General features: G+C 40.5%; 5 protein-coding genes across 6 annotated transcripts in view; 4 read left to right on the forward strand and 1 right to left on the reverse strand.

The window, feature by feature from the left end:
* The window catches only part of LOC130469553 (uncharacterized), a 3,538-nt gene extending 3,226 nt beyond the window's left edge, over positions 1–312 (reverse strand). The window contains exon 1 of the mRNA XM_056838907.1: positions 46–312. Coding sequence (XP_056694885.1) covers positions 46–312 — 267 coding nt within the window. The remainder of the gene's footprint in view (positions 1–45) is intronic.
* Positions 313–1,473: 1,161 nt separating this feature from the next.
* Positions 1,474–5,416, forward strand: LOC110805801 (hyoscyamine 6-dioxygenase). Of its 2 annotated transcripts, none has more exons than XM_056839730.1 (4): positions 1,474–1,792; positions 3,915–3,973; positions 4,041–4,359; positions 4,436–5,416. In XM_056839730.1, exons 1-4 carry the CDS (start codon positions 1,586–1,588, stop codon positions 4,682–4,684), a joined length of 834 nt encoding a protein of 277 aa, XP_056695708.1. In that variant the 5' UTR covers positions 1,474–1,585; the 3' UTR covers positions 4,685–5,416. The 2 variants fall into 2 exon arrangements, with proteins under 2 accessions (XP_056695708.1, XP_056695707.1); XM_056839729.1 differs by having other exon boundaries at positions 1,479–1,792; positions 3,723–3,973.
* Positions 5,417–30,476: 25,060 nt separating this feature from the next.
* On the forward strand, positions 30,477–32,540 carry LOC130469555 (uncharacterized). The gene is made up of 2 exons (XM_056838908.1): positions 30,477–31,186; positions 31,274–32,540. Exons 1-2 carry the CDS (start codon positions 30,477–30,479, stop codon positions 32,538–32,540), a joined length of 1,977 nt encoding a protein of 658 aa, XP_056694886.1.
* Positions 32,541–32,723: 183 nt separating this feature from the next.
* Positions 32,724–35,329, forward strand: LOC130469556 (uncharacterized). Its single transcript, XM_056838909.1, has 3 exons — positions 32,724–32,919; positions 33,178–35,105; positions 35,192–35,329. The coding sequence occupies exons 1-3, from the start codon at positions 32,724–32,726 to the stop codon at positions 35,327–35,329; spliced, it is 2,262 nt and encodes a 753-aa protein (XP_056694887.1).
* A 6,033-nt stretch (positions 35,330–41,362) lies between these two features.
* On the forward strand, positions 41,363–42,211 carry LOC130470736 (agamous-like MADS-box protein AGL80). Its single transcript, XM_056841256.1, has one exon. The coding sequence runs from the start codon at positions 41,404–41,406 to the stop codon at positions 41,938–41,940; it is 537 nt and encodes a 178-aa protein (XP_056697234.1). The 5' UTR covers positions 41,363–41,403; the 3' UTR covers positions 41,941–42,211.
* Positions 42,212–72,089: the final 29,878 nt, after the last annotated feature.

Below are 72,089 nucleotides of genomic sequence, written 5' to 3' on the forward strand. Positions count from 1 at the left end.
CTTTGCTTAGTTAGTGTCGACCCTAGCCGAAAGTCGCCCCCATACGAATTTTGGCATAAACAGTAACTCATCTGAATTCATTCCCGGGAATTTCCACCACACTACTCTCGCCACTGGACATTGCCGTAGTATGTGATCATTATTTTCCTCCACCTCTCCACAGACAAAGCATCTTGGATTTGTAGTAAAACCTCGGATGAAACGGTTGGCATTTGTCATTAATCGATCCTGCAATGTGAGCCAAAGAAAAAGTCTGATTCGTTGAGGCACTCTAACTCTCCAAACTTCATTCCACCTTCTGCTAGTTCCCATATTTGCATTCCCTCTTATTAAAGATAAGGCTGATTTGACAGTAAAACCTCCTGATATTGACCCATTCTAGAAGATACGGTCTACAGCTTCCTCATCCACCTGTAGCTCATGCGAATCAATCTGCTTGAGGGCCTTTTGGGGTAAAAAATCTGCGAATAAATCCCACTTCCACCCTTGTTCTTCGTCCCACATTTCCTGAACAGTAGAGTCCTGCAGATTAATAGGGACTTCCCTCGTGGTTTGCTCGAGTAAAGTGTACTCAGAACTCCACCTATGATGCCAAAAGAAGGTACGCTCTCCGTTCCCCACAGCCATCCCAACACCCCTCCTTAGAGTGTCTACATTATCCACAATGCCTCTCCAAGCATTTGAGGAACCTGGTTTATGGACAAACATATCCAAATCACATCTTCCCGCACAGTATTTGTGTCGAATTACTCGTGACCAAAGGGCATCGGGTTCAGCTAAAACCCTCCATCCTAGTTTAGTCAAGAAAGCCGCATTGGCCTGCCTCATCGACCTTATTCCTAGCCCACCTTCTTGGTTAGGCCTTGCCACCTTCTCCCAACCTACTAAATGTACTTTCCTTTGTTCCTCATTGCCTCCCCACAAGAATCTTCTCGACACCCGATCAATGTCATCGCAAGTGGACCGAGGGACTTTTGTAGTTTGCATTGCATAATACGGCATGGAGCTCACAACCGATTGTACAAGAGTAGCCCTTCCTGCCATGGAAATCATTTTTGCCTTCCAACCCGCTAGTTTACCGTTAATACGGTCAACCAAGTACTGATAATCCCGCTTTGAAGTTCTGCCGTTTATGGTTGGAACCCCCAGATAGGTACCCAAGTCGTCAGTTTCCTCCATATGCAGTTCATTACAAATCTCACCTCTGTATTCCTCCCTTGTATTATGAGAGAAAAAAATTCTAGACTTTGAACAATTAATTTTGCTTCCTGAGGCATCACAAAATTGCTCCAGGCATGCTGCAATAATTTTGGCCTGGTCTAGAGATGCCTCACCGGTCAAACCAATGTGAATATTAAGGGACGAAGAAAATATTATTTTATTTGGTCAAGTTGTGATTTATTATTACCTTCAAAAAAAAAATAAAAAAAATTGTGATTTATTATTAGTGAGTCCTTTCAACTTTCGCCTTTCTTTTTTCCGTTAAATACTGTCAGCAAATCCTTGAATATTTGTCATCCCTCACTCTTTATTCTCTCCAAGTCAACTCTCATTTCTTCCCTTGTCAAAAATTAAAGATATAGTAATGGAGAAGTTTGTATCAAGCTGGAGTGATGGTAAGACATTGCCGGAAAACTATATATTCCCACCAGAACAAAGACCAGGGAAACTCATCCTTCCTACATCCAATTACGTTACACCTGTCATCGATCTCGGGAAATTAGATGGGCCTGATCACTCCATTGTTGTTCATCAGATTCTTCAAGCTTGTCAAGAACTTGGAGCTTTTCAGGTACCGTACTCCCACATCATAACTTCCTAATTCACGTCACTTTTTGCTACAATACTTGATCCGTATCATAATTTTTGCAAAACCAGTGTTTGATTTTTTTACTTAATTTTACAGAAGTACTTTGATTTTTTCTTGTATTAGATTTTTATAAAAGTAGATGCGATCTCAACTCTCAAGTTCTGATACACCTAAAACTTTAACAAGTTGAATTAGTTGTCACTCACTCAAAATAATTCCAAGTATTTATCCGATTATTCCGGAGTAATCCCAGTTTTTTAATGTCTTCCGCAAATTGATCCTGAGCAAGATTAAGCGGCACTCTGAGCAATAGTCTTATCTATACCTAGTATTTAAAAAGTATAACCATAAATTATTGGAAGCCATGTGTTACCATAGATTATTGGAAACCATGTGTCATCCCTCATTTCATTCATTAATTCATTATTAGTTTTTTTATTTTTTTTATTATTGTTTCTATGTTTTACAACTTTAACTCCTCTTCCACTTCATCTTCCTTATTCAACATAAATTATCAATAGTCCAATATACACATTAATCTCTTCCACTTTACCCCTTTAACATTCAATATTAACTCAACATATATTTTTTTATATTTTTTCAACCTTCAAATTAGGGGTGACAATTTCATCAAACTCCGATGGATATTCGAACAACTCGAACCGAATATATGGTTGAAACCCGATAAAACACTGATGTTAAAAGGGTGGCGCGTGGATCGGGTGATGGGTCGGGTCGAATTCGGGTGGAGCTTCACCCAACCCGTCACCCGATCCATCATTTGATCCATCCATCCATCCGTTAAAATTAATAATTTTGTTTACTACAATTACTTAATTATTAATAGAATCATGTATGTATTACCTAATAATTTATTATTATTAGTTTTCGGTTATTTTATAATGTAGATGTCAAAATTATAATTCATTGTCCACTATACTAACACATATTACTTTATATTGATTGATATTATAAATAAAGTTGACGATACTTTTAATTACTATCGTTAATCATCCGACCAACCCAATTAATCCGCGGATGCATGATGGATGAGCCGGATGTGGATGGATGGTAAATGGAGTGACGGATGGGTTGGATCATAGATGAAAAGTGGACGGATGGAGGCGGATGAATCTCCACCCGATCGACCTCCGATCCATTGCCACTTCAAATTACACCTCTATTTAATTCATATATTACCAAAAATCACAAGTCATCACTAATTAAAACTTTAAAAGACAGCTGAACAACCATTATGCAACCGCCCGTTCTATGAACGGGTTCAAAAGCTAGTTCAGTATTAACTTAAGACCTCCCATTTAAGTGGAAGGGTATGACAAAAGTCTGAGCAAGAGTCTTGAAATTCCAACACTCTACTTAAAACGTTTAAACATTACATTCAATCTTAATTATTATTATTTATTCTTTTTTTATTTTATTATTTTTATAAATTTGAGGAGTCTTGAATGAGTACGACTGTACGAGGGGTGAAGTGGAAATTTTAAGTAAGTCTGAAACAATCTCAACAAGAATGTGATTAATTGAAAATAAATAAAAATATGTCGTGGAAGTCTTAGCTTATACTAGCGCTAATCTTAAGGTAAGTCACCTATTTTAACCGGTAATTTTATTTGGCGCATTCAAATCACAGCCACCTTACTCCACCCTTTCCGCCACCGCCTGCTAACAAAACCCAGCCTCAGCTCCACCATAACCACCGCAACATCTTACCCTTACCAAACTATAAATCACTTACCACCAAATAATTAAAATACCCAATTACAAAACATAAACAACAGAGTAATGGACGATGCAAGACAAATGTTCCACGAATTTCGCTTAGCCCTAATCTTACCGATTGATAATAATGCAATCATTAACTAGCTAGCTAACCTCATTCATTGAGGAGCAGGTGTTTAATCATGGGGTGGCTCGAAGATTAATGGATGATGCAAGACAAATGTTGGACGAATTCTTTAAGCTTCCCGCTGAAGATAAATCAGCACTTATCACTTCAGACCCTAACAGTAAATTCAAAATGTACACAAGTACAGTTAACTATGATGAAGAAAAGATTCACCTATGGAGGGATGCTTTTCAACAGGTATGTACTCCTTTGGAAGAATGCATCCCACATTGGCCGGCGAAACCTGCTAAATACAGGTAACTGGAATATAATTCTTTGTTTTCTGATCAAAGTAATAATCGACTAACTAATACAGCTGTCCAGGGAGATTATTGAGGAATACACCAGAAAAGTAAATGAGCTGGGATTGCGAATTCTTGACCTGATATGTGAAGGACTGGGAATAGAAGCAGGATACTTTGCAAATGAGCAGAGCCAACACATAGAGCTGATTGTTAATCATTACCCTGTATGCCCTGATCCTACTCTTACATTGGGTGTTGGTAAACACAGTGATCGTAGTCTCATTACCATTCTTATGCAAGGAAGTGTCCCAGGGCTACAAATTTTTAAGGATGATGAATGGGTTGGTGTTGATCCTATTCCTGAGGCATTTGTGGTTCATATTGGTAACATTATGCAGGTGTGCAGATAATCCTCCATACATTTCATGTTGTTTTTCATCAAGTTTTTAACATTGGTTATGTAATTGTCTGCAGATAGCTAGTAACGGAAAGCTCCTAAATGGAGATCATCGAGCAGTGACTAATGCGTATGAAGCTCGTGAAAGTGCAGTCCTTTTCTTTATGCCAACAAAGGACTGTTTCATTGAACCTGCAAAAGCTCTTATCACTGCAGAGAATCCTCCACTCTACAGGGGTTTCCGGTATCATGAGTACCTTGCAGCTCACAATACAGCTCGTCGATTGAAGGATCCTGACCTCTTGCTCAAACCATTCCGAATATAAGGTTAAAAACACCATCTCATTCACTGTTTTTCAAGGTCATGTTTATCCGCATACAGCATTTAAAGCAATTATACTCAACTCATAACATTTGTATCGTTTGGAAGTCGAAATATTGGTTTTTAAACCGTTTGTATCTTAGTCTCTGCTTCTTTTGACATATAACAATTTTCATTTTCCTTTGTTTTTTCTTCTAATTCTTTACATCCTTTTGTATCTCCTACCAATCTCATCCACCATTTTTCTTTTTCCATTTTAATTTTGACTCCGTTTTATTTGGAGCACGTAAAACGCTATGAGTGCAATATGATTTTCCATGGAAAATATTTTATAAGGGAAAACACAATTTCAAAATAGTTTCTTTTGTTTGGTTTCTTAAAAGAAAATGGACGAAGGAAGGGAAAGTGAGGAGAAAAGGTGGAAAAGTGTTTTCCCTCCCTTTCAAATGGAATTTTTTTTCCTCTTTTGAGAGAGTATGAGAAATTGTTTTTCATCCCTTGTCAAACGCAAAGGCTACACATACCCTTTGGGGTATGTGGGCCTTGTATACCCTGTTCATTTGTTGGGCGAAGACACCTTAGCAGTGCCACATCAGAAACGAAATTTCCTCTGGTTAAAAGTTGAATTTTTTTTCCTGTTTTTTTAATGGATGATACCAATGTTGTGAACATTTTTCCAGTTCTTCACTCGTGGTAGCCATGGTTGTTGAAGATCTTCATTCGTGATGTAAATGAATCCATAATAAGTTTGTATCGAGCTTCAATTATCGTATTTGTTATTGTTTGCCTTGGTCAAGTTTAAGATGATACATGAGCATAGGGCGGATTTAACAATGCTTGTTGGTTTTATTATTTTATTATGTTGAACTTCATAAAAATATATGTTGTGAATATGTTTTACACAATATTTTTTTATTATAACATATGTTTTTGTTAATGTTTAGAAATATTACAGTTAAATTATTTCTGTTTCGCTATATGAAATGTAAAACCAAAAAAACAAAAATATGGGTAGACTTGATGATTGCTTTTGACAAAATTTGTCAAAAGTATTTAATGGAGGGTCGTGTATGAGGGGAGGTGTAAGAGCCGTTCTGACTTTGTACGTGTTTTGGTTGAAAAATCAGTCCAAAAAAAATGTTTGAGCAAATTCGAAATAATTGAACATAAAGTCTGCATAATTGGAAAACCAAGTGGAATAAAGGGGTAAAAAAGTTGAGGGGGGGGGGGGGGGGGGGGGTTTGAATACTAATTAATTATGCTGAAGCAAGGAATCGTACCCTTGACCTAGGAGCAAGACAAGCGCACTATTTTAAAGCATATGGTGTAACTAAGTCGACAGTGAGGCAAAGTCATTGGCCTTAGTCAACACAAATTGTACTTAAGCGCTATTATTATGGTTTACTAAAACAAAATATATAACGCAATGTTAATTTTTTTTTTTTATATGGAATAACGTATTAAAAAGCGCAATATTTCAAGAAAAAATGCAATGTTTTTAGGCAAATTTTATTAATTACTCGAAGCAACCCAATAATATTTACTAAAAACGTTTACTAATTTTATTACCAACGTGTGAAAATCATTAGAAGTGACTTAAAAAGCCGAATAGTTCATAACAATATTAGGTTTTAAAAATTACAAAGAAAATCACTTAAAAAGCCGCATTACAATAATATTAGTTAAAATCACTATATTATTAGAACATAATTAGAAATCTAAAATACTTAATAATATCAAAAGATTACTGAATTTCTACGTAGCCGACTTACATTACAAAATTCAAGTATTAACACGTAGTAGTTATTCCTCGTTGAACAAAGATTGCAACGAATTTCCAAATTCGTCGTCGTCGTAGACATGATGATGGCACTTAGACACAAATTGTCAAAAGTAGTAAAAATAGGGTCCTGTAAGAGGAGGGAGTGTAAGAGTAGGGTAGACTTTTTGTGTTTACATGAAATTAAAGATAACATTTTAGGTTGAAAAATGAAACATTAAAACCTAGTAATTAATCTAAACCTAATAATCTAAACCAAGTTAATATTTTAGCTTGAAAAACGAGACATTAAAATTTAATAAAACCATTATAAATAAAATAAAATTTCCGTTTAATAAAACGAAAGTGAGTAAGGAAAACAAATCGTATTTTTAATTACATTATATAAAAATAAAGTAACGATTGTTTGGGCATAGGTAATAATTGTTTACAATAAGTACTTGTTGTATTAAACTTAAAATTAGTTATTAGAATACCCTAAACCCTAAAGTTAGAATCGTTACTATTTTGGTATGTAAACAGACCTCAGGGATTCCTAATGATCGCAATATACTCTACATTTAGAATCTTGACCATGTTCGTGTTTAATATATAGGAACTTAAGGATTCTTAACGATTGCAATATACTCTAAAGTTAGAATCGTGACCATGTTCATGTTTAAAAGGACCTCAAATATTCTTAATGATTGCAATATACTCTTAACATAGAATCGTGAATATGTTCGGGTTTAAAAGGACCTCGGGGATTCTTAACTATCGCAATATACTCTAAAGTAAGAATCGTGACCATGTTCGTGTTTAAAAGGAAATCAGAGATTCTTAACGATCGTAATATACTCATAAGTTATAATTGTGACCATGTAAAGAATGTGTGAAACGACTTCGGGGATTCTTAACGATCGCAATATACTCCATTTTAGAATCGTGAATATGTTCGAGTTTAAAAGGACTTCGAGGATTCTTAACGATCGCAATATACTCTTAACTTAGGAGCGATATTATTTTCGTGTTTAACCGCACCTCGGGGATTCTTAACGATTGCAATATACTCGTAACTTAGAGTCGTTGAAATGTTCATGTTCAACTTATTAGTGTACCATATATAATTCTGACTATTGAGGTTTTGAAATGATTGTACCGTGTTTTGAACTTACTACTCCCTCCGTCCCAGATTAGTTGTTACACTTTCCATTTTCGTCCGTCCTAGATTAGTTGTTACACTTCTAAATTACGAATGACCCCACAATTATTATTTTGTCTCTCTCTTCCCACTAAATATTTTTTGTCCCCACACTCTCTCTCATTCAATTAAAAAAAATACCCCACTAACTCCTATCACATCTACTTTTTCAATAAAATAACAATTTGATAACCAAACAACCACTTATCACCTAAAACTTTGTGCAAAGGTAAGTGTAACAACTAATGTGGGACGGAGGGAGTATTTATTTATTTTATTTTATGTGTTTAATTTCATATTGGGTCGTTCATGAAATATATAGCAAAATTAACATATTTCCCGTAATACAACTTTATAACAGGGCCACCATCGACTGCCGTGTTTTGCAACGAAAGTCGTAGCCACACTTGTCTAAAAAGTCGAAAACCAAAAAGTAGGATTGGTCTTATAAAAAGTAGACCGGCTACATTCACTGCGTTTTAGGGTGATGCAATGTTTTACACAAATTATTGCATTTTATAATACTACTATTTAAATTATTAATTTATCTTTTGCGTTATATATTATGTTTATGTATAAAACAAAAAATAGCGCTTAATTAGATTTTGTGTTGCCAATGGCTTTGCCTCGCCGTCAACTTGGTTACACTATGTGCCTTAAAATAGAATGCGCTTTCCTCTAAGGTCACTGGTTCGATTCGCAGCTGGAACATATTTAACTTCACTCCCTCCCTCCCTCCCCCCCCCCCCACCTTTTTATTTCAAAAAGCCATACTCTTGACTTCTTATATCCCCCTAGCCTGCAACAATTACATCGTTCATTATTCATTATTCATATTAATATTTATTGTTAACTAACTTATATAACAAAGTACATAATAATTTCAACAAGAAGTACGTAACGTTCAGAATATACTTTTTGTGGACAACAAATAGTTCAACAGCGGATAAGTACGATAACTTCATTATCACATTTAGAAAAATAATCATATAAAATATTTTCGTTAAATCCATGAATACATTCATAAGATAAACATCAAAGTCTTGTGCACTATTGGTTACTCCCGTAATCAAATGTTAGTGAATAATTTTGAGAAAGGTTCATTTCCTCTTGTGTTGTTGTTTGCTTCTTCTTCGACGATCCAACACCTTTATCAAATTTAGTATTTCTTCCATATCTCTTAAGTATAAAACTTTAATATATCATGGTACATTATGAACAACGTGCTATAATAAAGTTTAATTTGAATAAACCATTTTTAATAAAATAAAATAAAAGGTTAATATTATATAACGAAAATCATTTGTTGTTAATACGTAACTGCATCACATAATAACCAAAACCTAGTTATATATTATAAAAACAAACAATGTGTTACATATTTTAATACAACGTAACTATAAACACATATTTCATACACAACATCGTTTACTCCACCCATCACATTCAAGAACTCAGATCAAATATGGATTTCCGAGGAGATAACATACATTCAATAATTGTTACACACTTATAAAATAAATTGACCATTACCAATTTCATGCACTAGATAGATAATCAAAACATAGATAGAAAAATAATACTAGAAGTTCAAGAAATTACCTTGTATCCGATGAGCTTCATCTCAAATAATACTAGAAGTTTAAGAAATTACCAACAATGGTGAAGCTTCAGGAAAGATTTTTTATTTTTTTTTGGTTCGGATGAGCGGGAACTAAATTTGGAAAGAATGAGCGGAAATTGTCCCGCTGAAGCATACCCTTAAGGCGCAATTACCCCAAAATTCTCCCCAAATAAAACCCAAATCCCCCCCCCCCCTCCAAAATGAAACTTTCATCTTCTGACATGCACCAACAAGAGACCCGAGTATGGAGGCCCTACATACCCCCAGGGTATGTGTATCATCTCCCCTTGTCAAATCAAACAACGTAAAATTATTGAAACGGGAAAATCGTTTTCCAAGATATTGTTTTACACTCTACCAAACGGATATATTTCTTATAACTTTTATATGATAAACACACAAAGAAAAGCGGTTTGAACTAAAAAAGATTTACTCATATACTTTATCGGAAATATCAAGGTGTAGTAAAAGAAATAACATATTATGACGGCATCTTGTTTAATTTGATACTTGTTGTATTTAGATGTTTTCAAGGCTAATATGAAGAGAAATGAATTGAGAATTTACGGAACTTGTTGTGCCGTGTTAACTAAGCCACTGCATTAAAAACGAGAGTCGGTGCAACCTGGGAACACAATTGTATTAACATATTCCTTCTCTAAGGTTTACACAACTCTCAACACACAATGACACTATTGGTTGTGAGATGGGGTTACTAGAATGTACTTATGCCCAGAAGGAGAAGAAGAAAGAATTATTTTATGTAAGAAAAACCAGAAATGAAGCATGTACTTATAGAATTAGTGGAGGAATCAATCCAACCAAGAAATCCAAGAGATTCAAAGGAATCCAATGACCATAGTCATGACAATTAATCTCTGATAATGAAGCGTCAATACCCCCCGTAATCAAGAGGAACATAAACACAATCCAACTCACCATAATTAGAAAGATTAATAGCCCTTTAAACATACTTAATAAGGTTGTTACAAAAGTAATTACGAGTAAGCAAAGCCAACGTATAAAAGTACGTCTTTTGGTCTCCTCCCGATCATGTGACACCCATATTACCAAAACTCTTTAATTCGACCGATCGGGTGCAAAAAACAGTGAAATAATATGAACACGCGCCCGCTCGAGAAAATTAATAGCCCATTTTCTGTTTGCATACGCGTCCGATCGGGCGGCATCGGGTGGACTCTTTTTCAAGCTTTACTTCCAACAATCTCTGACTAAAGATTAGAAAAATAAATGATGGAAAAGGAGAGGAATGTCTGGGCATAAGAAGAGATAAATACATAACATCCGATTACATTAAAGTAAATCGAAACGAAATGCTTAGTGAAGTGGAATAATGACTTACAAGCCCAGGTATGGACAAACCTTTAAACCCTCAAACTTCTGATCAAATAGTGGACTAACCCTAAAACTCTAAGATTTAAGTGAATCCCCCACAACACATATCTCACTCCAAAAATCTAGTGAAATCCTCAAAGTGTACGCGTTTTAAGCTATGTGTTTACCTTAGTTCCCATGAAAGCTCTAGGAAACCGCCCAAGTTTTCATTGAAGATGGTGAGTCTTCAAAACCATGTATGTAGGTGAATCCCTTGTGTTTCTCAATAGAAAAAAACATATCTTATGGTCCATTAAGAGTTGAAAAAAACTAAATCTCCACAAAAAATACAACGGTGGATTTCTCAAGTGCTTAGCTAGAGCACCTACTACGTAAGTATAAATCCATTAAAAGAATTGAACGAATTCAACCTACATCAAGCATTACAATCCAAAGAATACCACTGGGATGAAATATTAGTAATTCTAATCATATTCACTTAATGGGCTTGAGCCCCATCCCACTCGCGTGTCAAGAACTTGATTCCTTGTGGACCCCTTAGTAAAAGGATCCGCCAAATATCTTTCGGACCTAACATAGTTCAAGGAAATTACTCCATTTTTGAGTAGCTTCATCACATAACTATGTCTAAGGCATATATGCCTCTTCTTACTATTGTAGTTGCTATTATTAGCCACACCAATCGCTGCTTCAGAGTCATAATGCAAAGACACCGTTCCAATCCCTGACATTGTTTCAAAATTCAATTCCAAACACAAGTTTAAATCCTAATACAATCTTCAAAAAAAGATGCCACGATTCAACTATGAGACACATTTCCACTCAAAATCATATAAGCATCTTTGAAATCGGGCGTTGACCCATAAAATTGAGCATCCCGGAGTCGACCCACAAATCTGAACATCCCTGCAAAACCTGATCAACCGTTCTGAAAAGGAAAATTTTCCTAAAAATATATCTTTCCTAGTCGCAAAGTTTTTATTTTAACCTTGTTAATGAAGAAAGACAAAGGTACATGCAATTAATTACAAAATCGCCAAATCACCTAACAAATCCTAAGCAATGATTCGGGTTGTCGGGAATTGTGCAAGCCAGGCGCATGCTAGACCGCTTTAAAAACCTATATTTAAACCCTCAATTTTTCAGAAATTGAGGAAATTTTGAACATTTTCAAGTAACCAAACTCTTCCTAGTTCTACTCACTTTCAAATACAAAAAAAAACACAATTTCAATACAAATACGTACAATCATAAAATATTTTCTAATACAAGCATGTAACTCATGTTTATTGGAAAAAGAAACCCACCTTTGATAATGAGATGAGTGCCAAAGAGTGTCTATTCGGGACGGGGCAGGCAGCCCACATACATGATGATATGTAGCCTAGTATACTTTCTCCATCTTCATGGCGCAATATTTGAGCGTTTATGCGTTGCGTGAATGACTCTAGTCACGTCTCGGAAGTTCCTCTTAAGCCGGAGTCCTTTATTGTTCATGTAGAAATTGCAGTAGATGGTGTAATGACAAGGTGCAACGAAGGAAGCTCGGGACAGAGCTGTATGATGCACTTACTTTTTGAAGTATAACCTTCGCCGCACATCGGTTATGGTAGTTGACTCGCTAAAGCTCGAAGTAATCCAATTATGAGGTGGGTCAACTTTCTTACCAGTTTGATTTTCCCCAAAAACATGGGGTTTGATTAAATGTATCACCCTGTAAATGTAGGGCCAGTTTCCTGTAAGGCAATGCGCGGGTCCTTTTATCACCCCACGGAGTTGAGGCAGCTTATCCAAGCTCAATTCAACGAGCGCAGATTGGGCGTGTTGTCCAGACATTCGTCGTTCGACTTCCGAGGTGTACGGGGAAAAGGAATCACCATGAAACTAGTACCCGTCGAGGGGAGGAAGAAGGAGTTGTTCAAGAACTCGCTGGCAGAATTACTCATTTTGATAAATGGGGATGGAATTGTACATTCAAAAGGGAAGGTGTCCGTTAAAGAGAAAAGCCCTCCCACAGCACTAATAGTTGATTACCCACCATGTGCTATCACATAGCCCTAAACAGGGTAAGGAAGGTCTCTATCTGATGCGGCCTTCTAAGTCCAACTACTCAGAAAATTACTCTGATTGCTTAAGCTCAACTTCGAGCTTTTGGGACTTAACTACCTATGCCCTTGCTTTTTGAATCATAACAAAGAGATAAGAGAATATTAAAATTTCAAAGTCCAAAGAAATTGGAGGTCAAGCAATGAAAATTCAACCAAGATGACATAGGTAAGTTTATGAGGCTCTAATCCTTTCTAACTTTCTACCTTTCTTTGCAGTAACATTACTTACTTACTAGTTTTATTTTCAAGGATTTTCATGTGAGTTCATAACACACATGAACTAGGAACATACAATTTTAAGAGTAATCTTTGCAGGAACATCACTCTTGAATGTGTCCTCCGTATGATCTTCCATACCCTCTTTACAAATTCAAAGTCTTCATTTTTCAAAAACCATTTTCAGAAACATGGTTATTATAAGATATTTCACTCTTGAAAACTCTCTTTTACAACAATCATCATTTAACTTCAATTTCAAAATACAAGTTTTCTAACAAGTTCAAGGATGTTTAAAGATGTGAAATCTATCTTCAAGGTAAAACATAATGAACTTCAAGTTTCATGAATCAATTTCAAGTTCATATTCAATGATGTTTTAAGAGAGAAACCTCTTTTTAAAACTAGAATTTTTCATTGATTATGAGCATATAAAACGGAGATTTTCATTCTTGAAATATATTCTCTTTTGATGCTAAGTGTCCTATCTTTCAATTCAAGTTCTAAATTCAAGTTCAAGTTCAAACCTCTATTTCCAAAATCAATCTCAAAATCGATGATACTTTAAGCTAGTGAGCAACCTCAATCTAAAGTTAGATACAAATTTGTGAAGAATTCAAGGAAAAGATGTCATACTTGAACGTTCTTTTCCTTTGAATTTCAAGTCTTCTTAGTTATTTTTTTTTCCATATTTTGCAATTTTGATTATTAATGTCTTAACATGCTTATTTAATCACTTTCAATTTAATTTTAGCACTTAAAATTCATTCGGTTACACCTAGTACTTCTAGGTGTTGTACAATTTATATGTTATACTTTTGCTATTGTGATGTGTGTATGCTTAGTTTCATCACCATTTTCCATGCTAAATACAAGAACTATAAAATTCAATCACGACGAATAAGATAATTATGGAAAACGGGACTAGGTTCATATTAATTTGAATAATTTAAGTGATCACCATTTCTGACTTCAAAGCATGTTCACCTGCCAAATTATATTTATGTTAGGATTATTGCATGAAAATTATTCTTGTATTGAATTTATACACGCCTTAGTTAATCCGAATAAGCGTGTCATTCCCAGACTCGTAAATCTAAATGGTTTCACTTTCAGTGTCGTATCCGCGAGTCTTTCCATACAGACCATAAATGGTTTGGTGGAGACTCTTGCAATAAATAAAATTCAAATCCGTAGGAGAATTAAAATTTGTTTCGATTTTAAATTTACAAAATTAGGGTGTCGTTGATCATGAAACTCTAAGTGGATCCCCTTTGAGGGTTTGGTTGTAGAAAATCATGTCACTTAATGCCTTCGTGGTTTTTGAAAAACTAATTCGAGTTTGATATCTTTAGAATTTACGTAAACAATTCGCTAAAACCGTTAAAATTCAACATGCAAAAATGTTTTCAAATCTGACTGAAAACGACCCCCTACGGTACACATCCTCTATTAGAAAATAATTTAAAATCGGCGGCAAAACTTTTAATAGCACTTATAATTACCATAAAAGAAGCATATGAATTATCATAAGACTACGTTATACATCGCTATTACTTTTAATAGCGGAGCCATTAACAAAGCTCTTAAAAGCAATGGAAAAAAAATTATTAAAATGGTTTTATGAAGTAGTGCAAGGGAATACATTGTGTGCTATTATAAGCTTATTGAATATTTATGGCCCTTTTGGTAGCAGGGCATATATGGTGTCAATGGGATGAACTTGTATGTAAAATTGTTAGGAATATCAATATACGTTCCCATGGTAATGCTAGTTCACTCAAAATTATCTATTTTTCTTTATAAATTTTCATTTTCATCATTTACCATTTGGAGAGTGGTATTAGGTGGGAAGCAAATTTACGAAGAAAAACATCAAGTTTGAGACAAAATTTCATTACCATGGACATCATGATATTTTTGTTGCCAAGTAACACTTAAATTTATTCTCATTCCACCATTTATTACCGGCTACCAAACGGGTCGTTAATAGCTAATCCACATAGCTTATTTACCCTCTCTAAAGTGCTTAAAACCCTCTTTGAACCTGCTACTGTGATTTGAGAAAAACTTTATGCTTGTAATGAAGAAATTTAAATAACAATCCTGGCTAAGAAAATCTTGACTTGCATATTAAAGTCCCTATTGAAATTAAACCTCAGAGCGGAGATAAAAGTAAACAAGAAAGCATGTTAGTCGAAATGAATACTTACCCATTAGGTATGTCGATGTATTATTTGGTGAGATAACTGGTCCTTTTTCCGTTTTAGGTAAATGTACTTTTAACATGGAATTTCCCTTTATTTATACTATTTATAGTAAAGTCGATGTTAATGAGTGGATGTGGCTAAGTTTGTTTTTGTGGTTAATCAATCGTCATAAATTAAGATTTTCTCAATAGATTATTTTTCCTTCTTAATATGACGTGAAAAGTTTTTTTTTTTTTGTTATAAAAGCTAAATATATATATATATATATAATTTTTTTCCTTATTATTACCAGTTATTAGCTTAAACCTTCATGCATGGTTATCAGTAATTTTTATGTATTTACACAAACCAAAGATTTTCTAATTAATTTCATTAATTGAACGAAGGTAGCTTGTTAAAGGGTTTAATTATTAAGCTTAGCTTATAAAATCTGTAATCTTTTGTTGATTTACATAATTTTACCTTCGGAATTCAATGGCAACTTCAATAATGAAACCATTCTATTTTGTATATGTTGGGACAAAAGTGGATCTCTGTATTTCTTAGTCAGCCTGCATGTTTCATAATAATCGAGGTGTCTAGTAAGTTATTCCCCTCATCGCATATTAATCCACACATTTTCATTCTATTAGATACATGTGCCATATTAATATAAATTGAATACATTATCTCTCTTTTTACCAAGTTTTCCTTTTCAAAATTTCTCTGATATTTTGATTCTTTGTATCTACGCAAATCCAAATGTAACAACATAAAGCAGTGGCGGTGCCAGGATTTTCTCATTAAGGGTTCGAAATCCTCTGACGCATATAATAAAATATTAATCCAAAATCCAAAATTCAAATTACAACTAATAATTCGTGGGGCCCATATTCTTTTACAATAATATTAAAAAAAATTACAATTGAACTCGACGAGTTTTCATATTTTGAAAGCGATCTATTACATCATCATCCTTAACTAGAAAAAAAAGATCTTTCTCAATAAATGTTACTAAACTATCATTCAATAAATGTTACTAAACTGTCACTCAATAAATGTTACTAAACTGTCAAGTGGCCTTGAATTTGGGGATGAACAAGCAGATGATTATTGTGACTTTGAAATATGATTTTTCCAAAAATGTTTTATACCCTTCATCTTGTATCAACAAAATCAACCTATAATTCAAAATCATATATTTCAATTTAGCAATTACATTATTACAACACAATTACACAATATTTAAAGTTCAAACCCTAACTTAATTCATCTATTCACGAATTGAACATTGAAATTGAACATTCATAAATTCATTTCACGCATTCATTTATTGTTGAATTGTTCAAACAATTTTAATTTGCATAAGTAAGGAAATTAATTATTAATGAGTAGAGTTTATTAGTTTATACTTTATACCTTTGGGGGGAGACGAGAGAAGCCGAGTAGCCGACTGCCCGAGTTGCCGCCGGCGCTAACCAGTGACCACAGTCCACAGACCACCTTGCCCGGGTTTCCGCTGCGCAGCCGCCTCGACCGAAGCCCGAGCCACCGATAAGAGAGGAGAGGAGAGGAGCTGAGGGGAGGGGAGAGGAGAGTTAGGGTTTTAGATTTGAATTGGGGGTTGTTACTGTGAGAGTGTGAGTGTCGTGGACTCGTGGGCTGCTTGCCTGCTTTAGAAACCAAAAAAAAAAAATAACAATTCAACAGGAGAGCCGAAAAAAGGGTATAGGGAGTCGAACCCCTGACCTTTGATTTAATAACTTAAGCAAAAACCGCTGCAGCGCCAGTGATGTTTGTGTCATATTGGGCTTTCACTATTACTTAACCCGATTTTTTTTTTCCTTTAAATCTGCCTGATTTTTTTTTTTCGCTAGTAAGGGTTCAGTTGAACCCACTGAACCCTTACTAGCACCGCCACTGACATAAAGAGAGAAATTTATTGTATAAGTTGCATACGGTTTAATTATACTTTGTATAACATGTAAACTTGCATACAATTAAATGATACGTAAGATAACTAGTATTAAGAATAATGAATATGTTTATTATAAACATGTAGAAGATAACATGGTTTGAGCTTGTTTATATGTTGCTCATTTCTTCCCCTTTATGCATTATTCTATTGTTTTCTCCCAATCCTCATATGTCATCTAACATATGTCGTACGTGGAAGACAATTTATGTTAACTAAACGAGTGTCTTCTACTCAATCATGGTAAAAATGTATCATAGTCCAAACCCTACTATAGTTTATATAATTAGCTTGTGTAGATGTAGTAGATATTATATGTATATGTTACAACATGAATAAATAAACTTTGTATCTGGTTTTTTTTTTGATAAAACTTTGTATCTGGTTACGTCATACTATTATAAGCTTGTTGAATATTTAGTAGTTAATTGACGTGATATGTTAGAATTCCACGTGGAATTTAAAACAGGATGATTCATCTTACTTATTGGCTCTCTCCAAATTGCTTAAAACATTCTTTGAACTTGTTATCATGAAAGGATAAAATTATTTAAATTTTTATAATGCTCATAATGAAGAAAAATTATAGCAATCCCCTATGAGAACCAATCATGCGTTGCTAATTGAAGTCTCTATTAAGATTGAACATCAGAAGAGGAGATAAAAGTAAACATAAAGGTCTTTTATAGAAATGAGTACATACCTATTAGGTATGATAATGTACTCTTTGCTGAGATAACCGGTCCAATTGAAGGTAAATTTACTTCCAACATTCAGTTTCCTTTTATTTTATATTATTATAGTAGTTGATGTTAATGTAGTGGATGTCGCCATATTTTTTGTCCAAATCTACACAAATCAAATTGTAACAAGGTAACGATAGTTACTTATTGTGCAAAATTGCATATGATTTAACTACGTTTTAATCATCTAGAAGTATGGAGTAGAAGATAACGTGTAAACTTACCTACAATTTAATGATACATAAGATAACATTGTGAATAATTGTTGTTCCGGTGTTGTAAAGATGGAAACAATGGGCTTCTAATGAAGGCCCTTTCGTGTGTGTTGAAGATCTTGCTTGATTGAATGAGTTGAGTCCGAATTCACCTGCACAAGAGCAAAGTCACTAGCCTCGGGGGTGTTTCCGAGGAAAGCCCCTCCGATGCCTAAGTAAGAACGATGCTCGGATTCTAGAGAGAAGTTCTCTAGAAGAGTAGTCTTAAGGCGATAAATTGGACGTCCCTTGAGGTGTGAGCCTTGGCGGCCTATTTATAGTGTTTGCATAATAAATGCCCATAGGTCATTTATTGCTATTGGGCCTTGGGCCTTAATGGATGGCTGACTAGCCATTGGTAGGTTTGATGCTGATGTTTAGAGCCATTGGGCTTTAGACTTAGTGGCCCAATTGAGAATCAATTGGGAGCCCAAACAACATGCCCCCCACACTCGGTCCATTTAGAATTAAATGGGTGGGTTTCCAGTTGTCAGAAGTCCAAAAGTTCCCTCTCTTTTTTTGAAAAGGGATGATTTGCATTGATGACAGGTGTTGGGATTTGCATAGTGTCGTGGAGATCGTGGGTTGAAAAGAAGTTGGTACGCTTCCCTTTTCTATAAATACTGGGCGCTAAACTTCCTTCAAACTTTACTTTCTCTCTCTTTTAGACAAAATTCCTCTCTTTTTCCGGCGATCGCAGTTTTCGAGTTTCTTCAGATCTACGAAATTCAGCCAACTTTAGACTTCGGGAGCTTATGTCGTTCGTTTTGTCGGCGAATTCCGCTTCGGAAAAAGGTAATTTGTTTCTGAATTCTCCTTACTTCTTCGTTCTTTCTTCTACTCCTCAATCTAAACCCTAGACCGAGAATTCGCGACCATGGCAAAGAATAAGGGCAAAAGTAAGTTCGTCGTTGACTCCTCTAGTGAGAGGGAGGATGTGCCTTCGGGAAGGGTACAGAAGACTTCAAGGGGTTGGCCTTCGGAGAGGCCGGTGGAGAAACGTTCGACTGGTTGGGACGCTTCCAAAGATGGCGCTGTTGGCGGGTCTGGGGTGTCTGAACGCGCTACTTCTGGTTAAAAAGCTGGTTCTTCGGGTGTACGCCGTCCTTACCCTAAGTTTCCAGTTCATTGGACTGAAGCTGATCCGAAGGGCAAGTATGCCCCGATCTTGCATGAGACCACCAAGATCGATGGTCCGTTGGAGAAATCGGTCAGTGGTGACTGGTTAGTGGAGGCGAAGCTGGGGAACTACCATCGGAGGGCCGAGGAGCTATACGGAATCCAGCACGCCTTGGGGTACTGGTGTGAACTTCCCGATCAGGAGCGTCCTCGGGTGACTCATCCGCCGAGGGGGTTCATCTCTGTGTACACTCATCACTTGGAGAACGGTCTCCGCTTTCCCTTGGATCCGTTCATTTCCGAGCTCCTGGTGTCGTACAACATCAGTTTGGCCATCATCGGATTTAGATGGGTGTGCGACTTCGTTAACTTTCCCTGCTCTGTTTCCGTTTTTCGGGATCTCCACGATCTGTCTTTCAACCATGCTTCCAAGGGTGATGGGTATGGTTGGTGGACCATCATCAACAAAAAGTCCCGAAGGAGAGGGGAGCCGAACTATATTACGGCATACCCTTACCTTAGCTCTGACCATAAATGGAAGACGGAGTGGTTGCTTGTTCGCGTGCCGACGGATCCGAAGCACCCCAATTTTTATCGCCCTCCAAAGTGGTTTGTGACTCCTGATCCTGACATGGGGGGTGTGGCTGCTCCGGATCGGAACCATCAACACTACGTGGATCTCCTCCAGTGGTTCTTGGCTCGGGAGGATAATTATAAACTGCCGTCTAGCTGGCTCCCGAACCTTAACTACATCTTGCGGAAGGACATTCTTGCTGTCGCCGGTCTCAGCAGGATTTTTGACAGGGGTAGGTGTCTTTCGGCTGGGACCGTATTTCAGTGAGTTTGTCCTCCTCTTTTTTTTTTCGTTTTACTGACTCGTCTTGTACTTTGTTTTTGCAGAGTACGGCTTTAGCTGCCTTGATCCTGAGATTTTGGGCATTTCTTTGGATCTGAAAACTATTCACGACTCGGCTCCTGATTACAAGTTCGGGAAAGAGAATCCTCGTAATCCTCGCCTGAAGGATAACGTGTTGTCTCCTTCGGTGTTGCTCGGATATCCGAAGTTCGAGCTGATCCGTGGGATTCTGCCTCCTCTCCCGAAGCTGTTCCAGTGAAGGTCGTGCTTCCTGTTTTGAGGACAACTTCGGATCCGATGAGTGTTTCTATCGGCTCGGTTTTTGTTTGTCTTTTCTTTCTCTTTGGTTGGCCGTCGGCTAACGTCTTGGTCCTGGACCATCTTTCTAGGGTCCTGGGACTGACGTTGTGCCGCGTGCCGTTCCTTCGGTTTCATCCCCGGCTCGGATAGATATCTCTTTATCTAGGAACCGGGTACTTCGCCTTTTTCCTTTATTTTCCTTTATCTGCTTCTGAATTTACTGATCCTTTGTCCCCTTTTCTTAGGATCAAAGAAAAAGGAAGGGTAGCACTCTTCTGAAGTATTCTGCGCATCTGAAGAAGGCGAAGGTTTCTCAGTCCTCGGAGAAGGTATTTGCTCTGACTTAGGACCTTTCTTGTAGTCCGTTTTTTTTTTCTTTTCCGAAGCTGATCTTTGAACGCTTGTTTGGTGGGAAACGGCTTCGGAAGACATGCCTCCTCCTAAGAATCTTCTTCACTTCATGCCCTTGCCAGGGCAGAAGTTAAAAAGCGTGGTGGTTGCGGAACTACCACCCGTGGACCAACCGCTGGCCGAGGAAGATACCATCCCTTCTCCGCTGAAGCCGTCTACTGCTTTAGGGATCGAGGTCCAGGATATCACCAAGGTGGTGGAGGCGATTGAAAACGACTCTGTTCCTGGCTCGGATGTCCCTATCGTGGCCGAGGAGAAGAAGGAATCTGCTGACGTTCCTCTCGAAAGAGAAAGAAGTCCAGATAAGGAGATGGTGGATCTCACAGGCCCCGATGTTGAGATTCCCGAGGCTGAGAAGGATGTTCTCTCTGCTGAAGAGGAGCAGCCCGAACAGGGTCTGACGAGAAAAAGGCGTCATTCAACTTTGGGGTCTACTTCGACTTCGGCCCTGGACAGGTTGATCCATGCTGACCCTTGCTCGGATGTTCCGCTGAAACGGAACCCCGAGGAAGTAAGGGAGGCGATGGCTCGGTTTGCTAGGGCTCCGGTTTTGGGAGAGAATCCCCTGGCTCATGTGGGATCTCTAGTGGGTCCCGAAGCTGCTCGGGAGAATCTTCTTCGGGCCAATCCGCAGTGGAGGGTTCCTGGAGCTGAAGAGAGGAATCCGGCTATGATGGCCCAGTACTACCTGAATGAGGTAATTGTTGGTTTGCTCTTTGATTTGTGTCTTTGTCTTATGTTTTTCCTACTCTTTCTCATCTTTCTTTCGCTCCCAGGCTGTCTTCTGGTCCTCGTTCGCTTCCGAGTGTAGCTCGGTTGAGGAGAGACAATTGAAGAGATATCAGGAGGCTTATGCTCGTGATATTCCTATCTTGGACCAGAAGGCTGGGCAGCTCCTCTCCGAGCTTGTGGAAGTCAAGCAGTTGTACCTTAAGTACAGTCGCGAGGCTAGAGCTACCGCTGAGCAGATCGGGGCCGAGGTTGGTAAGCTTACCTTCCGAGTCGAAGAGGATGCTGAAAAAATAGCTTCCTTCGACAGGGAGAAGAAGGATATGGCCGCCAAGTTTGCGATCGAACTTGAAGAAAAAGACAGACTTCTCAAGGAGATGACGTCTAAATTTGAGGCGGCTGATAAGGAGAGCAAGGATGCGGAGGCGATGCTCCAACAGTTTGTCAAGAATCGGGAGATGATTCAGAATCAAGCTGACAAGGTGCCTGTTCTTCAGCTGAAGATCCGAGAGAAGGATGAGACCATTCGGAGGCTGGAGCAAGAGCGAGCTGACCTCTATACTGCTGATCAGTGTAGAGAGCAGTATTGGAATGGTATCCTGGGTGCTCGGCGCATGTTTGCGAAGCACATGCCTCATTTCCCTTGGAATGAGAAAGTTCCTCTCTGGATGCGGGCCCAGGATCACTTGGTGGAATGCCAGGCTGACCGAGACGAAGCTGAAGCCGAGCGCCAAGCTGCTCTTGCAGTGGCTTTGGCCCAGAAGGCGGATTCCGAAGGTGACACTACTGCCGGGGGTTCTTCGAAGGATGCTCCCCTAGGGGCTGCTCCTGAGACTCCCAAGAGTTAGGGATTCGGGCAGTCGTCTTCTTCAGAGTCGGTCGGTTCCAGTTGAGGACTTCCGAATGTGTGCTTGCCTTTCCCCCTTTTGCCTCGGCGTTGCGTTGTACTTGTTTCTTTTTGCTTTTTAGTACTTCGGTAGGCCGGTATTATCTGTTGATGGCTTCCGATTTTAACTGTTTCATTTTCTTTTCAATTTTTGAGGGTCCTCGGGTGTGTCCCGAGTTGGTTTGATGTATTTGTACTTCCCCCGAATATTGAATAAAAAATGAATGTTCGTTACTTGGCTGTCTCTTTTCAATTTTTTTGTGCTTTCCGAAGTTTTAAGTCTGCCTTTGAACTTGTAACTCTCGAGCTTTTTTTTTTTTTTTGGTGGACTTGCTGAGGGATCCTTTGACCTGTAGATCTACTAAGAGACTCTTCAGTTTTGCGAGTTCTTCAAATCCGTAGATCTGCTAAGAGACTCTTTAATTTTGCGAGTTCTTCAAATCCGTAGATCTGCTAAGAGACTCTTTAATTTTGCGAGTTCTTCAAATCCGTAGATCTGCTAATAGACTCTTTAATTTTGCGAGTTCTTCAAATCCGTAGATCTGCTAAGAGACTCTTTAATTTCCAGACTTTTCAAATCCGTCGATCTGCTCAGAGGTCTGAATTGTTCTTCCGATCTCTTGTGGTTCGGAAACCTGGGCAAGAGATTGCTAGTCTGCCTCTTAGTTATGACTTTGGCGATCCGTGGATCTGAGCCGAAGTTTTATAACTTGATTCGAGCGACTGTTTGTTGCGAACAAGGTTTATCTGGGTATCGCGAATCCGAGGATTCTGGACGATTCCCCGAAGTGTATGATTTGGTCATTTCTTGCATTTTATCAAGGAATGGGCAAAGTTAACCTGCTTTTAGTCTCGGATTGATCAGATCCGAGGCTGCATGTATATATAACAGGACAACGAATTTGAAATATAGAGATAGGTTTAATGAAACACATGGCGCCAAACGGCTTTCCTCTTCTCATTAAACAACTTACTTGGTTTACAGACAGAGATCATACAAAATACTTCTTGAGAACATCGGTATTCCAATGGTTCTTCAAGATTGTTCCATCTAACTGTTTCAGCATAAACGTGCCTGGCCTTTTTTCGGAATGGATGATGTATGATCCTTCCCAGGTGGCTGAGAGTTTTCCATGGATCCGTCCTTTCTGAACCGAGGCGGCGTTTCTGAGTACTAGATCGCCGACTTTTAGGGGTCTGGCGTTGACTCTTCGATTGTAATGCTTATTGACCCTCTGCAAATAAGCTGCGTTGAGTGTCCTCGCATCGTTCCGAGCTTCATCTAGTAGGTCGAGAGCTTCAGACAGAAGTTGGTTGTTGCTTTCTCCTTGGAGTCCATCATACCTGTTGTATGCCTGGATCCTCAAGCTTTCTGTTCCGATTTCCACAGGGATGACAGCCTCGGATCCGTATACAAGGTGGAACGGTGTTTGCCCAGTAGCTTCTTTCTCGGTGGTCCGAAGGGACCATAACGTTCCGGGTAGCTCTTCCAGCCACTTGTTTTTGTCATCCTCGACTCTTTTCTTGAGTGCGTTGAGGATGAGTTTGTTTGCAGCTTCAGCTTGTCCGTTGCTTTGTGGGTGGCAAACTGCCGAGTAAGCTAGGTGTATGCCGAACTGTTTGCACCATTTTTGCAGCGGGGTGTTGTCGAACTGTTTCCCGTGGTCGAAGACCATCAGTCTTGGTATGCCGAACCTTGTGATGATGTTCTGCCATATGAACTTGCGGACCTGAGGTTCGGTGATGGAGGAGACAGCTTCGGCTTCGATCCATTTGCTAAAATAGTCTACTCCTACGATCAACCCCTTTTTCTGGTTCGTAGCTGAGGGGAAGGGACCAATGATGTCTAACCCCCACTATGCGAATGGTAAGGGGTATAGTGTTGATTGTAAGGTTTGAGCTGGTTGATGGATAGCCGGTAAAAACTTTTGGCATTTCTCGCATTTCCTTGCCATCTGCTTTGCCTCGGAAACCATAGTGGGCCACCAGTATCCGGCCCGAAGGGCTTTGTGTGCCAATGTCCTGCCTCCGATGTGGTTTCCGCATATTCCGAGGTGGATTTCTCTTAGGATATAGTCAGCGTCTGCTGGACCCACACATTTCAGCAGTGGAGCGGAGAATGATTTCCTCATGAGCTCTCCTTCGGCGTCGATGATGAACCACTTGTTGAATCTTTTCAGCTTTCTCGCCTGTAGCTTATCTTCGGGAAGTTCTCCCCTTTCTTTGTATGCAATTACTGCGTCTATCCAGCTGGGTTCGGTACGTAAACTGCATACTGTGGGGAGTGGCAAGTCAATGCTTCTCTCTTTGTGAACTTCCACGTGGACCGACCTGTTTAGGTCGATGAGTGTTGAGCTTGCGAGCTTTGACAGTGCGTCTGCTTGCGTGTTTTGTCCTCGGGGGATGAGAATGACTTCAAAGGATCTTCACTTTGACGTTAAGGATTTAATTTTCGCTAAGTGACCTGTCATGCTGGGCCATTTGGCCTCATACTCCCCTCGGATGTGGTTGGCTACAAGCTGGGAATCAGTTTTGAGGCAAACATGCTCGACTTCCAGGGATAAGCAAAGCTCTATCCCTGCGATTGCGGCCTCATATTCGGCCTCGTTGTTAGTTTCTTTGAATCCGAACTTCAATGCATACTCTATGCTTTTCCCCGTTGGGGGGATTAATACAACTCCTGCTCCTGAGCCGTTTACTGTGGAAGATCCGTCAGTGAAGACCTCCCAAATGCTTTTCGTATCATCCAGCATTTCTTGGTATGAGCACTCGGCCAAGAAGTCTGCCAACGCCTGTGCCTTGATGGCGGTCCTCGGCTGATATTTGATGCCGAACTCTGATAGTTCGAAGGCCCAGGCAGCCAATCTTCCTGACCTCTCTATTTTGTCGAGTACTTTCTCGACTGGTTGGTCGGTCAGTACTGTGATCTGATGGGAGTCGAAGTATGGCCTCAATTTTCGTGCAGCTACCACCACTGCATATGCAACTTTCTCGATGAGCGGGTACCGAGTTTCGGCGCCTGTGAGTGTTCGGCTGGTGAAGTAGATTGGATGTTGCTTCTTCTCTTCTTCCCGAAGAAGCACTGCGCTGACGGTTCCAGGGCTGACTGCGACATATAGATACAGGGTTTCCCCCTCCTTTGGTCTGGCCAGTGTCGGTAGTTGAGCTAGGTGGGCTCTGAGTTGCTGGAAAGTTTTTTTTTTCTCCTGCTCCCATATCAGCTCGGGGTCCACCTTCCTCGGGACCCCGTTTTTCTTGACTGGTTCTGCTTCTCCCTCGGGGAGGCTCTTTGGTTTTAGTGCTTTGAAGAAAGGGGCTCCCTTGTCCGAGGCTTTTGATATGAACCTTGTTAGTGCGGCTAACCTGCCGGTTAGCCTCTGCACGTCTCTCTTGGTCCTCGGCTCGGGTAGATCCAACGCTGCTTGGACTTTGTCCGGGTTCGCATCGATTCCTCTTTCGCTCACCATGAATCCGAGGAACTTCCCTGACTTCACCCCGAAGACACATTTTTTTGGGTTCAGCTTCATGCTGTATTTCCTCAGATTTTCGAAGGTCTCTGCCAAGTCTTTGACATGGTCTTCCTCCTTAATGCTACGATGGAGTCATCCACATAGACCTCGACGTTCCTCCCTCTCTGGTCGGTGAAGACGTGATCAACTAGCCTCTGGTAGGTAGCGCCGGCGTTTTTCAAGCCGAAGGGCATCATTTTGTAGTTGAACACTCCTGCGCTCGTGATGAATGTTGTCTTCGCCCTGTCGTCGGGGTGCATGAACACTTGATGGTAACCTGAAAAGGCATCCATGAAGCTGAGCAGTGCATGGCCGCTGGTGGAGTCAACCAATTGATCTATCCTCGGCAGGGGATAGCAGTCTTTGGGGCAGGCTCGGTTCAGATCTGTGAAATCCACGCACATTCGCCAAGAGCCGTTTGCTTTCTTGACCATCACCACGTTGGCCAACCATTTTGGGTACATGCATGGCTCGATGAATCCGGCTTCCTGCAACTTTTTCACCTCTTCGGCGATGGCTCTGTTTTTCTCCGAGGAGTAATTCCTCTTCTTTTGTTTGATTGGCCGAGCTTCAGCGTTGACGTCCAGCTTGTGACAAATCAACTTCGGATTTATCCCTGGCATATCTGCTGCTGACCATGCGAAAATGTCTTTGTGATCCCTGAGCAGTTGGATCAAATCGATTCGGAGCCCCGAGCTTAGGCTCTTGCCTATTCGGACGCTCCTGTCTGAACCCTCCTCGAAGAAGATATCCTCCATTTCTTGATCTGGTTCGGGAGATAGGGTGTCGGGACGGGCATCGACCTCTGCGGGAGATAGGCTGCTCGTGCCTGCCTTTCTCCTTTTTGCCTCGTTCTCCTCTCCTGGAGCATCTTTCTCCGCCTCGGAACCGTCTCCTAATTTGGGCTTTCGGACGGCGGTGTGGCAGGTTCTTCTTGCAACCTCTTGATCACCTCTAATTCGTTCGGCGAAGCCTGCGTCCGAGACGTATATCATCAGCTGATGGTATGTGGAGGGGACTGCTTGCATCTTGTAAATCATGGTTCTTCCCATGATTACGTTGTATACGGAGTCGCAGTCCATCACCAAAAATTCATCCCGAAGGGTTTTTGCTGCTTGGCCTTCGCCCACTGTGACTGGTAGGGTGATCTTTCCTCGAGGGATGGCTGCGGATCCGTTGAATCCGATCAGGGGGTAACTGACTTTCGTCAATGCTTCCTCTGACTCCTCGAGGATCAGTTGCTCGAAGCAGTTTCTGAAGATGATGTTGACGGCACTTCCTCCGTCGACCAACACTCGGTGTACGTTGTGGTTATTGAGGTCCATGGAAATGACTAAAGGATCGTCATGTTTGTACTGGACTCTGAAGCAATCATCGGCAGTGAAGGTCATGCTCGGGGGGCGTGGTTGGTTGTCTCCCACTGCGCTGAAGTTGACTCGATGGGTGAGAGCTCTTAGGTGTTTCTTGCTGGCCTGGCCAGACTTCTGTCCCCCGAACACCACTAGGATGTCATTCTTCTTGTGCCCTGTTGCTTCGTAGACCCTTTTCTGGGGTTGCTCGTGTTGTTTGCCACTTGCGGCTTTTTCTTTTTCCTCCCTTCGGTCTAACAAGTATTGCTTCAGATAACCTCGGCGAACGAGGTCCTCAATGTTGTCTTTCAGCGAGTTGCATTCTTCGGTGTGGTGACCGAAGTCATCATGAAACTCGCACCATTTGTTCTTGTTTCTCCGAGCTGGGTTGGACTTGAGCTTCCCAGGTAGTTTCCACTTTTCATCATTTCTGTTGAGGCTAAAGATTTCCTTTCGGGGCAGAGTTAGTGGAGTGTAGTTAGCGTACTTGGGTTGAAGTTCACCCCTTCTCCCGTCTTTCTTCGGGCTCATTTCTCTAACTCCTACTTTCTCCTTCCCTTTCCTTGAGCTGCCCTCGGGCTTGCTCTGGACATTTTTCGTGTCTCTCGGATCCGACGATCCTTTTAACCTTGCAGCAACTTTGTTGAACTCTTTGGTTCTGATGAATGCATCAGCCATTTGGAGCACGTCGGCTATTTTGGAGGGGTTTTCATCGAGAGCTTGTCACGGAATTTCCCTTCCTGGAGCGCGTGCTTCAAGGCGAAGATGGCCACGTCTGGCTGCAAGTTTGGTATGTTTGTTGATTCCTTCATGAATCTGGCCATGAATTCTCTTAGACTTTCGTCTCTTTCTTGTTGGATTGAGGTTAGTTCTGTTGTGGTTCGCTCGGGGCGATTGTTGCTCACGAACTGTGTGCAGAATCTCTTTTTCAGCTTCTTCCAGCTTTTGATCGATCCCTTCGGCAGCGATCTAAACCACTCTCCCGCCACTCCAGTTAGCATGGTTGGGAAATATTTACACCAACATGCTTCGGAGTAGGGGCTCAAGAACATTTGTTGTTCGTAGGAGATGACATGATCCCTCGGATCTGTGATTCCGCTATATTTCAGGTGTGCTGGCAGCCTCACCTTCGGAATTTCTTCCATGATCAGCTCGTCCGAGAAAGGGGATGACGTGGGAGTCATGATTATTTTCCCGAGTCTAGCCCTGATGCCTTTGTTCGCCGAGGTTCTGTGATTAGAACGTTCGGGCGTACGATGGGGGCTAGGGGTTCGATCATGCCTCCTGTCTCTTCTTCTTTCTCGGCTACTGACCTCGGGTCGTTCGCCAGATCTGCTTGATTCGCCTACCCCGAGTCTCGTATGGATCGTCTTAACCTTGAGTGGACCGAGGGCCTCAACCTGCTGAGCACCGAGCTTCGGATCCGAGTGTTATGAGTAGTCGATTCGCTTTGGAGAGCTGTTGGAGTAGGCGATGGTCTTGCAAACCAATCTGGTTGTTGTTGTGCCCTTTTTTGGGTGTCCCACGTGCTTTCCATCCATCTCGACGCCAGGTGTGTTCCTGTCAAGGGAGGGAGCTCTCGTTCGGGTCTGGACACCTCTACACTGGGCGGCTCGTTCAGCCTTCGCCTGGTCCTCCTCTCCTCTCTGCGGTCTTTTTCCAATCCTTGCTGCTTCTCATTGAAGAGGAAGTTTTGCATGATGGTCATGGCCGCAGTGAGCTCTTCCCTAGTTGGAATCGGAGGTCCTGCGTTTGTGGCGGTCGTAGCTCTGCTTGGCTGTGACCTCGCCACTGATTGAGGGTGCTCCTCTTCGTCAGATTCCGAATCTGACCGCACCATCATATCATCATCATTGTTGTTGACAACATCATTAACCATTTTGCAGAAAGAGGTGGTTAATGTCTGTCAAAGGCTTTGAAGCGTTCTTCCCCACAGACGGCGCCAAATTGTTCCGGTGTTGTAAAGATGGAAACAATGGGCTTCTAATGAAGGCCCTTTCGTGTGTGTTGAAGATCTTGCTTGATTGAATGAGTTGAGTCCGAATTCACCTGCACAAGAGCAAAGTCACTAGCCTCGGGGGTGTTTCCGAGGAAAGCCCCTCCGATGCCTAAGTAAGAACGATGCTCGGATTCTAGAGAGAAGTTCTCTAGAAGAGTAGTCTTAAGGCGATAAATTGGACGTCCCTTGAGGTGTGAGCCTTGGCGGCCTATTTATAGTGTTTGCATAATAAATGCCCATAGGTCATTTATTGCTATTGGGCCTTGGGCCTTAATGGATGGCTGACTAGCCATTGGTAGGTTTGATGCTGATGTTTAGAGCCATTGGGCTTTAGACTTAGTGGCCCAATTGAGAATCAATTGGGAGCCCAAACAATTGTTATGTTTGTTATGAACCTGTATATAAGATGACATGGTTTGTGTTATGATTATATGAATGTTCCTACTTTCTCCCCTTTATACATCATCCTGTTGTTGGCTCCTGTTATCCCACTTTATTGGACTAACGACATAACTGCTTTGACGTCTGATATTGTCGTGCCATCCAGGTATCATCATGTCGCAGGTGGCGTCGTGTCAAGTGAGCCTGTCAAGTGAAGCGACAGGCGACAAAGCCTGGGCGACGTAAGACCAGCGACAGGGCTCTAGCGACAAGAGAAGATAGGTCAAGTTCCAAGCCCAGAAGCCCAACATGGGCCACGCCGTCATAAGATGGGAAAAGGTCCAAGCTTTGACCGAAGACTAGGGAGTTTGTTGAAGACGTGAGCAACGGCCAAGGAGGAATCCCTATCTTCCAGGGATCTTCCCAACCAATAGAACCGTTAGCATTTGGCATATAAAAGCATAAAGAACGGCGTGATGAAGGGAGACGTTCACTCAAGCACTCAAACTCTTAAGCTATCAACTGTCTTTAGCGTTCATTATTGTACTTTAGATTTTCAATATCAATTCTCAGAAAAGAAGAGCATAAACAATCATATAGAATACTTAGTGGATTGATAGCCTCATAGCTATCCGCGGTTTTTTACCTTATTCCTGGGTTTTCCGCGTCAACACTTCTCTGTGTCGTGTCTCCTTTATTTGTGTTATTAATTCTTTGCTTAGTTAGTTTCGATCCTAGCCGAAAGTCGCCTCCATACGAATTTTGGCATAAACAGTTTGGCGCCGTCTGTGGGGACATTAACTAGGTTTTACACAAAAGCACCCCTTTCACCATGGCTACTGGAGAGATGACGATCGCAGAGATGAAAGCGGCTTACGAGAAAGCCCAAGCCGAGCTAGCCCAAGAGAGGGCATCCAATGAAACCCTCCAGAAAGAGCTCGAATCTGTGAAGAGCAACAAGCACCAGTCCCGCTACAAAGGTGGGAAGCCAAAAAAGCTAACGTTCGAGATGCCCGATGACTTTGAAGATGTGACCGACGATGAGGAGGAGACCCGTGAGGAAGAAGATAAAGAAGCTCCCGATCCGGTGACCCAACGCCTGAACAAGATGGATGCACGCATGACGAAACACTATTCCCGCCTGATGAAGTTGATGACCAGGTTCCCCGGGGCACCTACACCAGTGGAGACCGAGCCGACCGACGGGTATGCAGCGTCGCCGTTCTGCGAAGCGATCGCTAGAGTGACAGTTCCGCACACACTCCGGCTCCCAGTCTGGACCACCCTGTACGACGGGACGTCCGACCCCTATAGGCACGTCAACTTCTACAAGCAGCGCATGTGGCAGATCGGGATTCCGCACGACCTAGTGGAACCTGTTATGTGCAAATCTTTCGGCGGCACCCTTGATGGAGCAGCTTTGGAATGGCTCACGAACGTCCCCCCCAGATCCATCTCCTGTTTGTCCAATCTCATCAACGCCTTCTACCAACAATTCGCCAGCAGTCGCCAGTTAGAAAAGCAAACCAGTGATCTCTATCGGTTGGTTCAAGGGCCAACCGAGTCGGTACGCGATTATTTTAACCGTTTTAATTGTGAAAAAATTGGTATAAAAAATTGTGATGTCAGGACCGCTATTGAGGCGTTCAAGAGAGGCCTCATCCCCAATTCGGAGCTATACCGGGAAATAACCAAATACCCCTGTGCAACTTTCGAAGAGGTGCGATCAAGGGCCACCGCCCAGATGCGAATCGAAGACGACGAGGTTATCCGAACAGCATCTCAACGATCGATAGGGGGCAGCAGCGACAGAAGATCGTACACCCCGAGGAACAACAATTGGCGACATCAACCATATGTTCGGCAAAACCAGGTACAAAGTGTCAATCAGTATTATGATACTAACAATGTTTACAGGAACGAGCGGGTCGAACACCCTAACATCTCCGACTACGGCTTCAACGTCGACATTGGAGGTGTGGTGAACGCCCTTCAAAATGTAGGTGGAACAGTCAGATGGCCCCGGAAGAACGACAGACCGGACTCCATGAAGGACATGAGCAAATGGTGCGACTTCCACCGCGACAACGGACACACAACCGAGGAGTGCATATCCCTCAAAAAGGAAGTCGCATACCTCCTGAAACGGGGGCATCTAAAAGAACTATTGAGCGACAAGGGAAAAGAAACATTTTCCAAAGAGCAAACCACCCTGCCCGGCCCAACGACAAGCAGCGAGCGACCAGACCCACCACCGTTCAATAAAGTGGTAAATGTTATTTCCGGTGGTTCAGATATTTGTGGACTAACCTCTTCTGCAGCTAAAAAAATTAACAGGGGAGAATCTGAGACCGTAGAAGAGGGACAAACCGAAGACGAGGTCGCACTACACAGGTCCCTAACCGCAATGGCTATCACTTTCGACGACTCAGATTCTGTAGATACACAGCGGGAGCACCACGACGGGTTGGTAATATCGCTCCCAATAGGGAACGCATTGATCAAAAGGATACTGGTCGACAACGGAAGCTCAGCCAACGTACTGTTCTTGGAAGCACTACAAGAAATGGGATTAGAAGAGAAAAACATTGTAAGGAGATCAACAGTTCTGGTAGGGTTCAGTGGAGAAGCACTACGGACAGTAGGAGAGATATCGCTGCCTACATACGCAGAAGGCGTCAACATGATGACCAAGTTCAACGTCGTCGATTGTCCATCAGCATACAACGTCATCCTAGGACGACCATGGATCCACAAAATGAAGGCAGTGCCATCAACATATCACCAATCAATCAAGTTTCCAACCAAGTGGGGGGTCATGGAAATCAAAGGGCAGCAAAGAGATGCGAAGAAATGTTATGAGACAGCACTGAAGCCATCCAAGTCACCCATCTAGCAATTACAGCCAGGGTCGACATCGGACGACCCCGACGACCAACAAATCGACGAGATAGTACTAGACCAGACAAAGCCAGACCAAGTCGTAAGGATCGGAGCCTCACTGCCTGACAACATCAAAAGTCAGATAGTGTCATTTCTAAGAGAAAACTCAGACTGTTTCGCTTGGTCGCACGAGGACATGACAGGAATCAGCCCAGACGTGATCACCCACAAGCTCAACGTCGACCCCAGCTTCAGACCGGTAAAACAGAAACGACGTAAGTTCGCTCCCGAAAGGAATAAAATCATAGACGAAGAAGTCCAAAACTTGATAGATTCAGGGAAGATCAGAGAGGTCAAATATCCAGACTGGTTAGCAAACGTCGTCGTCGTCAGTAAAAAAAACGGAAAATGGAGAGTCTGCATCGACTTCACAGATATCAACAAAGCTTGCCCCAAGGACCCATTCCCTCTGCCGCACATCGACGCCCTGGTCGACGCCACAGCCGGACACGAGCTACTCAAATTCATGGACGCCTACTCAGGATACAACCAAATCCTTATGCACCCAGACGACCAGGAAAAAACGTCTTTTGTAACAGATAGAGGAATTTATTGTTATAAAGTCATGCCTTTTGGTCTTAAAAATGCAGGTGCGACATACCAAAGATTAGTCAACAAGATGTTTAAAGACCAACTCGGAGACACAATGGAAGTATACATTGACGACATGCTGGTGAAATCGAGGAAGGCTGACGATCACGTGGAACACTTACGACAATCCTTCGACATACTAAAAAAGTACGGTATGAAACTTAACCCGACTAAATGTTCTTTCGGAGTGTCCGCAGGAAAATTCTTAGGTTACATCGTCACCCAACGAGGAATCGAGGCCAGTCCCGACCAAGTGCGAGCGATCATCAACATTCAATCCCCCAGGAACATAAAAGAGGTACAGCGCTTGACAGGAAGAGTGGCGGCACTAAACCGTTTTATATCACGGTCGTCGGACAAGTGTCGATTATTTTACGACGTATTGCGCAAAAACAAGGGGTTTAACTGGTCCGACGACCACGAAGCAGCCTTGCAAAACCTCAAAAAATACATGATGTCGCCACCCCTCCTATCCAAGCCAAAAGAAGGAGAAGTCTTACAACTCTATTTAGCCGTTAGCTCGACGGCCGTCAGCGCGGTCCTAGCTCGAGAAGACAAAGCACAACAACTACCCATTTATTACATCAGTAAGTCACTACTGGAAGCAGAGACCAGGTATTCCTCCCTAGAAAAACTCGTTTTAGCACTCGTTACCGCAGCCAAAAAACTAAGGCATTATTTTGAAACTCACCAAATAGTGGTGATGACTAACTATCCAATCAAGTCTGTGATGCGTAGGCCAGAACTGACAGGTCGAATGGAGAAGTGGACAATGGCACTAGGAAGGTTCGACATCAAGTATCAACCAAGGACGGCTGTAAAATCGCAGGCCCTAGCAGATTTTGTGGCAGACTTCAGCCCCGACTTAGAGAGAATAGCAGACGACGAAGTCAAACTCATCAACAACATAGAAGGAATATGGACACTCTTCGTCGACGGCTCATCTAACTTTCGTGGTGCAGGTTTAGGCGTCGTACTGAAGTCACCACAAGGGGACATGATAGCACAGGCAATCTGCTGCGATTTCAAGGCAACTAACAACGAAGCAGAATACGAGGCGCTAATCGCCGGAATGAAATTAGCTATGGAATTAGGGGCAAGCGGACTCAACATCTTCAGCGACTCACAACTAATCGTCAACCAGATTAACGGCGACTACGAAGCTAAAGACTTAAAAATGACCTTGTATCTCGAGAAAGCAAAAGAATTAACTTCCAAATTCAAACCCTTCTCCATCAAACAAGTCCCAAGAGACCTAAACACACAAGCCGACGCCCTTGCCAACCTAGGATCCGCACTCAGAAAATCACCATTCTCGACCATACCTCTAGTACACCTACTGTCACCCGCCGTCGAAAAAGACATACCACAAGACGCCAGCCTCGTCCTATCAACCTTAAACACAGACAGTTGGACCAAACCCATCTTCGATTACCTAAAGCACGAAACTCTACCCGACGACAAGCTAGAAGCCAGAAAGATACTTTTCAAAGCTTCACGATATGTTATTTTGCAGGACGTACTGTTTAAGCGATCAGCAAACGGAATGTTGATGCGATGTGCCGAAGAAATCGAATGGGAAATACTATTGAAACAATACCATGAAGGAGAATGCGGAGGACACGAAGGAGGACGAAGCTTATCAACCAGAATCAAAAGAAATGGATACTATTGGCCAGCAATGCTTAAGGACGCCATGAGGTACGTATCCAAGTGCGACAAGTGCCAACGACACGCAGGTATGACGCATAAACCATCTGAATTCTTGCACCCAACCCTAACCCCGTGGCCTTTCATGAAATGGGGGATGGACATCGTTGGCAAACTGCCCGTCGCCCCAGGACAAAAGGTCTTCATGTTAGCCCTAACAGATTATTTTTCCAAGTGGATAGAAGCAGGTGCATTCCAACAAGTAAGGGACAAAGAGGTATGCTCGTTCATATGGACTAACATAATATGCAGGTTCGGAACACCGTCAGAAATCATCTGCGACAACGGATCACAATTCATCAGCGACAAGACAAGAGCTTTCTACAAAACATGGAACATCGAGCTAAAGACGTCGACACCCAGATATCCCCAAGCAAACGGACAGGCGGAATCCAGCAACAAAACGATCATCGCGTCGCTGAAAAAGCGGTTGGACGATAAGAAGGGGCGATGGGCGGAAGAACTGCCATCCATCCTATGGGCCAACAGGACGACGCCTAGGACGGCGACGGGACAGACTCCCTTCTCACTCGTTTACGGGTGCGAAGCAGTACTTCCCCCTGAAGTGATGCTGCCCAGTGCACGATATGGACTCATGACGCCGGAGCAAAACGACGTAGAACTCAGCGAAAACCTCGACAACACAGAAGATCTCAGGGAAGCAGCGTTGATAAGAATGGCGTCACAACAACAGATCGTGGAAAAATGTTTCAACAAAAATGTCAAAGTGAAAATGTTCAAAGAAGGAGATTGGGTACTGCGCAAAGTATTTCAAAACACGAAAGAATTAAACGTAGGTAAATTAGCACCAGCTTGGGAAGGACCGTACTTGATCGACAAAATCGTCGGGAAGGAGGCATACAGACTCATTACCAGAGATGGCAAGACGGTCCCCCGAAGCTGGAACGCAACACATCTTAAACTCTACCATTTTTGAAACCTCGTCGTAACCAGTTTTATCAGTTATCGCATCATCGTCTTTATCTTCCTTTATCATTTTACTTTCGTTTAAAAACCATTACTGACTTAAGCATCGGAGGGCCGTTGGCATCCCCAACGGCCAATCCTCCTAGCGACCCATGTTTTCTTTTGCAGAGTGCAAGACGCACGACGAATGATAGCCAGAAGCAACAACGTACGACGCAGGACGAGATCGCGAGAAACAACGAGCAAACAGCGCAGGTATGATTTTACACATCAATCGATCCAATACTTATTACTTGACAGCTCCACTTGGTTGCAAAGCATCTACTACACGACGAGATAACCATAAGGGACAAACGACTAAGGAAAAGAAAAACAAACTTGTCATACACAACACACAACGCGCGACCCCAAAGGCCACGACTTTCACATCACCAAGCGAAAGCACAAACACACAAAATATCCAAACACCTCGCCGCCGCCATCGACGACGAGTAAAAACATCCAAAATACAACAACAGAAAATAAAATATCCATACCACTAACTATTACATAAACATCAACCAGCCATTACATATGTTCGTCTGGAAGGGGGGTCGAGGCAACTTGATCCAGTATCGGGGGCATGTCAACGTTGACCGTCGCGTCTGCCAAAGCCACGTCTGGAGGGGCGACGACGGAAACATCTCCCTCGCCTTGCTCCACGGGCACTTCCCCCTCTCGATCAACGGGAGAAACGTCCTCGACCAGAGGAGCGACGTCGGCGTCAGCTCCGTTGGTACCAGCAGTGTCGGCTTCCATCGCCAACTCATCCGCGTCCACCACCGGCACCGACAACTCCTCAAGGGTACCACCATTAGCAAGGTAGTCATCCACCTCTTTTTGGCATGGCCAGAGGCTAACCTCCCCCTTCAAACACGAGAACATCATCTGCGCCCTCGTCCTCCACACAGCCAAAGCCTCGCAATCCTTAAACTCCTCCTGCAAAGCGTCGTATAAATCCTTAACCCTTGCATTTCTTCCACGGTCGACGCCAACTCCCCCTTTACCCTTTCCAACTCCTTCGACGCGTCAGCAATCTGGTCGTCCTTGCCCTTTAATTGTTCGTCTTTCGACTTAACCGCCGCAGCAAGATCGACCAACTTCTTCTCAGAAGCCATCCACTTAACTTCCCAAGAAGCCGCCGCCTTCTTCGCCATAGCCACTTGGTTCTTCGAGGAGATAAGCTCGTCGCACAACAAGGAGCACTGCCTACGCACGGCCAAAGCAGCCTGTGACGCCTGTAAAGAAAAACATGTCACAAAAGCGACACACGACGCGCTTACAAATACTATGAACTGAATAAAATAACATAAATACACTTACCCGCAGGCTTAGTTCAGCAGCGTTCGACGCGACAGAAAGAGGTACGACCTCATGATAACGCTGATACGTCGAAGGCAATATCAATCGGTCTGCATGCGGCCAAACAACGGCATCTTCACCGTCGCCCAAGAAGTTCGGGGGCAGAGTGACAACAGTATCCTCGACGGAACTTTTGTCAGCAGGACGCTTCTTGGCCGACGCAGCAGGGGGCCTAGTCGCAGCAACAGCAGTCGACGACACCTGAAACGGCCTCGGCGGCGACGACGACGATAGAGGATGAAAACCTTCACCCCCTATAACAACGGGCGTCTCAGGCGACGCACCTATCTTAGAATAACGAGGCACGAGAGGCATCGCCTGACCACCCTGCCCACCAGCGTTACTGTTCGACCTCAACCGCTTCCTCGCTCGTTCCATCATCTCGCTCTGTGACATCCTCGACACTGGCTTAGACGACAGCGTATTCTCTTCAACAAACAAAGCGAGAAACCATCAAAAACACACCCCGCAGATAAACCAAGCATATAAGAAACCAAACCAAAAATACCTGATGTGTTAGCCATCTCAAACTCTTCCTCTGATGCAGACGACGAATTCGCAACGACTTCCTCGAGTAAGTCCAACCTCCGTCGACGATGAACTAAGCAAATCGTCTCGTTTTCAGCCTCCTCCTCGTCAACGTCACCAACTTGACTCCCCTCTTGACTTCCCAAACGACCTCCGTCACGGCTGAACGATCTCTCCACGACAGAACAACCCAGAAACCTCAAACACTTATCGTGAGAGTCAGAGTTCAAACCAGCTAACGACGTATCAACAACTGCAAGACAAAGCCAAGTAAGACAACGTTCAGTAAAACATCATAAATCAAAAGTACAGAAACATAAAGTACCTTTCGTCGTCCACCCTTCCACTAAGAAGTTTCCTACTTCTCCCAGAGACGCCTTATTCACATAAACAAAACGACTTTGCCAACCCCTATCATTTACAGCTAACCCGACACACAAATTCTTCTTCTTTTTCTTCGTCACCAAAGTATACCGACAACACTCCTTCAAGGATAAATCATAAACATGCATCAGATCAGCCAAGTCAAACGGTGTTCGCCAACCCGAAGTAACCCTATGCACTACAGTAAAAATACGCCAGATCTGGGGCATCAATTGGCCAGGGCTTAAATTGAACACCTCGACAAAAGATCTAGCCAAGGGTGTAAAAGGAAACAAAAACCCCAGAATAAAAGGGTACTCATACATAACCACATAACCCTCCGGGCAATCCTTGGCCTCGTCCTCTTGACCAGGAATCCTCACTTCAGCCGACGGCGGCAGACCGGCGAGAGTTATAAAAGCCGCTGGATCCTCAACAGTAGAGTAGATCGGGTTGAGTGACTTGGCCCGACTAACCCCAACATCTTCCTTATCCTTAACCACGGTCGGCCTAGTTTTTGCCATCGCTCTACTAAAATCTACAAGAAAATCGAAGGAAATGATCGAAATTTTACCTGGGTGTGGCTAAATCGAAGCAACGAAAGCAATTCCTCCCTTCCTTTTCTCTCTCTTGTTTTCAGATCTGGAAACTTCCTTCGAAAAATTCTAAGACGCTTTATTGCATGTCGCGAAAAATTGGCATTTAATACTTCGAGAATCGGAACGGTTCCGTCCCACGAACTGGACGGTTGTAGACGGTTTACTTTTTGAATTTTGAATTGTTTCTTTTTGCTTTGTATACACTCCGCAAACTCACAATTGGGGGCAAACTGTTATCCCACTTTATTGGACTAACGACATAACTGCTTTGACGTCTGATATTGTCGTGCCATCCAGGTATCATCATGTCGCAGGTGGCGTCGTGTCAAGTGAGCCTGTCAAGTGAAGCGACAGGCGACAAAGCCTGGGCGACGTAAGACCAGCGACAGGGCTCTGGCGACAAGAGAAGATAGGTCAAGTTCCAAGCCCAGAAGCCCAACATGGGCCACGCCGTCATAAGATGGGAAAAGGTCCAAGCTTTGACCGAAGACTAGGGAGTTTGTTGAAGACGTGAGCAACGGCCAAGGAGGAATCCCTATCTTCCAGGGATCTTCCCAACCAATAGAACCGTTAGCATTTGGCATATAAAAGCATAAAGAACGGCGTGATGAAGGGAGACGTTCACTCAAGCACTCAAACTCTTAAGCTATCAACTGTCTTTAGCGTTCATTATTGTACTTTAGATTTTCAATATCAATTCTCAGAAAAGAAGAGCATAAACAATCATATAGAATACTTAGTGGATTGATAGCCTCATAGCTATCCGCGGTTTTTTACCTTATTCCTGGGTTTTCCGCGTCAACACTTCTCTGTGTCGTGTCTCCTTTATTTGTGTTATTAATTCTTTGCTTAGTTAGTGTCGATCCTAGCCGAAAGTCGCCTCCATACGAATTTTGGCATAAACAGCTCCCATCCCTTACCTTAGATTGTCAGCTACTTAGTTAGCGTATGTTTGAGTGGAAGGAAATTTATGTTAACTAAAGGAGCGCCTATCTCCACTCTATTCTTACTCATTATAGTCAAATATCCACTATAGTTTCTTTAATTGTTTGGCATAGATGTAGTGGAGATTATATGATACAACATGAATAACTACACTCCGGATTTAAGATTTTATTTCAATACATTATTACTTTACTATAACAGAAATCTTTAATGTTTGGGTGAATCAAAGTGCAAATTTTCCTTGAAATAAATATTTAGATCAATATCGTAAACATGGAGAAGATTATATGGTTTGAGTTATGGCTAATGTTGCTATTTTCTTCCACTTGATGCATTAACCTATTGTTTTCTTCAAGCCCTTACCTCATCAGATGTCAGCTAGCATATTTCTTTTTCAATCAAACTTCTGCGTGTTGGATTAGGGTGTTTAACTTGCTTACGCCTATTGCACTTTGAAAAAAATTAACTCTTTGGATGGTTGATTTTTTTTGAACTCCAAGGAAAAAAGAAAAGTTAAGATGTATTTGACCTAATTGTTGGTATACTCTTAAATGAGAAAGTTCAAGCACTTGAAGCAAAATAAATAGGATTGCATGTTGAGTAATGTCTTACTAATTGTTTGATGATAAGTTTCATTGATTTCTTCATTATATTTCTGGGATTATGGATTTCATTTATTTTTTTAACACATTTAGGGGCTCAAGTGGTAATATATTCTAGTGTTTGAAATATTTCTTGGGTGACATGATGTTTTGGTAACATATGTTAAGACAAAGTAGTGAACCTTAATTATTTTATTTTTTTATAAGTAATTTTGTAAAAAAATATATTATCTCTATTATATAAGATAAATCCTGAGAAGTTTGATATCTACGTAAAATGCCCAAAAATTTTACCTAATCTTTTAAAGTACCCGCCACACACGTTCTTAAATTAGTAGCATGCCACACATGTATTTAGATATTTTTTAAATATGAAAAGTGGATAACAATTCCACATACGACTATACGTGAATGTGAAACATATCTAATTTATTTCCATTAAAAAATGATAAGACAAATATTTTTAAATGTTGTAATCATATTGCGTATATATTTCTAAAAAAAAGGATATATTTAAAATGGCAATATGTTAATCTTCTTCTAAAATAAAATATTTGCAAACCATGTATATTCTCTCTAAAATCATATGGTTCTTAACCATATCCAGATTATTGGTAGAAATATGGTAATAAATCAGATGTCATTTTTGCAATGTTGAAATCTTACCTTTCCTCTTTTACACTTGTAAATATAATATTTTTCTAAATCAATAATAATAGATAAATAATCACCGTGTTCACATGAATTTGAGATAACATATCATATATTGAACTTTCCTATCTGAATAAAATATAATAATCGGTGTATTTCTTTACAAAATCAACCGTATTTCTTCAAAACAGAAGTTCGCAGAAAATTATATCAATTTATGAAATATATAGTCAAAGTTTTAGGTCAATATTTTTCAGGGATATTATTGATTTTTATTTACTCGATTTTTTGTGATCCTTGAAATGATAATCCAATAATCAAAATAAATTCTAAAAGATCACATAGCTAGGTTGGAAAACATTTAAAAATAAAAAATTACCCGCGTAAATTATCCTTATAAATACCTCTCATCAAACCTAAACTTATTCATCTACCTATCAAAGTGCAAAAAAGTTTAATTCATTTCATCTACTTACCTAGGCTTTCATTCCTTGTTGAAATGACCAGAAAGAAAGTAAAGTTAGCGTACATAGAAAATAAGTCTTCTAGGAGAGCGACATACAAAAAAAGAGTGAAAATTGTCGTAAAAAAGACTCGAGAATTAAGTGTCCTTTGTGGCATAGATACTTGTACTATCGTCTATGGCCCAGATGAACAAGCTCCTGTGGTATGGCCTCCGTGCGAGGTAGAAGCAAAAAGGATTATCTCTAACTTTAGGATAAAGTCAGAGGTAGATATGTCTGAAAGAAGCTTAAACCAACAAACTTTCTTGAAAGAAAGTGTTAACAAGGCACAAGAGAAGTTATTCAAACTTCAACAGAGGAAACGTGAGATACAAATTGAGAATTTGGCGACTGATATCATGAGTGGGAGATTAACACTCGAACAAAGCAACCCTTTCGATTTGAGGGATTTGATTTTGGTGATTGAGAATAGAATGAGGGCTATGCAACAACGTATTAGAATCATTGAAGATGGTTATATTAATAATAATCAAACCATCTTGCCAAATGTAACAACAAATCTACACATTTGACAGGCGTGTGCGTCATCAAGTGGAGCGATCTCATGTCTATCAATTGCACGCATGTGTGTTCAATTGGTCGTGGAGAACGGAGCAAGTTCAGCGTCGAATCCTTTGGAGTCTCATTTGATTTAATTTTATTTATATTTTATTTTATTAATTTTTAATTATTTTCTTTCTCTTGTAGACTAATCCTATGTCAAAATAACAAGTCTACACATTTTTTTACTATTGAAAATCAATTCTTATTATTTGTTATTGTTTTTTCTTCAATTATTGTAAAATCAAGGTTAAATGGGATATGTAATTGCAACTTATGTTATTTGAATCGGTTTTGTTAATGAAACTTATTTTTCTTCCTATTATTAGCTTTTCATTTAAAATATTTGTGTTAAATTTTTTTTTTTTTTCTTCCATGAAATTCAAGAAGCTCATTGAAATTAAAAATCATACAGATCAGTGTGGTGTATGTAAGGAAATAAGCTTACACAATTATTATTTAAAGGTGATGTACAAATTATTGTACATCAGAGTAAAGTTAACTGAAAATTTCATAAAAGTTACCCCGATATAATGTAAAAGTATTTATTTTTTAGTGATAAAATTTTTCACTTTAATAAAAATTATGCTTTCAAAATCACTAATAATGTATAAAGGTAACTAGTTAACCCTTTAAAATTTCCATTTGTCATTTTTACATAATATAAAGTTAATAAAAATATGTTAAAAGTTACAAAAAAAACCGGGTAAAAGTTACAAAAAAAAAAAAAAAAACTAGGTAAAAGTTATCCGAACGTATAATAAATTTATTAACTTACTCGTGCAAGACCTTTTGATAATCTTATCTTCTGTAATCTAAGAAGGGCATATTAACGCTATAATAAAAATAATATGATTATCATATAATTTTTATCTTTATATGGTATGTGATAGAGTATAAAATAAATCAGGAAAGATTTTATTTAATTAGATATTATTTATTAACTTGTTATTAGGAGAATATTGCATTCCTTAGAAGTATTATTTATGTTTAACTAGGGGTGTCAATGAGTTTATAGCTCGTGAAAGGTTCGTGAACAAACTCGTTCATTAATAATAATATATAAAAAAGAGCACAAACCAAAATTTAAAGCTTGTTCAATAAAGAGACTAACTTGAATAACTCGATGTTCGACTCGTTTAAACTCGCGAACAACTCATTCATGTTCGTTCATAAGTTCGTTCTTGCTTGCTCGTAAGCCTAGTAAAGCTCGTTCAAGGTGGAAATTTAAAAGTGAAAAAAACATAACTACTTCACTATTTTATTTAAAGATATGAATAATAACTAAAAATAGTAAATATCATATAAGATAACAAATATAGTATTATGCATATGATATAAGATATCAAACAATTCAGGTTAAAAAAATAAAAATATTTAAGTCTATTATGCAAACTTTTTATTTGAATCGATTATTTTTTTACGTCATTTTTATTTTTACAACCATTTATATGTCATTATATGAAATTACTAGATTACAAAAGCTATTTTAAAAATTACTACCTTTATTTTTAAACTAGTTGTTGGACAGCGCGCTAACACGCGCCATCCCCCAAGTTAGCAAAATTTATTTTGTGAAATTATAATTGATATAGTTTGTGATGATATTCCTTTGGACTTCCATTCATTCTGGTGTAGTGTAGACACCTACTTTTGTCCCCGCTCCCGCAAGGGAAAGGTTCGATGATGAAAGCATAAAAACTCCACTTGACAACGCGTCTCCTATAAAATAAACGAATCTCGATTCCCCATTTCATTTCGCCAGAAACCTGCTATTTATAGAAACCTGCTAAAAATAGTAATTGCCGTAAAAGGTAGCTTCTAAAAGTGGCAAATCATAAAAGATAGAAACCTGTCAGAATTAGGTGTTGCACTCCAACATAAATCCTAAATGAGATAGAAAACCGCGAGAATCCTATTCCTAATATGATTCAGAAATAAGAGTTACGTATTAATTAAAATCTTAACGAGCCTAGAGTTCGTAACGGGCCCAGACGCATTCCGTCATAAAATTGATACGCGCTAAAAGACTCGAATTAATCTCAAACTCTACGGATTTTAGGAATCCGAATCTGACTAAACAAAACTGCCCATACCCTATTTTCAACGCCTGGCTCTGGGCGCCGAAATCTTCGGCGCCCAGGCCTGGGCGCTGAAAATACCTGGGTACGTGTTTTTTTCCTAAGTCTTTGTGGATTGGAACTCCGCAATTCTATCTTTCCACGAACTCTTCCTTATAAATAGGCCCCTAATTTCGACGTGAAAGAACAACAACAACACACAATTATATTCTGAGTATTGACTCCAACCCTTAGCCTAAGCCTCTCGCTGCGAAATTGTTCACGCGTTCTGTCGCAATCGATCCATAAATCGAACAGAACGTATCCTGTCCCATAATTGAGATTCGTTAAATAAAAAGGAGAAATAGCAAAGTCAAAGTGGTTAGTTTTCTGAGAATCGTGACGCACCTCTCAAGGGTGCGTCGTAATGTGTCCCTTTTCAATGATTTAACTGCTTTCCTCGCCCTTTTTATGAACTGTTAAACTAACCTAATCTGATTGTTCTATCACGCCTAACAAATATGATATTTTTGGGAAATCGGATTATCATGCTAGGTCCCTTAATGTTATTTAAATCAAATAATCACGATCGAATTAGTATTATATGTTGCATATTGCTAAAATCAACTCAGATTAGTTTAATAGTTAACTCATGTCCCTTCAATTATTTATGCTGAGCTAGTAAGGATATCCTGCCTCTGGAGTTATTGACGAGCGAAGTACTCCTCTCGGTAGTTACAGTCCCCCGAACCCTCAATCTCTACCTTGCGGGTGTATATTGAGAGATCCCCACACCAGGGATCACAAGGGAACCTACGGCCGTCGTGGTCAAACATAATTGCACTCCCTTTATGTCACGATAACCGGGTTTTGTCAGTTTTTCTCATTGTCGTTAAAAAATGAATGGCGACTCCTATATTACTAGTCAATTGGGTGTATACTCACAGGAAATCCAATTACACTTGATTGAATAAAAAGAATCGTCACACCCACGAGGGACGAGGTCACGCATTAACCTCGCGCTTTTTCGACCCCCTCACAGTGGCGACTCCACTGGGGATAGTGAAGGAAATAATCGTGCTTGTAGGTAATCAAAATAGCCGAAGGGTGAAACGATCCTACCCCGCGTTTATTTCCCCATCAAGTTGGGACGACCTGAAAATCAGCATATTAATGTGAACGGGCAGAACATCATAACGAATCTCGGCTCCCTCGGGAGTTGGGACTAAGGATACCTTTTTTCGCCAATAGGGGGGTGCATACGCCGCGCATGTTTCCCACTCGGTACTTGTGCAGGTAGTACACCTATCCCGAACCCAATCGCTCGCCCATTAGGTCCCTCTCGCCTGCATGCCCCCTTGGCTTGCACTTGCGGATTGGCCTCTTGAGCGAAATTCGTCTGTTGAAGACACTACCTCGACCAGGGCATGTGTTGGATCTACGATAGAAGCGGTACCAAGCCAGGCGCAAATAAACTACCCATAGAAGCCTATCATAAACTACGTGGCATATTTAATTTCCAAATCCATGTTTGTAATGTAGTTATGTGTAGCGAAATATGTGATTGTGTGTGATAAACTATCCTAGGAAACCAACGACCTTAAAAAACTGCCCAAACATTCATAGACTAATTTGCCAAAGAGTTATACCGAAACACGTGTTCCGCAAACCCGAATGATCGCCACAAAATAAGCGACGCTCGGGATGGCCTGTAACGAATCCCACAAACGTTGTTACGCGTGAAGGACGTTATTAGGCAAACACGCAAATCGAAGTCGCATAAACAGAAGACAGAAAAATGAGAACTAGCCAGGGACGCATTTTCAACGCCCCTGGCTGGGCACCAGAATTTCTCACGCCCCTAACTGGGCGCTAAAGTTGCTGCTTGGCCTTCTGGTCAGGCGCAGCAGCCTCGGTGCCCGAGCGAAAGGAAAATACGTAGCGCAAAAAAAAATGTTCATCAAAAGAATTGCTACGAGGGCGTAAGAAAAGCACTCGATTTCAAAAAGCGACTCGTGAAAAATTAATAACTCTTTGTGTCGTTGTTAGGCCTCCTACGACGGCAATGCTCGGCACCAAAACCGAACATGCTAACAACTATGAATGTCACACGGGCAAGTGTTTCGAAAATCCAAAGAATGACCAAAATAAAAAAAATAAAAAACCAAAAAGTGTACCGACAAAAGAAAGAGTGAAAAACCAATTTAGAGAGTCGAAGTCTAGACGAAGTAATGCTTAAAACTTTGGGAACCTAAACTTTAGCTTATCTTATGCCTAGGACTGGTCCTGCCACTTGGTGCCGATCAAGGAATCAACGGTTAGTGCGTCTCGAAGATACATCACCAACACTAGGTTTAGTAACTCCAAGCTCCGTCCGTCGTCCCTCATTTCAAGGATCTCCGCTTCCCCAACCTCGATTCGCACCTCCAAACATGTCCATCGAAGATTTGCGAGACCAGATGGTTCAAATGACCCAACTTATAGGCCAACTGAAAATGGAAAACGAAGCCTTAGCGGCTGCGCAAGCCAAAAATGACCTCGAAAACGAGAAGAGGATTGAAAAAATGGTCCTACAGCAAACCATGGGGAGCAAATACTTCTCCCTCGAGCCTGAACCTTTTCCTGGCAAATTACCAGAAAAGTTCAGTTCATCTGACTTACCAAAGCTCAAGGCCACGAACAATCCCCGTTATCATCTACTGAGCTTTGTGAATACCATGAACTTGAAAGGCGTGGACAAGTCCATGTACTTACCTGCCTTTCCTTTGTCCTTGGAACCTGTGCCGCTCAAATGGTACTATCACCAGGACCCTAAGCTCTTCCCCACTTGGGAAGACTTTGTCAATGTCTTCATCAAGCAATACTCGTCGAACATGGATTTCCAAGTCACCATGCGCGAGCTGGAAGTTCTCTTCCAAAAGAAAAATGAGGGTTTCACAACCTACTTTGCTAGATGGAGGGACCAGGCGGCCCAGCTAATCAATAGGCCTCCCGAAACAGAATTGGTCCAAAAATTCATTGACAACCTGGACCCGGCTTACAGACAACACCTTAGGTACCTGGGACTCGACACTTTCAAAAGAGTTTATGATGTGGGAATAAAGATCGAGGACGACCTCGCCAAAACCATACAGAGCAAACCCACATATAAGACCAACACCTATAATCGGGGTAACACATCCCAAGCCCAAGAAGTCCATGCTGTAGAAGAGGCTCCCGCCCGAAGAAACCCTGTAAGATGGGTCCGAGACCGAAAGTTTGCCCCACTCGGGTCAACTTTGGTACAAGCCTTTGAAAGACTAACCAATCAAGGAAAGTTGAGACCTATAGGCCCCACCCGTGACCCTCCTGTCAAAAACAAATATTGGGTCGAAGGTACTTACTGCAAATTCCATCAAGGAAATGGGCATGACACTGAAAACTGCTGGACTCTAAAACATACGATCCAGGACATGATAGAGGATGAAGTAATACCTCTCCCTAACGTTGGCAAACCCAACAACAACAAGAGCCCACTCGGCTCTTGTCACATCTCTCTCGACCAACCAGAGAATTTCGACCCCACGGTGTATATTACACCTCAAGGTGCACCACTCGCTGTGGTCCCTATGGATCGAATCGAGAAAGAAGTGTGCGGTGTGTGGAACGATGATGCTGAAGATATTTACCTATCTCAAGTCTCGGGCCAGGACCTCTTCACTGAAACTTGGCCCGGGTATGCTCTCATTGACACCACCCCTCAGGAGCCCGAGGTCGACAACCTCACCCGATCCGGAAGGATATACCAACCGGATATTCACCCACCTCCTATGGACGACATCCCGGTCAGGCCTACTCCTGAGAACGGACGGCACGCCACCGTCGCGGAAGTCATTGAAAATCCTCTCCTGAAACAACTAAAAAGAACCAAGGCTGAGATTACCATCTGGGATCTTATGTGTACTTCAAAGGAACATCGCGAAAAGCTTATTCGCTCACTTGACCTCATCTCAGTACCTACAGATATCACACCTGACTCATTGGTTAGCCATGTCACGAGAGATGCCGGAGAAAAGGCCATAGTTTTCACTGATAAAGACTTACCCAAAGAGGGGGGTGCTCACAATAAAGCCCTTTACCTAGTGGTTGGATGCAAAGGACAAAACATCCCCCTAGCGCTCGTAGATAATGGTTCGGCGGTTAATGTCTGCCCATTGCGAACCGCCCATTGCTTGGGGCTAGGAAGCGATGACTTCCAAACCTCCACGCAAGGGGTACGAGCTTATGATAACTCCCGAAGGCCTGTATTGGGGAAAATCAACCTTACCATACAAACCGGGCCTGTGGCACGCACCACGGAGTTTCAAATAATCGACATCAAGCCCACTTTCAACCTCCTCTTGGGGCGACCTTGGCTCCATGACTTAGGAGGTGTGGCTTCTACCTTGCACCAAATGGTTAAACTTAACCATAACGGGGTAATACTAGAAATCCGCGCCCCTCCTCTCGACGTCAGTTGTACTATGGTTGGAACGGCTGAAACTGCAGACGACCTTTATGGGTTTCAAATGGAAGAGACAATCCAGTTCATCGAAGATTATGATCCAGCATTCCTAGACCCGCATGCATCCCGAGTTATCCCTAGAATGCTGTTAGCTCAAGGTTATTTCCCAGGAACCCCATTGGGCATAAGGAGGAAGGAATACACATTCTGTCCTTTTCCCAACAAATCTACTCCCTTTGGCTTAGGCTATGAACCAACGGAGGAAGATATTGCTGACCGCCTATCTAGGCTACGCCTTAACAAAACCAAACAAACCACCCTCCTTCCCCCATATCAAAGGACCCTTAACGGGATGTTCATTCGGGAAGGAGAAGAACACCCATGCTGTGATTTCCCTGAACCCTTCGTTCAGGATGGCTTGCTAAAACCCGGATTTGAAATTTTCCATGACTGCCACACCTTGGATGAGGCACCCCACCTCGCCAAGGCTAAAACAGCTGAAATATTGGACAACCAGGCTCTATGGACATTGTTTAACGAATCGAGGCCTATAGAGAACGAGACTGTGATGACTACCCTAGCTTTACAAGATGAAGGTTTCGATCCAACCCGGTTAATCTCTCCTGCATCAACACTAGAAGAGGTCGAGAACGGATGGGTGAAGACATACCAGTGGGTCAACGCAAAAGGAATGGAATTCAAGATGAGTACCGGTGAAGGACCGAAGTTTTATGAGACTAAACCCCAGGCTTGAGCCACATAGAGCACCATTAGTAAAAAGCGCCTAGTAGTTCTTTAGATTGATAGAAAAAAATAATAGAGACTTTAGATGGTCCTAAGGCCCTTTAGAATATGGGTCAGTTTTATTTCAGTGTGTTTTCCTTACTTTCCGAATCAATAAAGGCGTAATATTTCTCCTAAAAATTTTATTCTAACACTAAATGAACACCAAATGTACTTGCAAAATACAAAAATAAAGAGGCGGCCCACTCTAGGCCCAACAAACAAAGCCCACTCGGTTTTAAAATAGTACCATGGGAACCAGTTCCCGAAACCCACAAAATAAACCACACTATCCCATTCATATCCCCAAAACCTAAAAAGCCAACCAGTGTCATCATAAGAGCCAATCCATGCAACCCAAAATCAAAGGAAATCAAAAATTACCAAAAAAATAGATTCATAAAACATAGATTCCATCATACCCTTCACTACCAACCTACCTCCAAAGCCTACACAAAGATCTTCATAAACTCCGCACCCTGACTCCATTTTCAAAACTGTTTCGAGTCACCAATAGAAAAAATTAATCCGGACGAAAATGCGTTTCACGCTAACAGTCAAAAAAGCCTCCAAAATAGCCTCAAAATTAACTTTAACTACAAAGCAAAATACCAAGGCACAAAAAAAAAGGGGAATAGAAATAAACGCAAGAACATGTGAAGCAAAGCGTCAAAAATTGACCGCCCAAGTCATTTTCAGCGCCCAGGGCTGGGTGCCGAAATTTCTGACGCCCCAGCCTGGGCGTTGAAACTCTCTGCCTGCCAAAAGTTTTCTTTTTCGAAAGTGCTTGTCATTTTATCCGCACACAACGGAAAAATAACGAACACTTGGGGGGTACAGTACGTATCCATATAGGTTCACCAAGAATACAACTAAACATTAGTCGAATTTTACGCAAACGCAACCTATGGCAAAAAAAAAAAAAACGGCAGATGAAAATAATGATAAATACTTCACTCATTTGACCGATTAAGTAATATGTTTCCACTTCAGGACATATCTACCGAGATCCGGCATACTAGAACTTATTTTAAAGCTAGAACTACGCGCGATCTGATTCTGACAAGATACGTAGGCAATCCTTACCAAGGATTCGGTCCAAATAATAAAAAAATATATATTCTTTGTGTAAAAAAGTGTTAGACATATAAAAGAGGAGAAACAAAATTAAATGAATACTAAAAATACGCCTTTATTAAAACATAATAAGAAGGAAAACAAAGTGCTAGAAATAAAAAACAAACACAACTGAAATAAATACAGGGCACTTACACCCTAGCAAGAACTACACTACTCTAGTTCTTCCGGATCATCAAATAAAGTCTTGTAGAGAGCAATGTTCGCAGGATCCACCCCCATAGTCTTCTGCGCTGCCCCAATATCAATCTCCATAAGAACCGGCTCCTGGACACTAACTTCCAAAGATGCCAAGGCTTCAGAAACATTCTCAGTTATAGCCCGCTCAGCCTTAAGGGCACAAACAATGGTGGAAGAAGGATTATTATCATCAACTAGACTAGCCACTGTTTCTACAGGCGGCTGAACCTTCCTAACCCATACATTGTTCCGGCGACGATCTCCGCGAGAGCTTGCATTTCTTTTAACAACAGCAGGCCCCTTCATGTTAGGCATCTTTTTAGGCCTGAAACTGGAACGGGGAGGAACTTCCTTTCGCTTTCGATCAGGACGAGCTTTCACTGTCTTAAAGCTATAGGTACGAGGTCTGGCAGAATCAGTACCCTCATACTTAACACGAATACGAGGTATCAAAAGCTCAGGCGGCTCCCCATTTCGAGCCTCGGTCCTCACATCTTTGTCATCGGAACTCATCCACAACTTATAGTTTCCAGAAAGACCCACAAACCCATTTGTAGCTACGGCCCAACGCGGGAGACCATCATAATACCTAGCCCATGCTAAGACCCGTGTTTGTGAAAAGGCCGCTACCTTAGGTGGTACCGTATCAGAAAAGGGGATAGTCTGCCTTAAACCATATTGACGCATGACTCGGTAAGGTAAAATATAAATGGGACGAGATAGCCCCAACAAAGAAACATAAACCGATACATCAGACCCCCCTGTCATAGTAGTCAAACCCCGCCATGGTACCACCCACTTAATAGAACAAATGCCATAAGTAAAAAGGGAGGTCCATTCGGCCTCGTCCTGGCCTTGGTGCAAGTATTTTCGGTTACCCAAAGCTATAGGGCGATAATGTTTAGGATCGGCAGGAGCTTCCAAAAGTCTAAGCCGTTTCGCAAGCCAAATCTGCAAAAACAGGTACGATCGAATCAAAAAATGAAAGAAAGAAAAAAGGGTTCCTGGGGCACAGTTTCAACGCCCAGGACCAGGCGCCGAATATTCCAGCGCCCAGCCCTGGGCGCTGAAACTCAGCCCCAGGCGCCGAATATTCCAGCGCCCAGGGAAAGATTGATTACCTGCAGTAATAGGGGGCTTCCCTTAAAGTGTTCGGATTTGGCATCCTTCTTCAGTTCATCCGCACTCAGCAAAGTCTCGGCAACAACCAACGGCATGATAGAATAGCAACTTTCCATCTGGCTGATCAAGGGGATCAACCTTATGTCACCGAACTCACCATTATTATTCGACAGCAAATAATGATTCAACAAGCAAAATACAAGGGCTCGAATGTTCAATTTTTGTTCGGTCATATTCTTACTAGGCCTAAAGTGATGTTTTACAAGTTTCGCCAAGTTAACCTTATCATCTACAACAATTTCAGCAAACATGTTATCATCTAGACCTAGGAAAGCCCTTATGGTTGTTTTACCCTCTTCAATAGTGCCAGGGGTAACAGGAGTAGCATTAGTAGGATAACCAAGGATCGCAGCAAATTCATCAGGCAAAGGACATATTTCATTGCCCCGAATGGAAAAAACATGATGATCAGAGTCCCAAAAGCTTAGGGCAGCATGCAGAAAGTTATAATCAACATTAATTTATTGTAAGCCTAAAAGTGCCTCTAAGTGGTATTCTTTTAACAAAGCTTTTTCTGTGGGAGTGAGGGCCCGTAGCCAACGCCTAACAGTCCGTTGGAGTGAGAAAGTAGGGATCGACATGGCAAAAGCAGTAAATAATTAGAGCACAACAAAAGAAAAGAAAGAATTTGAGAGTGGTGGAAAATAAGGACGTATCTACCCCCTATATATAGCTGAACGCACCCCATGACATCCTGATCCCATTCGGAAACGTGTTAGGAAATCCGAAAGTCAAATTTTACCAGGAAAGGACTTTCAGCGCCCACGCTTGGGCGCCGAAATGTTTGACGCCTAAACTTGGGCGCTGAAAATGCAGCCCAAGGCCCAGATTTCACAAAACACGGAATAGGAAAGGACTTAAGACCGTGTTGCTAAAACACGAGGCCCTATTGCAAGAAGGATCAAGCCCAAAGCACCTTTAGCTCCCAAATAAGCAAAAAATAATAACATTAAAACTTGGTCGAAACTTAGACTCGTCTCAGAAAATGCTCATGTACACTTTTCAAAAAAAAAAAAAAAAAAAAAGCAAGTTAAATATCATGGTCATTCTTCGAAACACCAAAAATATGTGTCGTCAAGTCATTGGTTTTCCAAATAGAAAATGTCTGTCTGTCAAAGGGATAATCCGGGCCAAGCTAAAACCGGATGTCGCCTGAAAACTAAAGTCGCACTCCACGGCTTCGCTAAAATAGCACACTACTATAGGAGGTCGCTCGCACATATGAGCGTGACCCCAAACATGATTACAAGATGCAAAAAAACAACCGACGAGCCCCAATGCTTGGGAGCTCGCAAAAAAATGGACTCCAACAAGGAGCGCGCAATCAAAATCACATTCCCAGACGGCGCCACACACCATATCATGTTTGGATATCTCAAAAAAAATTGTTAAACAAAAATATACACAGTGTGGACCCACTTATAGGACACATCTAATCAGGAAATATTACGACCCACCAACAGGTTGTAATCACAAAAGCCCTTCTACATAGGCAAAATAAGAAATTCAAAATGGGCTCGCCCACCCTCAGCGGGCGGGGTCTGCGTCGCTAGCCGCGCAGGTCCTCAGTTTTCGAAAGAAATAAAATCTTCAAATTTAAAATAGGCTCGCCATCTTCAGCTCCTTATTTTCAAAAAAAAAAAAAAACAAACAAAATAAAATTTCAAAACAGATTCGTCCACTTCTATCGGACGGGGCGTCCACCCTCAGCGGACAGGTTCGCCACCTTCAGCCGGCGGGGTCTACGTCACAAACCGCGTAGGTCCTTATTTTCAAAACATCAAAACAGATTCGTCCACTTCTATCGGACGGGGCGTCCACCCTCAGCGGACAGGTTCGCCACCTTCAGTCGCCGGGGTCTACGTCACAAACCGCGTAGGTCCTTATTTTCAAAACATCAAAACTGATTCGTCCACTTCTATCGGACGGGGCGTCCACCCCCAGCGGACAGGTTCGCCACCTTCAGCCGGCTGGGTTTACGTCACAAACCGCGTAGGTCCTTATTTTCAAAACATCAAAACAGATTCGTCCACTTCTATCGGACGGGGCGTCCACCCTCAGCGGACAGGCTCGCCCACCTTCAGCGGGCGGGGTCTGCGTCACTAACCGCGCAGGTCCTTAGTCGCTGCAGCAATAACTTTTTTTTCGGTTTTCCATTTTTTCAAAAATTAAAGGATTGGTTTTCCCTTTTTCCAAAAATTAAAGGATTGGTTTTCCATTTTTCCAAAAAAAAACGATGTGCTGGATTTTCCTTCGTTTTACGTCCTATAAAAACAAGGGGGTTTTCTCGTTTAGCTAGCCCTGAAAATGAGAATCTTTAAAAACGTTTTACCTCGTGATTGGGCTTGGCCAGGCCCAATTATACTTTATAGCTTTGATTTCGAAAAACTCTGTAGCTACTCCCAATGACAAAGTGAGGGAGTTTCTACGCACCTTTAGATCCTTCCAATGACAAAGTGAGGAAGTTTCTATACTATCAGTTGACAAATCCCAATGACACGTTAGGGATATGTCGACACTTCAAGTGATGACCCTTAAGTCAAATGTTATCACTCGGGGGCTCGTGAGACCCTCGCAAAAAAGGTCACATACACCATGGCTTGTGTGACGCACTCCGTCTAATACTTTGACCATCGTCTTACTCCAAGACTCAGTCAAAGTGGGGGCTAACTGTAGACACCTACTTTTGTCCCCGTTCCCGCAAGGGAAAGGTTCGATGATGAAAGCATAAAAACTCCACTTGACAACGCGTCTCCTACAAAATAAACGAATCTCGATTCCCCATTTCATTTCGCCCGAAACCTGCTATTTATAGAAACCTGCTAAAAATAGTAATTGACGTAAAAGGTAGCTTCTAAAAGTGGCAAATCATAAAAGATAGAAACCTGTCAGAATTAGGTGTTGCACTCCAACATAAATCCTAAATGAGATAGAAAACCGCGAGAATCCTATTCCTAATATGATTCAGAAATAAGAGTTACGTATTAAATCTTAACGGGCCCAGACGCATTCCGTCATAAAATTGATACGCGCTAAAAGACTCGAATTAATCTCAAACTCTACGGATTTTTGGAATCCGAATCTGACTAAACAAAACTGCCCAGACCCTATTTTCAACGCCTGGCTCTGGGCGCCGAAATCTTCGGCGCCCAGGCCTGGGCGCTGAAAATACCTGGGTGCGTGTTTTTTCCTAATTCTTTGTGGATTAGAACTCTGCAATTCTATCTTTCCACGAACTCTTCCCTATAAATAGGCCCCTAATTTCGACGTGAAAGAACACACAACAACACACAATTATATTCTGAGTATTGACTCCAACCCTTAGCCTAAGCCTCTCGCTGCGAAACTGTTCACGCGTTCTGTCGCAATCGATCCATAAATCGAACAGAACGTATCCTGTCCCATAATTGAGATTCGTTAAATAAAAAGGAGAAATAGCAAAGTCAAAGTGGTTAGTTTTCTGAGAACCGTGACGCACCTCTCAAGGGTGCGTCGTAATGTGTCCCTTTTCGATGATTTAACTGCTTTCCTCGCCCTTTTTATGAACTGTTAAACTAACCTAATCTGATTGTTCTATCACGCCTAACAAATATAATATTTTTGGGAAATCGGATTATCATGCTAGGTCCCTTAATGCTATTTAAATCAGATAATCACGATCGAATTAGTATTATATGTTGCATATTGCTAAAATCAATTCAGATTAGTTTAATAGTTAACGCATGTCCCTTCAATTATTTATGCTGAGCTAGTAAGGATATCCTGCCTCTGGAGTTATCGACGAGCGAATTACTCCTCTCGGTAGTTACAGTCCCCCAAACCCTCAATCTCTACCTTGCGGGTGTATATTGAGAGATCCCCACACCAGGGATCACAAGGGAACCTACGGCCGTCGTGGTCAAACATAATTGCACTCCCTTTATGTCACGATAACCGGGTTTTGTCAGTTTTTCTCATTGTCGTTAAAAACTGAATGGCGACTCCTATATTACTAGTCAATTGGGTGTATACTCACAGGAAATCCAATTACACTTGATTGAATAAAAAGAATCGTCACACCCACGAGGGACGAGGTCACGCATTAGTCTCGCGCTTTTTCGACCCCCTCTCATGTAGTGAGGAAGGTACGACCTTTAGATCATGAATCCAAGGTTGCCTGAGGAGTAGATTGAATCTAGCTTTGATATTGAGCACTTGAAAGCTTACTTTGTTTTCAATAGGTCCAGTTCGCAAGAGGAGAGTTAGATTCCCAATGTCCTTACGGCGAGTATTCTCATATGCACGGACACCCTTAGTTGAGCTAGTAAAGTCTGTCAAATTAAACCCCAGATTTTCAGAAGTGCGAAGTGGGCATACATTGATGGCTGACCCGTTATCACCCAAAGTCATGGGCATGATCTTGTCTTTGTATTCGACAGTCAAATAGAGTGCTTTATGATGATCCGCCCCTTCAGATGGGAGATCTTCGTTAGTAAATGTAATCCCTTCTTCCTGATTTGCAAGGAGCCCAACTAGGTCGTTTGGAGTGGTTTCTAGGGTAATGTTCATCTTGGCAAGAGCATTGATCAAGGAATTGCGGTGTTCAACTGAGGAACTTATGAGTTGCCAAATGTTCACTTCGGCTTTGTCCTCTTAAACTTTTTGATAAGCGGGTTCTCATCGACCGAAGTTGGTATCTTAGGGGTAGGAGCGGCCCTATAGGTTGGTTCTTGGAGTCTTATTGATTGGGTCATAACTTGAACACTGTTTTCAGCTTTAATGTCAAGATACCAATCAACTTCACAATCTCCTGGAATTCACCACCTTCAGATAAGTCCCCCAATAGGAGGGTTATGGTAGACATACTCATCGTCAATTGCCCATATACCACATATATCGTTTTGAGAGAAACCCATCAAGAAATCAGACGTTGGGTTTTCGTTGGTTTCAATGAAGCTCATGGTATCATATGGTGCCTCTGTGTTGTCAATATAGTTCATAGGATTGAGGGGGACCTCCACATATTTAGAAAGGCCCCTAGAATCAAAGAGAGTGTAAGGTTATGAACAATTTAATTCATGCGGCAAACCATAAAAGCCAGGAATCCAAATTAATTGCCACATAGTCAATTAGCATAATTTATTATACATACTAAGTGCCAGTGATGCGTGCCTTCCCTAGCTGCTAACGAACCGAACAAGAACAAGTACATGACTTCAAATGTCGCCCCTCCGCAGAAAGTCCACAGCACGTCCGGATCCGCCTTAGATTCAACCAACTAGAATATTCTCTAAGGTTTTATGCACTCGGGAAACTCACAAATGTGATAGGAAAATATTAAATTATCCCTTGAATTTAATGTATTATGTGTTGTATAAATTGTGATCATTAACCACATATTCATAGGGTGGAAATAGGGAAGTATAATCCTACTAAGAATCAATTAACTAAATATGTTAGCACTCTAGTTAATTAATAATATTAGAACTCTAGGGATAATCAAATACTAAGTATTTCAGATCTACCCTTGATATCAAATTAATGTAGGATTAGGAAAACAATAACTTGAGGCCCAAACTACTTGTCGCGCAAGTAGCTTGGCACCCAAGGCTTGCTTAGAGTATAAGAAACCGTCCTAGCCCTTGCAGGGTGTGGCTTGAGGCCCATGTCGCTGCTCGAGGATTGACCAAGCACACAGCGTGCCGCCCATTGCTGGGCGTTGCTGCACTTGCTAGGCACTGGGCCTGGCGCTTGTGATGGGCCTAGTGTCTCGCAAGCTCGCTCGTCGAGAAGTCGCTCATCGTGCTTCTAATTTGTTTTCCGATTCCGGAATTTATTTCCGATTTGAACAATATTTACGTTTCCGAAAATATTTTCGATTCCGACAGTTTTTTTCGATTTCAACAATTCCGATTCCGGTAATATTTTCGTTTCCAGCAATATTTCTATTTCCGGTAATGTTTTCCGATACGAACCATATTTCCGTTTCTGGAAATATCTTCGACCTGGATAATATTTATATTTCCGTCATGAACCATATTTCCGTTTCCGGCAATATCTTCATTTCCGGCAATATCTTCATTTTTGGAAAATATTCCCTTTTGCCTTTTGATGGTTTTAGCTCCCAGTGTAACCAAAATCCATCATTTTGGAATGACGATAAATAGTGTACTTAAGGAATATTATATTCACTTAAATAATTGATCCGTTTCCGCACTATTTGTGTGACCCTACGGGTTCAGTCAAGAGTAAGTTATGGATTAATTCCACTTGAATTGAAGCGGCCTCTAACCAGGCTTTCAGATCACTTGATCTCACTGCAATATTTAACTTATTAATCAATACTGAACCGCATTTGTTAGACTTAATTAGCATTAAATTCATTAAATGCAAACTTGGACCAAGGGCATTATTTCCTTCAGTCTCCCACTTGTCCTCAGGGGCAAGTGTGCGTTTCCTAATTCCTTTGTCACTTGATTCCTGCTCATGAACATAAGGTAAAAAATTTTATCCTTATTATGTCCAGAGGTATTTCTCGGTTTCAGAGTTCAACTGATCAAATAAACAGATAATCATATATAGCCTGTGATTCATCTGAGAACGAGCATGCATTTCACAGTTTGTAGCTCTTCGAGTGGCCTTTTACAACTTTCGGCATCTCATCCCGATTTATGGGAGGAAAATCCAAATCTTGTGATCTTGTGATCTTAAGCGTTGCCGTTATAGTCTCCTTTTACGGTGCGACGCTTGACGACGTCAAAGTAACCAGTTCTCAAACAAGTAATCTTAAATCACTCAGGTATTGAGGATTAGTGTCTAATAATATAATGAAATTTACTTATGAAAGATTTTCATCTCTTACAGGAAAAGTTTAATAGGTCTGTCCGATACTAATCTTATCAAGTATGTATCTACGCAAATGATAGCGATATTTTCATGTCCACATAGTTTAAGAAACGGAACTACTAATCATCTTTCATTCTAGTCGTCTAGCGTTTTCTATGCGTCCACCTTTATAGAAAACTTCTGACCAGGGACCATTTTCAACTTTTGACATTCAAGTTCACTTGATAGACATTTCTTAGTCACAGGATTGGTCCTGACGGTGTATCTTGAATATTTGTCAAATTGAAATGACTCATCATTTAATAAACCACAAAATTAAAATGGAAAAATTAATTTTATTCATTTTTATGAATGGTTAACCAAAATGTTTTACAAAGTATTAAACTCTAAAACTTTAAAACATTCAATAAGGACATCAAAGCCATTCTCCAATATGTTTGATTCCCATAGATGTGGTGTGCGAGTTGTGCTTCCATTGCGACAGAGGTTTAGTTAATGGATCTGATATGTTGTCATTAGTTCTATTTTTTCTTATCTCGACTTCTTTTCTTTCCACAAATTCGGGTGGAAGGTGAAATCTACGAACTACATGTTTGACTCTCTGGTGGTGTCTAGGATCCTTTACCTGTGCAATAGCTCCATTATTTTCACAATATAGAGCTATTGGTCCTTTAATGGAGGGGACAACATTAATTCACCTATGAACTTCCTTAGCCAAATACCTTCCTTTTATGCTTCATATGCAGCAATGTACTCCGATTCAGTTGTAAAATCCGCAATAGTGCTTTGCTTAGCACTTTTCTAGCTAACTGCACCTCCGTTGAGGCAGAAGACAAACTCAGACTGTGATCTAAAATCATCTTTTCGGTTTGGAAACTTGTGTCCGTATAGCCATTAACAATGAATTCATCATCTCCACCATAGACCAGGAAATTGAAGGAAATAATGCCCTTGGTCCAAGTATGCATTCAATGATAAGTCTAATAAATGCGGTTCAGTATTAATTAACAAGTTAATAATTCAGTGAGATCAAGTGAGCTGAATGCCTAGCTAGAGGCCGCTTCAGTTCAAGTGGAATTAATGATATTAATCCACAGCTTACTCTTGACTGAACCCGTAGGGTCACACAAATAGTACGTAAACGGATCAAGTATTTAATGGCATTAAATACTCTATCTATGGATATTCGAAATCGACGGATCTTGGTTTCAGTGGGAGCTGAGATCGTCACAAGCAAGTGAATACTCCGGAAACGATGATATTGCCGGAAACGGAAATATGGATCGTATCGGAAATATAAATATTATCCAAGTCGTAGATGTTGCCGGAAACGGAAACATGGTACGTATCGGAAAATATTATTGGAAATGGAAATATTGCCGGAATCGGAAATATTGCCGGAAACGGAAATATTGTCAGAATCGGAAATATTATCGGAATCGGAAAATAGTTCCGGAAACGGAAATATTAAATATTTGTTCGAAACGGAAATTAATTCCGGAATCGGAAATATTAAATATTGTTCGTATCGGAAATGAATTCCGGATTCGGGAATTTAATCGGAAGCGTATCGTACGAATTAGCATCGGACGAGGCCCGCTAGACGAAGGCCCAGCACGAAGCCAGGCCATCACCCAGCGAGCCAACACGCACCATCGCACGCCAAGCCTCGACCAGGCCCAGCGCAAGGCCAGGCCCAGCCAAGGCCTGGGGCGCGCGCGCGAGAGCACATCAACAGTGGGCCAAGCGCTGTGCGCCTAGCGTGGGCCGCAAGGCTTGCGCGGGTGTACGGTGCTCGTGCAATGCTTGTGCGGGAATCCTAAAGCAATCGGATTCGAAATATGATTAAATCCTAAAACTATTAGATAATGATTATTTAATAGAGTCCTAGCAGGATTCTAATTAAACTAATTAATATCCTAATAGGATTATAATTCCTTTTCCATACCTCTATAAATAAGTGCCTAGGGTCATAATTTATAGATACGATTGAAGTATTCAAAGGGTAAGTTTTTGAAAGAAAAATCAGCCATACACTTGCAAACACAATAGCCGAAATTCCTAGTAACCTTAAGGGCGATTCTAGTTGGTCTAACTTGAGGCGGATCCGGACGTACTGTGGACTATCTACGGAGGGACGACATTTGGAGTCCTAAAGACTTGTTCTTGTTCGGTTCGGGCGCAGCTAGGGAGGGCACGCTACATAGTGTATGCTCCTAAGATGTTTCCTGGCATTAAGGTTTTCCGCATAATTTATGTTTTGTCATATGTATCATAACCTAACAGTGGTATCCCGAGCCTCTTATTATTTTAATAATCTAAATTGCATAAACATGGTTAAATATTACAAATTTGCAAGAATTAAAAGGGGTGATTAATTTTCGTAATTGTTAATTAATTGCAAATTGCGTTTATTTAATTATATGTACGCAGTTTTTCGGCAGTTTCTTCGTTACTCATCCAAATCGAGTGATTTTTGTGTCAACTCCGTATGTAAAAGGCATTCTAAAATTTTGACAAAAATAATAATTTTCGGCCGAACCCAGAATTCTCAAATTCGAAGCCTAACTATGACTTTTTGGAGGTTTTAGTTTTTCGAACGCAAAATTTTGTAAATTTAAGATGTTCAATTAAATATTTGCGATTCTTGTTGTTAAATCTTGAATTTTTTATTGACCTACTGTATATGTTTAACAAGTTTGAATGCTTAGCCTTGTTAATTATGCAATCTAATTTGTAATTATGATTAATTTGTTGAAAATTGGAATAATTTAGAATTAATTTGATTTTCATAATTAGTTAGTAATTTAATTAGATACCTATGATTAAAAACCACCATAAAAATTGTAAATTTGTGTTAAATTTTAAATTTTTATGACCTAGACTTGAATCTATGTTAATCGAAAATCAATTAATTAATAAATTTTCGATTTTTCGCCCTAAAATTATGAAATTAATATGATTTATTAATTTGTCATTAATTTTGAAAATAAAATTTTTAATTTTTATGCGATTCACTCATATAACTTGCACGCACAAAGCAATGGACGCTACGTGTTATCCTTAAGGGGTGTCGTATAGTGCGGGCATGCGACGACGAGCAAGGGAGCTCGTCGCCCATGCGGTACGAATGCAATGAGCAAGGCTATGGTGCACGAGCACAAGGCAGCAGCCCTGCCTTGTGTCGTGTGCTGTGAGCGATGGGCGAGTGGGCAAGGGCGAGAGCAAGGCAGCTAGCAGTCGCGTGCAACGCGCACTGCCTCGCGCAGGGATCGAAGCCTCGCGCGCAGCGAGCGCTGGCTCGCATGCGACGAGCGCTACGAAGCCTCGCGCGCAGCGAGCGCAGGCTCGCGTGCGACGAGCGCTGGCGCGCGCCCAGCGATGGTGAGCAGCGAGCGTGCTTCGACGATGCCTTGCGATGGTAAGCAGCAGCAGATGCGACGCAGCACATAGGCTGCGCGCACATGGCCAGCGATGGCTGCGTGCGTGTGGCCTATGGATGTGCGTTGCGTGGTGATGTTGCGTGCCTTGAGTTACGATTAGATCGTTTTAAAATTTTAATTTGAAATTTTCAGTTTACGTAATTTTAATTAATTTTAAAATTAATAATTTAAATTATTTTCTTGGATTTTAATTTTGAATATTATAATTATAATAAATTTCATTTATTCTAATTATTTTACTAAAATTAAAATCATGAATTAATTTAAATACGACTGAAAATAAATTAAATATGTGGATTCAATTATAAATTTATATGAGCTTTAAATTTTAATTAAATTTGTATGTTTCCGGTTAGACTAGAAATACATTTTTATGTTTAAAATTAGTAAAGCATATGAATTTATTGGTTTAAGTGGGAGCCCTTTTAGTCATAAACTCTTGATTAGGTCTACAAATCCTTAAGGTTAAAACAACTTGATTAGAACTAATAAGGACTTAATAATTTGTAGATTATTGGTGCCCTTGATTAATTGCTGCAAATATTTATGTGATGCATAACGTGTTTTACTAACCAGCTATGTGGGCCATTCATGATAATGATTGGGTAAATGGTATATATTGTATATGTACTGTTTTGCAGGTTATGAAGTGACTAGTATGGCCCAAATAGGATAGAAAATATGGTCTGCGTACCATTAATTTGAATGTAATTGGTCTAAAGTACCAAAATTGTTTTTCAATTCAAATATGGTCTGCGTACCATCAAATAGTTGTAAATAGTTTAATTATAGCTTATCCTATTTGAAGAAAATGGTGCCTCCCACGGAGATTTTCGAGACGGGCTTTGAAGTTGAAGCTTCAAGATGAAGTCGGGCCATACTAGATCACATTTATCTTATGCGTGCTTTAAGTTATTTATTGCTGTAAATATGTCTTAATTATGCATGAGATTGTGGCTTGATTATGTTGCATGATTAAGGATTTTAGTTCACTTAAAATCTAACCAACATAGTAAGAGCCTTAAGTTCCAAACTTAAAAATTGAGTTAAAAGGTGCCATGCCAAAATATACACTTGCTTGGATATCCTTTACATCAATCTAGTAATAGTTTTCGCTCAGCGAGGTGTTACTTATTGGTCCTAAAGGGGCAAGGTACACAAATAATTGTGATACATGTTAGTTTTGGTGAAACTCAATGATATAAATAAGGAGTCCTTTTATGTCGTGGCAAAATCGATAGGTTTACCTAATAAGTTCTTAGACGTACCTATCAACCAAGAATAGTTTCTAGACTATTAGCAAAAGGTTTTTTGCTTACCTAAGATGTTTTAGGATTGAGTCGACAAATTGTGCTTAATCCTTCAATGGTTTTAGGGTCTTGGAATCATTTTATTCACACCTGCCGGAACAATAAAATCGATTAAAATGCTAATAACTTGTTTAAATTGCATGATTGCTTTAATTTTCAAGTTATTACTCATGATAAATGTTTAGACTTTGCATGCTTCAATGTATGTTTTAATTATTGTTTATAATTAAATATCTTGCACTGCAATAAATCCTTTTAGAAAGGTAACAGTAAATTTCCTCGATTGGTAGTGAATCCAAGAACGATTCACGGAAATGAGAGATGTGAGCAATTTAAAATGTACGTTTCTTTTAGCGACTTTTATGGATGTTTTCGAGTATCAAAATCGAATGACAAACCGATTGGTGCTTGTGAATTCAAAATACAATGTAGTTTTGAGATCATAAAGCATTGAGTTTAAACGCTCAGCCTTACCAATGGTTAACAACCTAATATCTTTTCCATTTAATTTCGAATGAGTCTAGTCCCTAGACATTCGAATAGATCGATGCTTAGAGAACTTTAGAAGCTTCTGGTAAGATCATCTAGTTGAAACAAAAATATTCAACATAAATGGTAAGAACTTTGTTGGAGTGACATTGGACATGTCTAAACAAAGTATAAAAGTCAACACTAGAGAATTCAATTCTTAAGGCTATTAGAAAGGGTACAAGAAATAGGAAAACAAGGAACAAGTGAAAGGAATTTACAATTCGGTTTCTACCTAAAAGTTAATATTTAAAGAGAAGTGACCTAGCAATCAAACTTCCTTGGTATCATATACCGCTTGAGGTTCTTACTTCGGTAATAACTCAAACAATGGAAGCTAGGCTACACTAATGGCCTACAAGTGGGAAATGAAGCATGGCAATGCTACATTAGTTGTTGGGTCATCTAGTTTGTTTTAAGTCCTTTCAAAGGCTGGAACTTAATGGCTATTTTGTTCCACAATCAGCATACCTAAATTTATGTTTTCAAACACAGAAAGACTCACATTCAGAAAAACAAAAACAATGTTTGTTTGTTTATTTGAATGAAATGGTCAATTACGGGTTGAGTCAATATGCTTGATTAAAACAAACAACTCTTTAAAGAACTTTACTAGGTTCAAATCAACCCCTTGATTTGAGTTCCGCTAAATCTTTGGCATTGTTGCTTAGACCATATCAACAAGTTAACATTCAAAAGCTCTATTTTGATGGACTTTTGAAAGTTCATTGATTTCTAGATCAATTTAAGACAACTAGTCTTACTTGTTGAAAGTAACAAAAGATATGAACTATTGTTAGAATGCCTAGACGATAGAGTTCAAAGCTAAAGAAAGATTTTATGACTTTATTATTTCACACAGGTTTGAATGAATATAGGTTTATTTACTCAAATATGATATAAGTTGAATCTGTTTGGCTAGTTCAAAGATTCAGAAGTATAAAATCCACTTGGCAAGAAATCATAAAGATCTAGGCTAGATCATGTTGTTGATTACTTATACCAAGTATGATCATCAATGATTGTGTGTTGTAATTTCACAATCTAAGTCCATAAGATATGGCATATCTTAGTTGGAATAATCGAAGTCAATTAGTACTTGATTCGAATAATGATGAATCATAAAGACTTTTCCTATAATTTCTAAAACAAAATGCTCAACTACCACCAAACTAAACCAAATTCGTCAAAGCTATTGAAAAGTAATTTCAGAATAACTTTTCATAAAATATATCTAGAGAGTTGCAAAACTCAGTGGGAGCTTAGTGTTTGTCATTCGACAAACTAAGGCCCAAGTATAGATATATGTTTCATTGTGATTTATTCAAATGAGACACAAGGGTATTGTTTCTACCACGAATTTTTGAGAACATAATGTTTGTTTGCTCGAAATAATGTCCTTTTGGAGATTCGTTTCCAAAATGACAAGTGGGAGAAAATAGACCTCGAAAGTTTTCGAGGCGAACAACAAACATAAACGGACATTCCGGAGGCTTTTCGAAGTGCTTCAGAAAATCCGAACTTATTCTTTAAGGACTTTAGAAATGGCTTTAAAGAATAGACATCTCTTAGAAGACTTTACAAGTGCTTCAAGGAGAACAGAATATTCAAAGGACTTTCAAGTGGCTTTTGATATTCTATTTGTTTGATGTTCTATACTCAAGTAGGCATAGTGTTTAAATCACTTGAACTATGATATTCTTCTATTGGATAGTGAAGAAACATAGAGTTCGGGTCAATGAAACTATAAGATTCTTCTATTAGATAGTGAAGAAACCTACAACTTGCAGTCAAACTTTTATCGCGCAGATTAATGAGTTTGTGACTTGTAAGAAAGCTATGACGAAACCCAGATTCCCTAAAATGGTTAGAGGCCATATATAGACTCAAATGTTTTAAATGGTTAGAGGCCATAAAACATACTCAATGTTTTAATTGATTTGCAAGAATAGATTAAACACCTATTGGTTGCAAATTGGTTTTAAGGATAAAAACCATCAAACATTGAATTGTGTTAACACACAAAGCTAGATTAGTTGCTAAAGGTTACAAGCAAATTCATGACATGGATTGTGTTGAAACCTCATGCATAATCGTAATGCTCAAGTCTATAAATCAAGCAATGGTTGCATATTGGTACATATGGCAATTGGATGACAAAACGTATTCCTCAATCAAATGTTGGAAGAAACTATGTACATGGTATGTCATAGGATTTGTGGATCCAAATAAATACTTGAAAAGGAAAGCTAGCTTATGAAATCTAAGTACAGATTTGAGCAAGCAATTGGGAATTAGAAATGTATTTTAGTGAAGCTAATAAGTATTTTAGTTTCATAAAATGTACATGATTCTTATAGATATATAAGAAGTTTAGTGGGAGTACATAAAAACTTAATTGGTCCTGTGTGTATCACACACATATCTCTCTATTGTGAAATAATATTCAAATGCTAATGACTTAGATTTGAAATTATTCATCAATGATGGACCAAGACGAAACTTAGTACATACTTGGTATTAAGATCTATTTACAAAGATCTTATATTAATGTTTTGGATTAAGTAATGGCATTTACTAAATCAAACACTAAAGACTCCATTGGAGATATTCGACCCATGTGAATAAATCTATGTAAAGAATGTTTGAACTATGTATAAGCATTTACTAAGTTAAACATCAAAGGATCTAGATTACATTCTTCACCTATATTATATGTCAAAGAATTTAGCTGGATTCAGTATCTACTGAAAATGAGCTAAAGTTACATGAATAGAATTCAATTGAGAATTATTCTGCAAAAGAATTTATCATGTATGATATAATATGAGGATCGCCAAAAATGTATCGTATGCATTTAGGCATGACGAACATATACCAATCTCTATTGATCTAAGTGAAGATCAACTAGATTGAGATCAAGAATACTTAGGGTACTTGAAAAGGTACATAGGAATAGTTCTTGATTCAAGGAAATAAAGATATGCTAAATATTGATGCTACACGCATAAACAGTGGCAAAGGATCAAGCAAGACCCTTTGGAGTTCACTATTGATACGGACGAGCTATAGAGCATCGTGTTTTTGAAATGGCAACATGGATTGGAGACCATGAGTTGTTGCGTGGGAAATTAAATATTAATTTCTATGTTCTAAGATACAGCTGGAAAGTCTTCCACATATCTGTGAACTGCTTGGATAAGTAAATCCAAACAAAGCATCACTAGCAACCTAAACAGTTGAAGTAAAAGTACTTATTGCCTAAGAAGCAATAAAACAGGGTTGTTGATGTTAAAGAGTTCTTCACTGAACTTGGGTAGATCACATGTCTGCTGGCTTGATGGTTCTTCATTGAAAAATGCGTAGAACCACTCTTGTAGCAAGAAAGACTAGATCACAAAATAAACACACTCAAAAGATCTTATCATCATATCTCGAAGAACATTCGATGAAAAGGATATTAAGATTGGCAAAGCGTGATAACTAAACCTAGGCAACAAGTGAGAAGCAACACTCACATTGTAGCACTGAAAATCAAGCATAGCTTTGAAATTCCATGAACTGTTTTAGAAGATGGGTTTGAGGCCTATGGTTGTAAAACATTGGGGTTGAACATTTATCATATATGAAATGCATTTTCATATTCCATTTAATCTTGGTTTAGTATTAAATGATGAGTCCCTTCAATTTGACGATATATTCAAGATAGACTGTCAGGACCAGTCCTGTGACTAAGAAATGTCTATCAAGTGAACTTGAATGTCAAAGGTTGAAAATGGTCCCTGGTCGGAGTTTTCTATAAAATTGGACGCATAGAAAACGTTAGACGACTAGAATGCAAGATGACTAGTAGTTCTGTTTCTTGAACTATGTGGACATAGGCAATGTCAAAATCATTTGCATAGATACTTACTTTGGGAAGACTAGTATCGGATAGACCTATGAAACTTTACTGTAAGAGATGAAAATCTGTCATAAGTAAATTTCATTAAAATTATTAGACACTAAATCCTCAATACCTGAGTGATTTGAGATTACTTGTTTGAGAACTGGTTGCTTTGACGTTGACCAACCGTCGCACCGTAAAAGGAGGCTATAAAGGCAACGCTCAGGTAATCACCTATCAAACGAAGTCTAATCTCAAGATCGCAAGATTGGGATTGTCCTCCCATAAATCGGGATGAGATGCTTAAAAGTTGTACAAGGCCACTCGAGGAGCTAGAAACTGTGAAATGCATGGCCGTGCTCAGATGAATCATAGGCTATGATTATCTGATTATTTGATCAGTTGAACTCTGAAACCGAGAAACACCTCTGGACATAATAAGGATGACAACTCTTACCTTATGTTCAAGAGCAAGCATCGAGTGACAAAGGAATTAGGAAATGCACACTTGTCCCTAAGGACAAGTGGGAGACTGAAGGAAATAATGCCCTTGGTCCAAATATGCATTCAATGATAAGTCTAATAAATGCGGTTCAGTATTAATTAACAAGTTAATAATTCAGTGAGATCAAGTGAGCTGAATGCCTAGCTAGAGGCCGCTTCAGTTCAAGTGGAATTAATGATATTAATCCACAGCTTACTCTTGACTGAACCCGTAGGGTCACACAAATAGTACGTAAACGGATCAAGTATTTAATGGCATTAAATACTCTATCTATGGATATTCGGAATCGACGGATCTTGGTTTCAGTGGGAGCTGAGATCGTCACAAGCAAGTGAATACTCCGGAAACGATGATATTGCCGGAAACGGAAATATGGATCGTATCGGAAATATAAATATTATCCAAGTCGTAGATGTTGCCGGAAACGGAAACATGGTACGTATCGGAAAATATTATTGGAAATGGAAATATTGCCGGAAACGGAAATATTGTCAGAATCGGAAATATTATCAGAATCGGAAAATAGTTCTGGAAACGGAAATATTAAATATTTGTTCGAAACGTAAATTAATTCCGGAATCGGAAATATTAAATATTGTTCGTATCGGAAATGAATTCCGGATTCAGGAATTTAATCGAAAGCGTATCGTACGAATTAGCATCGGACGAGGCCCGCTAGACGAAGGCCCAGCACGAAGCCAGGCCATCGCCCAGCGAGCCAACACGCACCATCGCACCCAAGCCTCGACCAGGCCCAGCGCAAGGCCAGGCCCAGCCAAGGCCTGGGGCGCGCGCGCGAGAGCACAACAGCAGTGGGCCGAGCGCTGTGCGCCTAGCGTGGGCCGCAAGGCTTGCGCGGGTGTACGGTGCTCGTGCAATGCTTGTGCGGGAATCCTAAAGCAATCGGGATTCGAAATATGATTAAATCCTAAAACTATTAGATAATGATTATTTAATAGAGTCCTAGCAGGATTCTAATTAAACTAATTAATATCCTAATAGGATTATAATTCCTTTTCCATACCTCTATAAATAAGTGCCTAGGGTCATAATTTATAGATACGATTGAAGTATTCAAAGGGTAAGTTTTTGAAAGAAAAATCAGCCATACACTTGCAAACACAATAGCCTAAATTCCTAGTAACCTTAAGGGCGATTCTAGTTTGTCTAACTTGAGGCGGATCCGGACGTACTGTGGACTATCTACGGAGGGACGACATTTGGAGTCCTAAAGACTTGTTCTTGTTCGGTTCGGGCGCAGCTAGGGAGGGCACGCTACAAAGTGTATGCTCCTAAATTATGCTAAATGATTATGTGTAAATAATATGTTTCCTGGCATTAAGGTTTTCCGCATGATTTATGTTTTGTCATATGTATCATAACCTAACAGAAATCATCTTTGTGCCTTTTCAAGTACTTCAGAATGTTCTTGGTAGCAGTCCAATGCACCTCTCCTGGGTCTGACTGGTATCTACTCGTAGCACTGAGTGCGTATACAACATCCGGGTATGTAAATATCATAGCATACATTATTGAACCAATTAATGATGCATATGGAATCTAACTCATTCATCTTCGCTCATCTAGTGTTTTTGGACACTGAGTCTTGCTTAGATTCGTTCCATGAGATATGGGTAGGTATCCTTTCTTGGAGTCATCCATCTTGAACCTATCAAGCACCTTATTGATATAAATGCTTTGACTTATTCCAATCATCTTCTTAGATCTATCTCGGTAGATCTTGATGCCCAATATGTAACGTGCTTCTCCTAGATCCTTCATCGAAAAACATTTCACAAGCCAAATCTTGACATAGTTCAACATAGGAATGTCATTTCCGATGAGTAATATGTCGTTGACATACAATACTAGGAAAGCAATTTTTCTCCCACTGACTTTCTTCGTTCTTGATGAAGCCAAAGTCACTGACTGCTTCATCAAAACGTATATTCCAGCTCCTTGATGCTTGCTTCAATCAATAAATGGATTTCTTAAACTTGCATACCTTTTTAGCATTCTTTGGATCCTCAAAACCCTCAGGTTGTGTCATAAACACAGTTTCTATTAAAATGTCGTTTAAGAAAGCGGTTTTGACATCCATTTGCCATATTTTGTAATCGTAATATGCAGCGATTGCTAACATTATCCGAATAGACTTTATCATTATAACTGGTGAATAGGCTTCATCGTAATCCACACTGTGGACTTGCCTGTATACTTTTGCAACCAGTCTAGCTTTGAAAACTTCTAGTTTCCCGTCCTTGTCCTTTTTCAACTTGAAAACCCATTTACTTCCTAGGCTTGGTAACCATCAGGAAATTCATCCAAATCCCAAACTTGGTTTTCAAACATGGAGTCTAATTCGGATTGCATGGATTCTTGCCATTTCTTGGAGCTAGGGCTCGTCATAGCTTGTTTGTAAGTCGAAGGTTCATCGTTTTCCAGCAATAGAACTTCATGGTTCTCATTCATCAAAATACCTACATGCCTTTCTAGTTGAGACCTATATCTTTGCGATCTATGCGGGGTTACATTTCTAGATGGTTCTTGCTTCTCACCAGATACTTATAAAGATCTATGAGTTTCAACCTGAATGTCATCTTGACCATTCTCTAGAGTTTGTTGTTCGACTCGAATTTCTTCGAGGTCTACTTTTCTCCCACTTGTCATTTTGGAAATGTAATTTCTTTCCAAGAAGATACCATCTCGAGCAACAAACACTTTGTTATCGTAGAAGTAATACCCCTTTGTTTCCTTTGGGTAGCCCACAAGAATACATTTGTCGGATTACGGTTGAAGTTTGTCTGAAATTACACATTTGACGTATACTTCACAACCCCAAATCTTAAGAAAAGACACTTTTGGAGGCTTTCCGAACCATAACTCATATGGAGTCTTTTCGACAGATTAGACGGAGCTCTATTTAGTGTGAGTGCAGTTGTGTTTAGTGCATGTCCCCAAAATTCTATTGAAAGTCCGACCTGACCCATCATTGATCGAACCATATCTAGCAAGCCCCTTTTTCTCCGTTCCGACACACCGTTCTCTTGAGGTGTTTCAGGAGGAGTCAATTCTGACAAGATTCCACAATCTTTCAGATGGTCATCAAATTTGTAGCTCAGATATTCACCGCCCCTATCAGACCGCAGTGCTTTAATCTTCTTTCCTAGTTGATTCTCTACTTCAATCTGAAATTCCTTGAATTTTTCAAAGGATTCAGACTTGTGCTTCATTAGGTAGACATAACCATATCTACTGAAGTTACCAGTAAAAGTGATAAAGTAGCTAAAACCACCTCTAACATTTAAACTCATTGGTCCACATACATCTGTATGGATTAATCCCAATAGATCATTTGCTCTTTATCCAACTTTAGAGAAAGTTTGCTTTGTCATTTTTCCAAGTAAGCATGATCCGCATTTTCCAAAATCCTCTAAGTCAAATGGCTCTATAATTCCTTCTTTCTGAAGCTTTTCCATGCGTTTCATGTTAATATGGCCTAATCGACAATGCCACGGATAGGTGAGTTCTGAATCATTTATTTTGGCTTTTTTGGTATTTATGTTATAAACTTGTTTTTCGTGATCTAGCACATAAAGTCCATTGACAAATTTAGCAGATCCATAAAACATCTCTTTAAAATAAAACGAGCAACTATTGTCTTTTATTTCAAAGTTAAATCCCTTAGCATCTAAGCAAGAAACAGAAATGATGTTTTTAGTAATACTTGGAACATGGACACATTCTTCCAGTTCAAAAACTATCCCAGAGGGCAACGACAAATAATAAGTCCCTACAG

This window comes from Spinacia oleracea, chromosome 3 (assembly GCF_020520425.1).
Source record: "Spinacia oleracea cultivar Varoflay chromosome 3, BTI_SOV_V1, whole genome shotgun sequence".
Classification (NCBI taxonomy): domain Eukaryota; kingdom Viridiplantae; phylum Streptophyta; class Magnoliopsida; order Caryophyllales; family Amaranthaceae; genus Spinacia; species Spinacia oleracea.

Excerpts from the sequence above, each read along its gene's own strand:
- LOC110805801 (XM_056839729.1), top strand. The coding sequence starts at position 1,586 with ATGGAGAAGTTTGTATCAAGCTGGAGTGATGGTAAGACATTGCCGGAA. Across the intron at positions 3,974-4,040 it reads GCGAAACCTGCTAAATACAG|GGAGATTATTGAGGAATACA; the intron begins GTAACTGGAATA and ends ACAGCTGTCCAG. Across the intron at positions 4,360-4,435 it reads ATATTGGTAACATTATGCAG|ATAGCTAGTAACGGAAAGCT; the intron begins GTGTGCAGATAA and ends AATTGTCTGCAG.
- LOC130469555 (XM_056838908.1), top strand. The coding sequence starts at position 30,477 with ATGGCTACTGGAGAGATGACGATCGCAGAGATGAAAGCGGCTTACGAG. Across the intron at positions 31,187-31,273 it reads CAAACCAGTGATCTCTATCG|GACCGCTATTGAGGCGTTCA; the intron begins GTTGGTTCAAGG and ends TTGTGATGTCAG.
- LOC130469556 (XM_056838909.1), top strand. The coding sequence starts at position 32,724 with ATGACAGGAATCAGCCCAGACGTGATCACCCACAAGCTCAACGTCGAC. Across the intron at positions 32,920-33,177 it reads AGCAAACGTCGTCGTCGTCA|GTGCGACATACCAAAGATTA; the intron begins GTAAAAAAAACG and ends TTAAAAATGCAG. Across the intron at positions 35,106-35,191 it reads AACAAGTAAGGGACAAAGAG|CGACAAGACAAGAGCTTTCT; the intron begins GTATGCTCGTTC and ends ACAATTCATCAG.
- LOC130470736 (XM_056841256.1), top strand. The coding sequence starts at position 41,404 with ATGACCAGAAAGAAAGTAAAGTTAGCGTACATAGAAAATAAGTCTTCT.